Raw genomic sequence first — 72,089 nt, forward strand, 5'->3', positions numbered from 1 at the left:
AGGAAAGCATTTTCTGACATTTTGACACCAGAACATTTGTTGAAATCAAGTAGCCTGAGGAACAGCACAGAGCTGAAGTCTCACATACAAAAAGAGAAAATATGAAACCAGCATCTTTCAACTAAATGGAGTAATAGAGTATGATTGCAAAATATGAAATCCAAGTTGTGAAATACCTGCATTTTTTGACAATAAGACTTTGACTGACACAAGCTGCGACCTCCACGGCTGAGAAATGAAGCTGGATGTGGAAGTGCCAAAAACCGCAGTTCCTCGAGTGTCCACTTGAGGCTGGCTACAAAACAGAGTCAGTCCTGATTTGGCCCCATATTAAAATGTGCAACTTTACAGCAGAATTAAACACTTTTACACCCTGGAACAAATAATGGTTTGTCTCTTTGGCTTATTTCTCTATTAATTAGTAATGTATGGGGGAAAGGCTTAAAGTTATGCATATTTAGGGATGTGGCCTCTTTGAGTGACAGGTGGGAGCTGGTAGCTGTGTGCTAGGTCTCACCTCAGCTAATTCAGTCACTGAACATTCATGTTTGTGTTATTAAGGGATTTTTATACAAATATTGGCCTGATAATATTGCTTGCTTTTTGGTTTATTGTACTAACAGAGCAGCCAAGAAGTCTGTGCTGCAGCTTTTTTGGAGAGTGAAAATCTAGTATTAACTTATTTATACAGTATATTAGCACTAATCAGTGTCTGCGCTCACTGTACCTGGCTTGCGAGCTTTTCAGTGTTTGACATACATTGATATATTTTTGGTGGCCAGTGCACAGGAAACATATTACACCAGAGAACAACAATGACTTTAAACCAGATTGGCAAATAAATGTATTTGTTTGTATTTTATGGAAGCCAACCTCATCTGTATTCTAAACTTGTTGTTTCTTTGTTAAATTTTTATTGTACTTATTTAAATTTGTAATCTCGAAGATCTCAGTTTCGTTCTCTTTAGCGGCACCTATGGCAATAAACCGTTATTGCAGGAGCACACTTCCCAGATATCCAGACAGTGCTGCATGTGTGACGTCCACTGTTGGCTGCTGTTGTAACTCTTGATTTTCCTCGCTGTCAGTCCTTTTTAGACTGTTTGCCTTCATCTCAGCGTCCAATTTGTTTCTTTTTCTCTGTATTTTCACTTATTTTTGAAGTTGTATCTGTATCTTTGTTCAGCCATAGTAAATTACTGTTTACTCGCAACGCTTGCAGATACCGGAAAAGCAGCTGCTTAGCTCCGCCTACCATCTCTGGCAGACCAACCACTGCTGGGTGATGGAAAACGCGTCACTAACTGGGCACCGCTTGTGATTTTTTCTGCAAAAGTCGCCCCAGACAGCCAGTCTGTAATACTGCAAATGCAAAGGCTTTCATCAGTGGGCCATAGGCTCAATCACCATTGTGTTACCTCATTAGACGATAGTGACATTTATTTAAATGAAAATCTTCAAGATTATTACTTTAGTAGTTGCTTGTATTTATTTACGTATTTAATCACATTTAGCTACATATTTAGAAAACTGCATAACACAAATGTACTTGTGATCATTGTGGTGGCACTATTTTATGATATCGTTGGGTCTTTGATGCACAATATTGTTACTCGGTTTAAAAATGTTGGCATGAGAATTTCTTCTTGGTTTGTCACTAATTTAGCTTTTTAGAAATAACATTTCCTTCATCGTTTTCTTTTTATAACAGTTTCCAGAGTTTACTTTTTGTAGTGGAACCATCCAGTTAAATTGTTTATCTTTGAAATTAGTGAGTGATTGGTTAAAAATGATTAGTGGCCAATAACAAGATACATTGCTGACCAGCTTCCTGCCTCTGTCTCTGCCTCTCTCTCTCTTGCCAGGCTGTGTTTTGACCATGAGCCAGGGAGGCTTCAACAACAGGTGTCCTATCTCCCAAGCTGTCACAGTTCGTCCTGCACACGTGCGCTGAATAGTTTATCGACCTTGGGTGTGCATGTGTGCGTGTCCTCACATATGTGTGTACATCTGCATTATTCCTGCTTCTTGGGGCAGAGTGACAGTGGACAGGATTTCATTCTTTTCTCTTTAACTCACTCATTTACCACTTACCCTGCGTGGCATTCATGTATTCAAGCCTACGACAGCACAGCACAGATTTCCATCTTTCTCGACAATAGCGCTGATTGTCCATAGAGAGAAAGAAAGAGAGAGAATAAACATGACAGAGCAGGCGCGCTTGCATTCACTGAGTGATTTGGATTTGCTGGAGTGAAGATAATCAGCGTTCATTCCTCCAATCTCCTCTCGCACACACAGAGAGTTAGAGGATGGGAAATTGGGAGGCAACAGGTAGACGCTCTAATTATTTGCCTCACAGTCAAAGACATTAACCATGGCTGAGAAAACAATGCGGCGCCAGTATCAGAGCAGAATAGGAAGCAGTGATTTAGTCACACACTCATTTTGCAGTAACAGAAAGCCACGCTCGTTGTCACGTCGCGCTGCTCGGCAACTTCACAGAACTGATTAGAGAGGAATGAGTCGGGAGCAAAGAGAGACGACTGCTGCAACAACCATTACCTCTGCTGTTGATCTTCAAAGTCTTAGTCAGTTTTCAAGCTGGAGGAAGTAAAACTTTTCTTTGTGCCAGTGTTTGGTACATTTACACAGCAAAAAACGTGCATTCATCTATATTTTTATGTTAAACTGAGGAAGTTAAACATTTGGTAATGAAGAAGGAGGGGCATGGAGTGACGAACCCTCAGACAATTAACCATTTAACTACACCAATAATACTTTTGGTGTCTTTCAGCTCGTTGTTTTGATGAAAAGAACTGGAACAGAACAGTTACAGTATTTATTTACTCATTTATGTTTCAGGCAGACTACTTTTCTGTGAAACTGTGTTAGCAGGGGTTGCCCACAAGGTCAGCCTAAAGGTAAGTAATCAAATAAATAAATTAATGAAAGGGCAGCAGGGCAGTGCAGTGTTTAGTACCATTGAGTCAAAGCAAGAAGTTTATGTGTTTAAACCAAGCAGCAAACTCCGGTGTTGAAATATGAAGCCAATACAGAAACTGCAGTTCCTTGAGTGTCCACTTAAGGCTCCAGAAACTCTATTCAAGATGACTGTACGGGGGGGTGGATGGTTCAAACCTGCCTGTTGTTGGAGTGCTTCCCAGGTTTCAAGCACACACAGTTGAGTTGAACATATTTTATTTAAATACTTACGTATATTCAGTATATAAATGTAGCACGACTTATGCCACCGTGAGTCCTCCCCAGCACACACACAAACACAGCAGGCGGATCAATTGCAGTTTAACACTTTTTAATATCTTCTGCGACTCAACACTAAAAACAAAATGATACTTTTATCTCGCTGTGCGCCTCCGCTGCCCGGCTCACCGGCCCGATCCCCACATCACCTCGTGTGTGAGTTGACCCGAGGTCCGGCACGCTACTGCAGAAGAAAGGGGGGAGCAGATTAGCTACCGAGTACCAGCTGTGCCAATCAACCCACCTGGCACAGCTCTCCTGAGCCACCCCCACACCGATCCCTCCAGCAGCAGACATTAATGTAATGGAGATAATATGGTGAATGGACGGCACTATGTTGCTTTTCTACTCTTCCTTAGACCAATTAAAGTTCTCTTACACTACATGTCACATTCACTCTTTCACACACACATTCACACACTGATGGCAGAGGCTGCAATGCAAAATCAGGATCTAATTGATCTCATTCACACACATCTCCCAACAGGATTTAACCATTCTTTTAAATGCATTTTGAAAATACTTTTTATCCATTCATCTGTTCCTATATTTTTATTTTTATTATTTTATTTATTTATTATTTAACTTATTTATGTATCTCTTATTCATTTTATTGATCCCAATCTCTTTCCCCCCCCTACTCTGATGTGATGTTGTCATCTTTTTATCGTCCTTTTATAACCTTTTATGGTCTTTCCTTGCATTTATTTCTTTATTTATGTCTTAATTTGCATTGCTTATTGCCCCAACTGCCTCTGTTTTTGTCACTTTTATTCTTTTTACTTGCATTTATTCTTGCTGACCTTTGGTGTTTGACTTGAGTTCTTGCCTTTTGTTGAAATGTCTTGAATACTCTCTGTTTGGCCTCGTTGTTGAAAGTTCTTTTATCTGTTTTGTATTCTGTAATCTTCCTGCCTTTGCTTTGTCTGTCAAAGCACCTTGTAAACATTCTGTTTTTAAAGGTGCAATACAAATAAAGTTATTATTCACGCTCATTCCTACTCTGGTGGCTAGGCCAGGGGTTCAATATGGGGTTCAGTGTCTTTCCCAAAGACACTTCGACATTTAGACAGCAGGAGCTGGGGATCGAACTGCCACACCCACCCTCAATAATGCTGCCAAAAAGTCAAGTGATCTGCTTTAAAGGAACAGAACAAACAACAATCATGTAGACACTAACATGCTGCCCACTGCTGCCCTAGACATCTCAGTTGTATCTGTGTAGCCATGGTGGCAAACATAAGAAAACTGTTTCAGGTGGGTGTTTCATTTCAGCAGTGCAGTGCAAACCACCAACACTGTGGTACTGTCAGAAAGGCTAATTCGTATTTAAAGTTTCAACTCTCAAAGCTCAATGAATATTTATAAACGGGTTCAAGCTTTCTCAACCTTCAATAATGTCATAGCAGCTAAAACAAACTGACTGACCACAAAATTACCTCTTGAATGAAATTTGCATGGCCTCTATGTGAGAGTGGAGGATGGAATTGGGACAGAATTGTTTTCTTGAAGTCGACAAAAAACGCTTCTTTTTCCACATCAAACATATCGACTGTTCTCATATGCACATGTCAAAAGGTCAAGTATTTTGGCAGCTTCTTTGTGTTGCCTATAGTGTGAATGCAAACTCGATGTAGCTACATCCATTGAGACCATATCTGTTAATACATTAACATTGGCTTGGATGACACTTCTACGGTAGCCTTGAGGGCTCAACCATAGACACATAGACACTGCATTGATTGTGTCAGCCCGTGGCTGTGACGGGTCCCTGTGGCCGCCATATTGGATCAGGTGAGATGGCCTGTGAACAAATAACTGTACACTAGGGAGCTGCGTTTTTTCTGGATAAAAAGCAATATAAGATTTTTATAACTCAGCCGATTCCGATGAGTCATTTTTATATTCAAGGGTTTAAAATCTACATGGTGTAAAAACATTGTGTTTCTCTCCGGTTCATTACATTTTCAGTAATTAAGGCTATAATCGCTGTTGTACACTCATACCTGCCATTTCCGCTTGTCCGTGGGGGTCTGCTTGAATGTGGTCAGCTTCACACATGAACTGAATTTCTTAGAGGTAGAAACTAATTAATTGTCATAAGGAGGGGAAAAAAAGTGTTTTCAAGCATAGATTTAGCATATATTCCTTGGTTAATACTTGTGGAGATGTTCACATATAATAAAGTGTTTTGTGGAAATTGCTATTCTGTCTACATCTCCATCATTTAGCCATATCTTGTCACAGCTCATCCACTTTGAAATACAGAAAAAAGTATAATAGTGCATGCTTAAGAAGACTGATAATTGACCATCATTGAAAAACCATTAACTAAATCACAAAATATTGATTCAATAATGAGAAACTGGCAGTTAGTCTTCTTTCTATATATACTGTATATTTTTTTATATTTTACAGTACAAGTACAAGTTCTGCTCGTTAACAGAACAGGAGGATGGAAGCTAAAACTCTTCAAACAGAGCTGTTTTGCCACTCTGTATTTTTAGTGTTTAGTTTGGCAATGTGGCGCAGCATTACCCTCAAAGTCCACAGGATCCGTCTCTGGCACATTCCGTGTGTGCCGCAACCTCCGGAATCGATTGTGCCCATTCAATTCAATGCTTGTTATTCCACAGTATGTTGCGCGGTCAGTCTGGTCTACTGTTGACGGAGGCCGCTTCAAGCACGCCTCAAGGTGAACAGAGCAGATCGTTCCAAACAGGAAGTCACACACGAAAACTGCATACAGCATCCAGTCACTTCAAAATAAAACACCATACAGACCAGTACAGACTCAGGTTTTTTCTGTTTTTATATCAACAAAACACTGAAATCTTGAAAAAAGAATACTTTTAATTAAGTAGTGTACTCATCCATGGAAGAAGCACAAAAATCACAGAATGATATCCATATGAGCAGATAATCAACCTCGGAGGTCCAAACTGAACTGTTGTTTGCGTGTTTAACATTGATGGTATCTTGTGATCTCGCAAATCTAGCTGCTTGGGCCAGCGCTCCGCTGCGGATCAGACACGTTTCCTGTGGGCGAGGGCTGTGGGATCCAGGCATACATTTGTGGGAGACAGTTGCAACCAATGACAAGAGCAGAAAGTGGTGGCTGTCAATCCCAAACTGTGCCTCCAGAATGTTCTCCCTCAGAAGGAACGCATCATCTGAGCCAATCTCAGCCCAGACCAAGTGATTTATCAAGGACACTTTGACAACTTGCCCTGATGGGCAGGCGAATGAGTCGCTCAGCTGATCTGACCACCTTTACTGTCCCCTCAGAAGGAATCATCAGCCCTTCTTTGTTCTTTAATGTTAGCAAGTGGTAGCTTTGATCAAATGTTGCAGGCACAGCATCTACCACCAAGCTAGCACGGCACACATCACAGAACAGCTTCCTCAAGATCTGTTGAACAACAAAACCACACATGGGCATTGTCCACAAGGCCACCAAAGCGGGTTGGCAGGTAACTATGATCAGCCATAACTGCAGCCATGTTCAGGAAAGGATCTGGAAGCTCTTCAGTGTCTTCTGCTGCAACAGCACAGGACATCTCAGCGGCAGAAAGGGACACGGTCTCATCTTGTACTGCCACATTGCCTGAGGTGCTTGGGGAGACGCCACAGCGGACCATGAGGCGGCGGAAAATACCCCTGAACTGGCCTGTAAAAAGATTATTATTCCAGCCCCCTGAAACACAAATACAGGACATAGCTTGTCATTTTGCATCACAGCATAACAAAATTATATTATATGTCTCTCATCAATGTGGCTCTTTTCCAACTGGCATTTTTCGTCTCCCCTATAATCTCTCTAACTGTTATAAAGACAGACACACACACTACAGATATTTATAAACTTCGGTTATCCCTGCATGGTGCTCAGCTGAAGTTATTCAGTACATTTATTTACTGTCAACTTGTTGTGTTGTGACATTAAACTGCAGTTCACGGTTTAACGCTTCATGTACCTCTGAACAAAACCTCTTAGTACTGCTGTATGTTTAGCTCTGTAGCTGTTCGCTCTGTTAGCCAAACACATCACAGGACACCTAACTTACCAGCTAGCTATAAGTTAACGTTAGCTCTCCTCCCCAGTAAACAGTAACTAGACATTAAAGTTGGTTTGGAGAAAAATGCCAATATATCTCGGTTATTGCTAATTTAGTTAACACGTTTTCCTGTTAATTAAAAGATTGATAGCTATCGCTATGGTTAGCTTACTTCTGACTCTGGGCGACAACTAACGTTACCTATCTCTCATCATTATGTTATAACAGCCAAATACAACCAAACTACATGTCATGTTTTCTGAGAAGCGCTGCTGTTGACGTATGTTCCAAAGGCCAATGCGGTGTCTATGTATATATGTCTATGGGCTCAACATACCACCTTATAAGAAAAATGCATATAAAGAAAACAGAAGCAAATTAAGAAAACAACTTTACAATTTTAACAATACATTTAAAAGCACAGGGTAGCAGTTGAGCCAGTGGCTCAGGCATGGGCCCCATGTACAGAGACCCAGCCCTCAAAGCAGCACCGTCAGGTTTCCTTTCAAACCCTCAGCCCTTCGCTGCTCTCTCTTCACATTGTTCAGACTCTATCCACTATCCTATCAAAAGAGAAGCTATCGAAGTCGTTTTTATGTTAGTGGTGTTGGAAAACAAGGTTTTTGAGCCCAGAGGATAAAGCCTTTAGTCAGCATGGTGAGTATGTGCAAAATTCTAGGGTTCTATACCCATAGAGCCACTTTACTACTGTTTCTTTAAAAAGGCGAGAGGAGTTGCTAAATAAAATATGTAGCAATTGGGTTTATCCTGCTTTATCCATGTTATTTAGCGATTGGGTTAATTGTTTAGGTACTGTTTAATTTTATCTCCATTACTTCAATCAATGATGACTCAAGCTGTTCACTGCCTCCACCCCACTAGACTGTCTGTCTGCTGACCGTCACATGCATCTTGGATTTTAGTCACCCATCTCTTAGTCACCCGTCTACAGGGTGTAAGTGCATTAATTTTAACCAATACTGCTGTCTGGATACAAGCTCATGCTCCAGTTCTGTCACACTTTCATCGTTGGCATAATGTTACCCCTCAAGGAGCTCTGAACATTGAAAAATCTTCTTTTCAATCCTCAATCACTTGGTTTGTTGGAATAAATGCATTAAATCTGTTATACAAATGACAGAAAAGTATATTATAGAAAGAAGAGTGTAATGGATTTTACATAAAATCATTTGAAGCCATTGATGTGATGCATTCAGGGTCAAAAAGTCAGATGGAGAGGGGTCTATTGAGTGAGTTTACCCACATCTGATTTCATAATTTGTAGGAAATTAGGTCCTTTAAACTTACATAGAAACAATCTGCATTGTTCTGTCTCCGACAATTTAGCAAATGAGAAGAAAGTGCAATGTCTGTATATTTTCTTGGATTTAAGAGGAGTGTTGAGAAGCCATGGGGGATGAGATTTGTCGTCGGCATCATCAGTCTGACCAAATTCTGTCCACTGGCATTCTTATTTTGTTGTTCCTCTTTGTAATAATGAAATGCCTGAAAACCTCGGCCTGTCCTCATCTGCATTTTACTCAAAGAGAATGTCAAAACAGTGCTTTGGTTTGAGAGGCAGGCATTAAGGAGAGTACTGCAGAATTGCAGATGTGTTCAACTGTGAATAACAATTCCAAACCTAAACGTTAGGGAAACCCCAATCTCGGATCCCATCGGCTATAGTCTGAGACGATATAGCTTCTGGGATCACCGGTGAACGTGCCGGGCGGTAAGCGATTAACAACTTTCTGTCAAGCTTCCTTTTCAGCATGCTGCATTGTTACTGAAAGTGAAACTGTTTTCTTGTGATTTATTTGTTTTTAACGGGTCTCACCTTTGCTGAAATTTCAACATCATGATGCAGATTTGTAAGAAGTAAAAATTCAAGCTTTGTCAGGTCTGTCCTCAAGAGGAGAAGAAAACTTGCTCGTTTGTTGAATGGAGGCTGCATCGATCTGATGCATTCGAGGAAATCGGGAAATTGTGACACAGCGTCAAGGGAATTCATCTCAAGTAAAATTAAATCTAGTTAGTTAGATCTAGAAGCTAAACATACATGCAGATGTCTGTCTATAGAGATTATTAAGAAGCTAAATGAGATCACGCTGATGGGAGCCGGGATGTCATTACGGCCAATTACGTTCCGCCTGCTTTTGCTCTCCACACGGACTGTTTTTCTTGCATACGCTGCAGCCTGCTGATAAGTGATTGGTCAGTATTACTCGGACTACAAGCGTAGTTCAAACATAAACCAGAACACTTGCCTTCCCGGAAATCCACATCCCTAAGTACAGATTCTACTATGTAGACTATTCTGCTATGTAGAATCTGTAAATAGAGATTAGGGTAACCCTAACAATCAAACCTTTTTCCACGGTACCTAAAACGCACCAGTGTCTTTCTCTGATTCTGCAACAACTTTGAATAGGTGAATAACATAAATAATATACCAATGTGTACGCCCCTCCACAGGGGGATTTAAAAGGCAGCTTACATCTAACTAATAAGAGGAAGATGGAAAAGAAGTTAGCAGCTTACCTAAAGCAAGCCCAAATGCCCTTCAGTTGGGAAGACAGTTAGGTCCTAGTAGTCCTTCCCTCCAAGGAGAGGATGAGGGACGAGTATGTTATAATATATCACACAAGACACCTAAGCTGTTGTAAACATCGCACACCAGGTTAGCCTTGTGCTGCTGTTGTTTGGTTCAGCAAAGGCATGATGAGAGGTCATCTTTACAGCAATAGGCTACTGTGGGACTTAAAAAGGGCTTCTGACAAAGGCCCTGTTTACTGTTGCCATTAACATGCGTCCTTTGTGATCACAAGTGTGCAGCTAAGTACGACTGTTCACACTTTGCATTAACATGCATCTGCAGTATCGCCATTTGTGATCAGATCTCACATCCCTGCATTATATGCAAATAAGATGTACATAATGTTTAATATTAAAAAACAACACTTAATAATAGCTCACTAATGCAGCACAAATAGAGAGAGCTAATGTGGACGAGCAACAGGGAGGGAGGGTGTGAATATTAAGGAAGCATTATTAAAACTCTTTAATGCTCCTCTACAGTTCTGTGTTATATCAGTGGATATATGGACTATACTACAGACTTGTGTCTCTGTTAACAGTACCAAACATACAGATAGATCTGTGTTATGTATTGCCATGAAATGTCTGTAGCCTAACTGCGCTGCATTATTATAAACTGTGATGAAACAGTCATGGATCACATCTTTTACTAGAATAAGGTCTGGGCGACTGCATCTCAATATGTCCTGAATGGGTTTATGTGCGTATACAACTGTACTAAAGCTGTCGGCTTGTGTTCATTTGAAACAGTAGCAATGTTAAGACCAGGTGTGAACAGTACCCAATAATGCACAACAGGCTACAAGAGCCACACACTTTTAACAAGCACCTACATTAGCTTTCCTGCACATCTGCTTGATGAACAAGCCACCAAACAAATGTTCAGGGAGGAAAGGTGAGCTGCGACATGCTCCTCATAATGTTTGTACGAATGGTAGTGAGGATCCTATCTAGAACCTTAGAAAAGTATTACCAAGCAGAATAACGGCTGTCCACTTTCATTGTTGCTACTTTATTATTATTTAGCACCAATTAACCGCCTGTCAGACTCCACCTGTCATCATCTGCATTCTTTATTTCCTTGCGAATGTGACAACCACATTTAGGAGACCAGAGCAAAAAGTATGGACTTACGTTTTCTCACCCAAAGTGTGTTTAGATCAGTCCTTTAGCAGCAAACGTCAAGTTTGGGTCAAGTTTCTCACTCCAGAGTAAATGGTGGCTTCGTATTTAGGTTTAGAGGCACAGAGAGATAAAAGAAGGTTTTAGAGCTGGAGAAAAGTGACCATTATCCAGTCCTATTTACTCCGGAGTTCAGGGCTCAACCGCATTCATACAGCCAAGCATCAGCCTCTCTCCATCTGCAGCCCAAACAAAGGAGCCACTGCAGTTCTTCATCAAAATGAGTGTGGATTCCATTTCCCGAAGGGAAAACAACACAATGAAGAGTCAGGAGGGTTAATGATACTTGTGAATAACTCTCCATGTAGGCCATTTGGGGTTGAATTTTCAGAAAGAGAGAGTAAGGAGGAAAAAGAGGGAGAAGGAGAGAGAGGAGTGCGCTTAGTGACAGTGATCCATTTTGAATATAATCAGGCACCGCTGCCTTAGCTATTAAAAACAAATTAAGCAAAGGCACAATTAGAGGGCATTGTCATGCAAATGCTATGAGATGTATTGTTCTCTGTCAGAACACATGTTAAATCTAATTAAAGTGAACTCTGCGTTGTCTGCTCTGCTGTTTTCACAGGGAAAGAAGAGCAACACAGGCGATGCACAAGAGAGATACATGTTGGGTTGGACACACTGAACAATAGCCTCTTGTCCCTGTTGTTCTTTATACTTTCCATAAATATAATTAATTTATTCAGATTAGACAAATGATCATGAAAAACAGCAATTATGAGGGTCAGAGTCCAGATATGGTGATAAATACACTGCTGTCAGGTATGCATAATAGCCACTGTTCTATAGTTGATAGTTACTCAGTACATTTACCCAAGTGCTGTACTTAAGTACAAATTTAAGGTGCGTGTAGTTTGTGAGTACGGTTTACTTACCTCCATGTATTTCACCCTTGTACTTTTAGTATACAATGCATGAGTAAATCTGCTTTCTCACGCGTAATTCTTTCCATGACCCTGCAAATGTATTTTGTAAATGATAACGGACTGTACTTATTTAGCACTATTCTAGTCTTCCAACCTCTCGAAGTGCTTTTACACTATATGCCACATCAATTTTGGCCTCTGTAGACAAAGTGCCACAGCTTATGTGTTTGCTGACCCTGTCCTGTCAATGCACACATGGTATTCTTAAAAGAGAATCTTGGCCTGTTTCCTTTTTAACGGTTCAACGTCTCACTTTGAAACTTTGCAAAGGAAAAGGTTTTTCTGTCAGTGTGCTGTTGCTCCACCCGTCTCACAGGCATTAAAAAATAACTATATAGAAAATGTGATGTTAAAGCTGGTGGTCTAGTTTGCAGGTCAAATAGTGGCATCAGTAATACATTGATACTGTTTCATTAGCAGTTAAAGACTCATTGTAGTTTAAAATAGTAATAGAATCAGGTGAAACAATAAATACAGTTTATAATCTTAAATACATATGTACCTGCACATGTACACTCACATAAGGTATATACAGTGTATGTGTAGTAGTGTGATGTGTTATTGTATGAACAGGGCATTGTACATTTGGAGTCTTTCATGGATTGCACAGACTCTATATTTTGAAGCAGGCAGGACTGCACTTCCGCTTAAAGTTTTGTTGACATGTTGTAAATCTGTTTTTATGAAATGTTGTAAATAAGTTTACTGTGAAAAGTTTTAGGGCTGGATACCTTCTCTCTAAAATTCTGTTTTTTTTTTTTATTGTGATAAGTAAGGCAAGCCTTTTCTTTTTCTGAATCCATCATTAGCTTTACTTCCTCTTTGTCCCAGGGATTCCTCTGGTGGAACGAGCCGGGAGCACGAATGCAATGGAGGTGCAATGGCCTGAAAAAACAACAATTCAAAAGTTTTGGAATGATAAAGTTAATTTTTGGCTGACCGTCGGGCACAGCCCCTTGTATGTGACTGACTGAGTAACTGACTCACTGAGTGAGTGAGTGGGTGAGTGAGTGACGGTACTTTTACAGCCGTAGAGAGAGAGAGTTGCGACATTGCAATGGCGGATCATGGAGCATACTGGACCTCCACTGATGCAACTCTCTGTCTATACGGCTCTGGATACTTTGTTCGGGGATAAGGCGGGGCTGCTCTTCCACTGCTCATCCATTGATCTCACCTACATCCACAGCGCGCACCTGCTTTCAAACACGTTGTCATCGTCCTCATAAGGACAGTCCTTGTAACACATTGACCACAAAAGCGCACATTGACCTGATGCAGTCCGCCACATATGAGCTTTTGATCTAGTCTTGTTATTATACTATTGATCGTTCCAACTAAGGAACCTGATTGGACAAGAGGCATTCCATGAGTGCTAATATAGAGTATAACATCAAAGGGACTGTTGTGTTGTGTATCACTCCGCCTCAGGTGTTCTGAATACAGTTAGTTAAGATTGTTTGTTGATCAAACTGGTACCTTGAAATCATGTTGTGATGATGGTGCAACCTGAAAGGTCATGGGGTCACTAAGATACAGGTTTTATCATATGCTGATAGTATACTCAGTTTACCTCTTTTGTTTATACCTTTCTAATCAAACAGTTTTACATGAAACTGCTTTGCAAGCTAAGTTAGAGCAAGAAGGAAATGAACGAGCTTTGTTCATTGTCTTACTGCTTTCTTACATTAACATAATTCTGTCTAATTACCTTTAATTGCCTCTTACAGCTGCATTCTTTGGCTACTGCACTTGTGTACTTTATCTATTTAATTCAGTCAAAATTGATTTAAATGATCTCTATATGCTATTTCTAAAGCTCACAGTATCATGACACACACATACACACACATATAAAAGTGTCAGGACATTTCTCTGAATTGAATTGAAATGTATCCATTTAATGCTGCAGAGAGGTTTGCAGAGTTTCATTTCTTACATCACATTTTAACAGTATTTTGAAATGAAACTGGGTCATCCCTGGAGTCTATTGTTAAGTTAATACAACTGGTTTCCTCTTTGAAGCTGATAGTTAACCCTTTCAATGCTACAGGATGTGTTTGATAATTAGAGCTGCACTAATCCAGTTCTGATTGTTAAAATAGTTAAAATTATTATGTGGAAGAGAGAGGTGCTGTTTGTGGTTATGAACTCAAATAGAACGTTTGACATGGACTTTTAGTATCGTTAAGCTCATTGTTGTCGTTTTAACCAATGCAGCTCTTGTGTTTGGTTCAGTTTCCAGCAGCAGCCGCAGTCAGCTATTGTCAGTGAAAAGCCTCTGATAAAGTCAGTGTGCTACCTACCCAGCACATAGGTAAAGTTAGCAACAAGCTAATGAAGAAAGCCGAGCATTAATCAGCTAAAATCTATCAGCACTTTGACCCATGTTGTTGCTCCTCATCTCATGAGCTAGTTGCTAAAGGTGTTAGAAGCTAGCAAAGCACACCCAACACACAGATAGATCACAGATACATAATGATAAAATAGCATGTGAAAGTTTGTTTGTAAATACAGAACTACAATCTTGTTCAAGAGAAGGACGATAGTGTAACTTTATATGCTTTGGAGCTTATTCCATTTGTATGCAGGAGAGTATTTACACCTACTTTTTTAAAGTTCAGTATGAGCAAAAGCTCATCATAAAATGCCCCGTGACTTGACATTGTAAGTACTGTTTTTAGATGCATTCAGAGGTAACAAGGTAGTTTCTGCAGCAGAGCCTTATAAATAATCAACGTACAGTGCTGCTCCCTTCTGCTAGTTAAAGATGACCGTCCTACAAATTTGGAAAAGATGCAATGGTGAGTGAGGAAAGTATCACCTGCAAGGCCGGCTCAAGGAATATAGGCGATAGAGGCGGTGGCCTAGGGCGCCACGTTCTGGAGGGCGCTGGCTTGAGCCTCAAACGTTTTGGAAGTAGCCCCGGGTCGGTTGTTAAATATAAGCCTGCTGCCAGATTGACACCTTCATTCCCGACCATTCTCTCCGTCCTGCTCGCATTTACCATCGCTCCCTCTCTCTCTCTCTTACTTGCTCAACCACTCACTCACTGTGTACTTCCTTACACGAGTTCAAGCGAGAGGAGAGGAAAGATGTGAGAGCGTTCAGATCCAGGTAAAAAAAACTCAAACTCGATCTTTTAATAGTGGAGAGGTAAGAAGTTGGCCTCTGTAGTACCTTCTCAATAACTATTGATTTATGTTTTGATGTGCATTTATTGTACATTCTGTTGTTTGATTATTTGGTCATACTCATCTAATCCCACAGCATTCTATGTGATGCAGACAGACAGACGGAGAGATGGACCGCAGCATATAAGATCTATCTGAAAATATGTATTGTGTCTATGAACGAAAATTAATTACTTTGAATGTAAATAAACATAACAAAGAAGAGTGCATAAAATTGCATCAAAATATATTTTTTTCACCCCCCCCCCAAAAAACACCATGGGCAACAATCCCTCCGACTGGGGTCTTAGGCCCCACAATGTCGTCATATCCTTACATATTGTAATAGCTTGATCTTTATTGAAATATCAAATCTAATCATCAGGTCTCGTCTGGACAACTGAGTGGCAAAATGGCATGCAATATGTAAAAAAAAATTATATTGTGTGACAGAAAAACTGATACCTTTTGAGCTGTGGGCTGCGAAATGTTAAACTCACCTAGGGCACTTAATGGTACCCTGTTTACCTGTGACGAGGCTCAGCGCACTGCGATACACAGAGTCGAAAGGCCTTCAGGTGGAATAGCGATGCAAGCATAAATATTATCACCATAACAAGCATGGATGGAATTGTTGATTCAAAAATGCTTTCCACAAGCAGAATTGTGCACAATACAATTTTGACCTGCAGTTAGCTTGAGTGTTCACAGTGAGTCCATTATCCAGATCCACAGTCTCAAATATGAATAGCTTAAAGCTATATTCCTTTCCTGAGTGTTCCTGTAACATTTGTTAACGTTTTGAAAAGTGTACTGTTATTCTTCTATTGAGCAAAGAGAAGTGACCATTTCCAGGTAGTGTATAATTTTGACAAATTACATTAAGTTGGATTACATAAATGCAGCTGGGGGCGGCTTCTTTGTCATTATATTCAATGAGAGGGACACTTTTTGTGTGCTGCTTTTGCATTGCAGAGCGCCTCACATTTTTCCGCTCTGTGCACCTCGTTTTTTGAGGACACGCTCTGAGCGCCTCGAGTTGAAAAAGCTACAACTCAAAGCAGAAAAGCGCCCGACGTCATCGGCGTTTTTTCTGATCCAATCGGATGAAAGGAGAGGTGGACCTTCTGTCAGTTTACAATATGACGGTTAGGTGAATGACAGCTAATGATTCGTTGGTTGCCTTAACATCAGTAGAAAAAAACAAAAAAAACAAAAGAGGCAGTGCGGTGCGCCTCGTGTTTTACAGCCTGCAAAATACACTCTGTCTGATTGGGCCCTAAGTTGGTGTCTTCAACAACAGATACGAGGCTGGTCATCCCACATTATAAACCCCTTCAATGAGGCTTGTTAAGATAGTGAAAGATAATCTCACTTTTGATGTGTATTAAATGTAGTTGTGCTGACACATTAACCAAATTATTACCAAATCAATTTATAACGTCTGTCATGGTGAAGATGAGCCCAAGTAAAGCAAATGCATATCAATAAATCAATGTTGACTGAGTTATAGAGTTATACAAGCAGCTATTAGGCAAGGAAAGTGGCAGTGAGGGGCATTGATTAAAGGTAATTACAGTGAATTAGGAAGCACGTCACCTCTGTCCCCTGAAAGCGCACATTTAAAGCCAGTCGTCTCTCTCTCTCACAGATAGAGAATACAACAGCCTTGTGTACAGTCAGCACAAGAGCAATAACAGGAAGCAGTACATTAGCATGACCTTTGCAAATGTTTCTGACTGCACAGCATATTCTAAAAGCAAATCATATTTCGAATGAACCCCCGGAAAGCCACGTGAGAATCACATCAGAAGGATTCCTGTTTATGAGTAAACGGCATGATTGCCAAATAAACTCATCCTTAACTCCCTCCCGCCCCGCTCTCTCTCCCTACATGGAGGCTTTGCACGTGAGCAGCATGCACATCAAGGGAAGTCAGCCCGTGTGATTGGTCCCGGGGCCTGCAGTTCTGTCAGACTCTGCTCTTTTTAGCTTTTCAATCAGATATTATTTCTTACAGCGTGGTCTTGGTGATGTACTGTGTTTGCTTTAGTTAATTGGATTCTGAAGTAACCATTGTTTACTCAAGAGCCCCTAATGAATTTTTGTTTCCATTGTGATTACAGTGTAATCATAACATACAACCTCACTTAAAGATGACAATGAAGAGGGCGAGGACAGCGACTACTGTACGACAACCAACACAAACAAGAAGTAATGAACACATTCCTTTTTTGAAAAAATAATTAAGTAGCTTGATTTTAATCCATTAGACATTAGCATACTACAGAGGGAGTACATGTGATGTCAGTGTATGTGGATGTCATACATACCTGGGTGCATCTGCTATCACTTGCATTTAAATGAAAACAAGAGTAAACAGCAATCCTAGCAGCTCTGTGTGGCTGCACGAAAACACAGCAGGCGTTTAGGTTAAAGTATGCTACGAGCATGCTAACTTCCTCATTAGCCCTAAATACTGAGTACAGCTGGGGCTGATGGGAATGTCATTAGTTTTGTAGGTATTTAGTCATGAACAAAGGCAATCTAAAAGTTCAACCTGACAGTGGTGCTACATGAAAAGTCAGAGGATAACCCACATTTTTAGAATTGATAATCTTAGAATTATTAATGTCTGTGCCCAATTTCAGGGGAAACCATCAAATAGTTGTAGAGATATTACAGAACAACCTACAGGTAAACAAATGATCAGAGCCACGACGCTAGCATGGCCAAAACGCAGTTAAAATGATAAAGAGATGTTGTCCCTGTCTACACAGCAGATTCAGAAATAATTGTGGCTAATGTTTTTACAGACTGAATGAGTAACAGGAAAATTATATTACAGTTAATTCATAATTATTGTTTTTGTAAATGTCTTTCAAATGCAAATGTTTTGACTGAGAAATGTAGCTTTACAAAAGGTCAAGGCCTTCCTAATACATGATGACTACATCTCTTGTTGTCTCTTCGTGATGCCGCCTTTGCCATTTTATGTTGAACCAAGCAACAACCGTGTAAAGCCGCCCCACTGTGTGTTTTTACATTGCGTTGTGGAAGCAAAAGACGCGTGTCATGTAAACAAAAAGCACATGCTTCATACACACACACAGTGCACACACACATTTCTGTTCCGCCCTGCCGAATCCACTGTTAACACTGACACCATTCCGCCTCTGTTACATCTGTTACTTCCAGATGCTGGCTCAGAGGCGGAACGACTTTGCCCCACCATTCCGCCTCTGTGCGTTTTACACAAAAGACGAGCATACTAACCCCGCCTTGTATTGGCAGTGTAAAAGGGGCGTTTTTGATACAAACCCTGTATTAGCAGCAGGCAATGAGCCAGATATTTTTTGTGGAGTTGGTGGAGACCAAAAAAGGAACAAAATATTGAGAGTAAATATTGAAATTACATTCAGTCACATTTTATCTGTCTACTACTATTCCCTTTTTTTGCACTGTATTTCAACATAAATGTATTCAAACAAATCACTTACATGGAGCGCCCCCGTTGCTAACCTGGTGGAGTGTGCACCCTCTGTATTTAGTCTCAGTTCTTACTACAGCGGTCATCCCCTCTCTCTCTCACATCTGCCTTTATTGTCTCTTTTCAGCTGTGCTGTCTTCAATAAAGCAGAAATGCAAAAGACAGAAAAAAAGAAAAAATGTATCAATTGTATGAATGCAATCAATGAACCTAGTTGGTTGGATGCAAATTTACAAGGGTACTTGAGCTGGCTCACATAATGTTAGTTTGAAATATTCAAGACATGTTTGAAGTTCATTTGCTTTTTATACACGCCTAGACTTTGTGTCATATAAACTTTGTCAAACTTTATTTGTAGCTACATTTCAATGTCCACTGAAAACCTAAGGTCCAGAAAGCTGTGCAGATCATTGTCGATTATAATGGCTTCTACTTTTTAGACAGCTCTCCTTGCTAAAAGAAGGCACCTGTATAGTTAGCTGGTTGGCATCATGTAAAAGGCTCGCTGCTGAAATAGAAAAGAAACAAAAGACCAGACTCACCAGACTATCACTATGTACTGTAATAGAACTAACAGCAGTCTCTGCAGGCTGACCTTTAGAACCAAAACACTGACACCATGTTCAGCTGAATGCTGGACTCTAGCCCGGAACTTTGATGCCAAAATAAACAAAAGCTTTTGTCAGTGAACATTTCTTTTCAAACCCGAACTGACAATAAAAAAAGGGGAAATGTGCCGAAACCATCTCAAGCTCTTAGAAAAGTATCCTATGGTGCATTTAAACAGCCATATTAGTTATTCAGAACACTGAGATCCAATATTTGAGGAAGGCAAATCTTTCCCCCTTGATAATATATTCCAAAAGCATAGCAAGTGTCATTAAGGCAGTTTGGAAAGTGAGGGGAAACAGAGGCTAATCTTTAATGTGGAAATTAATCTTTCCATCTGCACAGCGGGAGAGCAACTGTGATCAAACACTCCAAGGCCCCCTTTTTTTCCACCAACCCATTCCCTCCACAATAATCTGCTGGTGACATATCTGTGCACCAAAGAGGAAAAACTGAATGGATTCCTAATAAAGTCGTCAGACCAAAAGACATAACTAGGCCCGATTTATTTCTAACGTCCATCTTTTTTCCCCCACCAATTAAACTGGGCTCTTTTATCTACCACAGCAAGTCAGTGTTTAAAAGTTTTAACTAAATTCTTACTAAGTTGATTTAGCAATTGACCATCGTGCTATCTTCAGGGGACTCTTAGAATTGAATGTTTAGAGTGCATAAATGAACCTGTTGATGGGATCTTGTCAGCAGGAGGAGACATGACGAAGAAAGTCAGTGTTTTCTGTCACGCCATGATCTCCAAAACTTAAAATAAAGTCTAAACACAGCTCAGAAAAGTGATTTATTTGTCATTACTGACGATTACTGACTTACTGAATTTGATTTAAGATGCAATACTCATCAAGGGCGGCTATGGCTCAAACGTAAAGTTGGTCCTCTTTGAATCGGAAGGTTGGGGGTTTGATCCCTGACTGCTACAGTCACATGTCCTTGGGCAAGACACTGAACCCCAAATTGCCCCCAAAGGCAGGACATTGGTAGAGTTACCTTTGCCATCTGTGTGTGAAAGAGTTGTCAAAAGAAAATGATGTCAGAGACTGAGGCTCTGTGTGAGATTCTGGCTTGTTTAAGGATTGGGCACAAAAATGTAAAAGTGAAAAAGAGAGAAGGCTCTCTGAAGTTGAAATAAATTACAGCCTTAAATCGTATAACCAAGTGACGAGGCCTGTGTTACATGCTTGAATAAATGAAATTGTACCATAGGCCTTGTTCGGTGGTAAATTAAGTTTATTTTACTCTCAGAATAATAATAAAAAACTAATCAGTATCATTTACACAACATAGTTTGAAATAGATTTGGAGGAAAACATTTTCACAAGTAGTTTAATTTTGTAGAAGTGGTGGTTAAAATGTATTTCTTTCCCTTGTGAAGTAGTTTTTAGTCCATAATAAGTCCAACAGTACTTTGGTGTGTTAAAGTGCATTATGCTTCCCATTAACTAACCCTAATCCTTTACTTGCACCACCATTCCTCTGCTTGGCTACATGTCTCCGCTGTGCTTTTTTCCTCTACCTTTGCAGTCATGCTGTTTGGTGTACTTGCACTTTTTTTTTTGCACCCACACTCCACCTGCCTTGCACTTTTTTTTTTGCACCCACACTCCACCTGCCTCCTTCTTCTCTCCAACAGCCTCTTATGTCTCTGTGCTGTATCCCTTTTTCCAGCAGACCTCAAGTCAAACCTCTGGCAGTGTTATGTCAACTGGTCAAACTTCCTCTCCATCGTCTCTCTTGAGCACCATGCAAGCTGTCATGCACCTCGGCCTCATGGCAAACTTTGCTGTCTGGATTGAATCAAAGGTGGAAATGTTCATAATTGAGCTTGTAGTGTAAGTGTTCCATGTGGTACCAGAGGCCATTGAAACATTGTAATTGAAACTCTGATAACCCCACTAAGGATCTGGTGCTCATTACATGGGCCCACCGAGTGAACATCTTGTCTCCCTCTTGGTACTGGACAAATGAGTCACTGTTATATCTAATGATTTCCTGAGTGATGTCTTTTTCCTTAGGTACCAGGTGTTTCATGATTCCAGCCAGCTGCTTCAGTTAAGTCCCTGCATCCAAATAGCCCCTCAGAACCGGATCGATAGAGGACAAGGCTTGCAGGGTTTTACTTTCAAGTGGCAATTTCACCTGCACGTACTTGCCACAAGCTACACTAGCCTCTCTAGGAAATCCTTGATCACCTGTTACACATCAAACACTTATAAAAAAGAACACTTTCCAGTGTATCCTCTGTTGCCATTGAGGGTTCATGGATACAGCACAGAGCAAAGATTCACAAAAGTAAAGCATTATTTTTGTTAAAGTAAAGCAGAAATTATGGTATGTACAATGAGGCCTGTTCATGGTAAGTGCAATAACACTTTAGAGTAAGGGTACATGAATCACAATGAATTCATAGAAGCCCTTATGATGAAAACACAATAAAGTACTTCATGAAGCATGAGGGAACATGTCGGCGAGAATTCAGAGACTAACCATGAACAGTCTTCTAAGAGGCAGCAGTCTGTGAAAGTTTCATCATGCACGATGCGGCCTTTTCTTTGGCCATTTGTTCGGCCAGTTCCACTCAGGCAGCTAGACGCTTATGTGGGCACATAGTAAAAAAATATGCAGTTATAAAGTTGCTGGAATTCGTATTCTATTATCAGCTTCAGCCTGAAATATCACATTAGATCTACTGTACCTGTTTCTATCAGTCACATTAAGTTTCGCTCTGATGCCTTAAACCGAACATCAGGCGCATGGCCGAGGATTAGAGATAAGAAGGAGAGAGGTGAGAGCTACATTAGCCGAATGTAAAACAATTGTTCTTCGTCTTCTTCTTCTTCTTCTTCTTATGTAAATCAGCAATTGTTCTGACCCCTGTAACACTTGTCTCGTTGGAAACAGACTCAAAGAAACGCGAAACTGAGTAAATCTCATGAAATAAGTTGTTGCTGTCCATGTTTTATGATTTTGTGATTGTCATGGTGGTTTGAACTAAGTTCAAAGTCCACGTTTTCATAGTCGACTACTGCTTGTAATACATCATACAATTGATATGATTGATTGAACATTTTATGGAGATACAGGCTCATTAGAAGTGGCAGGTCTGACACAATCTGTGACAGCATGATGTAAGGCATTGGTTATTGCATTCAAGTGAAAACACAGATGGAGGATGTCAGGCTGAAATAAAGGCTCTAAACTGGATCTTTATTGTGTCTCAAAAGGAACATCCTCTGTCGCGAAAGCATGAAAGTCACTCGGCTTCTCTGACATATCGTAGATGGATGCTCAGCGAGGTTTAAACCAGCTGACTCCTTTAATGTTGTGCTTTTGAATCTTAATCACTCTTTTAAAATGCGCAAGACTTATTTTCAACAAATTACCTGCATTTTACAGATTCAAAATAGCTTTTTCCCAGCAGACATTTTGACATGTCATTGCAGAGGCATGGGTGTAACTAATGGCATTAATGGTAGATGTATTCCATATTTGTCTGCTAGTTTCAGGGCCATGCTACAGGGCATGCTGACTCACAGGAATAGCTTATGGATTCTGAGATATTGTTAATGTTATTAGTTACACCTGCTATAATAAGTTTTAATGTCTAATGCGGGAAAAGTCATTAAAATTATTCAAATTATTGCATTTAAATCAAATTAAAATAGCTTTTAGTGTTTCTTAGTCTCTAAGCCAGCCATTACTCCAAATGAAACAAGTTTTTTCAGCTGATACCGTCGACCTAAAGCGACTACAACCTCTACAGCAGTGAGCAGTTGCTTAATAAATCACCACCGAGGCATGTCCGGACCACCGACAGAACGGCGAGCATGTGGTGCTGAAGGTCGGCTGGGATGCTGACATGAAGCGATTTTGAAAGTGAGAGTTACAAAAGAGTTGCAAAAAAAAAAAAAACGAACAAACAATAATTTGTTGTTGACAGCTGGAAAAGGTGGGAGAGAGGGCTGGCTGTGAAAATACAACATGATGATGCAGAGCTGATTGTGTTGGACAGCGCAGCGGCCAGACAGGACCTGAAGACGCTGAGAGAGGCTAAGAATAGCAGTGAGAATGGAGGAGAGAGGAGGGCAGGAGGAAGCAGAACAGTATGTGATGAGTGCTTCTTGTGTGCGTTATGTTTCCTAAAAGGTTTCTGAAAGTATTGACAGTCAGTTATTTTGAAAAGGGAAAAGATTTTATTTCGTCTGCTCCATTTCCATCATTAATATGTATAATGTAGGACCAGAATGCAGCTTGGATCTAATTTAATAACTTTTTCTTCCTCCTGCTAACTTTCAGAAGTAGAGAAAGATTAGAAAAAACACAAACAAAAACACTAAATAAAATAAGGGAAAGATACATAAAGTAAAGGAGAGGTAAGATTATTTACGTATGAGAAAAAAGGCCGCTATTTTAACCAGATGAATCTCTTTGCAAAAAACATAACGTTACATTTTTTAGCCAGGAAGTAGTAGAAGGTGAATTTCGGGTACGAGAATACGTCCACCAGCTATGACTGAGGCAAAAGCAACAACATCAGAATCACTCTAAATGCAATCTCCGAAGCATCGGCTATCGTCTGAGATAGAGATAGCCTCTGGGAGTGAGGGCAAACTTTTCAGGCATTCCGGTTTAGCCAGCGGTGAGTGATAAACAACTTCCACCCAATACTTCCTTTTCTGTGCGCTGCATTGTTTACAGTCAGACCAGCAACTTGAGAAGCAACAGTGTGTTCACGTGAAAAGCAGGCGAAATTTGCCCCTCCTCCTAGCGGTCTGTTTCAGCTTGGAGCACCTGTTCATCTGTTTCTGGTGAGTCTTAGTTTCACTGTAAACAGCCTGAGTGCAGCCTCTGTGTAACTTACTAATTTCAGCTGTATGAAACTGAAAAAAAACATTTTCTTGTCATTTACTTTTATTAACAGGTCTAAAGTTTGCCAAAATACCATCATGATGCAGGTTTGTAAACGTAAAAATGCAACCTTCTGGTCTAGTCTGTCCTCAAGAGAAGAAGAAAACTACTTTTAAAATGCTTATTTGTTGAATGGACGTCACATCGATCATTTCTGATGCATTTGAGGAAGTCAGGGAAATCTAAACGCTGCTCTAGTGACACAGTGTCAAATTAATTTGTCACTTAATTTGAAATGTTTTGACTTGTAATGAATTGTTAGCTGCACTCGCGTGCAGATGTCTCTTAATAGAGATGAATAAGAAGCAGAAACATCGTCAGAGGACCAATGATAGGAGCCGAGATGGCGTGATTGCACAAACTGTTTTTCTTGCATACATCAAAGCCTGCTGATATGTGATTGGTCAATAGTACTTGGACTACAAATGTACTTACCATACTAAAATCCAGTCATGTGCCTACTGATTCTAAATTTTTTATGTCGAATATTGTAATCAAAATATTGAGGGAGTTGTAATATTAAGGGCATCGCTTAGTGTATTAAAGTAAGATGACTCAGCTAATTTTGAACAGGACATAAATATAAGAGTATGACCTGAAATCCTTCAGCAGACTGAAGACCTGATTTTGTATAGTTTCTAATAAACTTTTAGAACATGGCTATATTTAGTAATACCTTTAAATGACGAAGAGAAAAAAGTATATGCTCAATCCTCATAATTGGCAAAGATAACACTTTATCAGGACGCATTCCAAATGGCTTGGAATTGTCATATTTTTCACCACAGACGGTGAATGAGAGTGAATGTAAACTCATCTGCTGCATATTCATCACCGTCTGAAAACTGTCCCAGACTGTTGCCTTGCATTGTGGGACATTTGATTCTACAGAAGAAGCTCTTTCACTGTTGAAAACACTGAAGCGAGAAAATTTTGGCAACATCAGACTGCATCATGTTTATAGATGTGTCTTTGGTGGCACGCAGCATGCATATTGAAGTCCTAATTCCTTTTCTGCTGCAAACTTGTGGCTCACCAGAGAGCCGAGTGCCTCCTTGGAAACAGTTCAATTTTTAACAGGCTAGAAAGGCCTAAACCCAACAGACTAAACCCAGAGAGAGAGGGAGGGAGAGATTAAGACTGAGAAAGCAAAGAGAGCATCGTTGGAATGCAAAAATGAATGAAGTAAAAGCAAACTCCAACACTAAATATCAGACCTCAACTCTGAACCTGCAAGAAACATGAATTTAAAATAGGCTACATATAAACACAATGCAGAGAAAGCGTTTCTTTGCATATAAACTGCTCTCAAACAGCTTCTGTCAGAGTGTTTGCTACTTCACGAGCACAGTTCTGAATTTGAAATCAATACACCTCCACTTAAATAATCCAAAACTGCATCACAGCCACAGTACAATGGTGCTTCTCTTTCTCTCGCTCCTTCTTGAATCCTTGTAACCTTTTCAAGTTGCCTGTCAGAGCAGAATATTGTTTAGTCCACTGGGGTCCATGGATTCAGGAAGCTCCACCTTCTGAGACAGTAAGATACAGTATGTGTATGGAAGGGTTATTAAAGATCAAAGTCTCTTGCTGATCTCATAGGCCAACCCAGCCTCTATGTGTACCCTGACCCACTTATTATATAAAAGGGAGCCATTAAGTCACATTAAGAACATCAAACATTGGAGGTACTGCATCTACTATTAAAATGGAGGACAGCATGTCGGTGCAGCAGCTGCTGTCTCTGAATTATTGCTTCAAAGACTTACAGCACTGTAGAACTCTCCCTGGCAGTACATTGTTCACCTGGTACAGAGGTAGTAAACTGACCCAGGTGTGTCAATAATTCAATTGTCTTAGTCCCTCCTAAAGTAGTATTATGCTAACTAATGTTGTATTTATAGAAGTGTATCACAAAATCAGCAAATACTTTGATAATATATCAAGAAATAAAGTTGATAGAGGTTGCAGAAGTTGATAATGACAAAAAGAGGCACAATCAACAAAGAAAATGAAATAAAATCAACTAGTAAATATGAGCAACATCTTCGATTAAGTCTAAATAAACCTCAAAGACATTTTTTGGTTGAATTAATATCAGGGCAGTAACAACTTACTTAGGTTATATGCCTAGAGAAATTTTGCTTATCTTGAGTTGATGTTCACCAGTTTAAAATGGGCCTTATCTCATGAGACTGAGTGGTTAAGGCGATGGACTCAAAATCCATTGGGGTCCCCCCCGCAGGTTCGTATCCTGCCAACAACGGCTTCTCTCATGTGTTTATACCAACTCTCATGACCATCTTGTAACCTAAGCTGTTGGAAAAAAATAGAATTTCCTCAGCAGCCAAGAAATGGAGCTCTAAATCCAAGTCAGTGGCCCAGGTGAAGTCAATAGAGTCAAGCCATACAATGGAAAAAAGGCCATTAAATGACCTTTAGATATCCTGTAACAGTGACTAAACCTTCTGAATTGTTCATAACTTCATAGACGCACAGTATCTACTGCCTAGTCACATAGCTATTTGTAAACAATCTGTAAGGTTACGTTTTACTCTTTCCCCTTGGCTCCTTAATTGTTTCAAACTCTCATTAATCTCTGACCTTGGTTCGATTCCTAGCAGCAATTGCTAGCATGGAGACTTGTGGATGTATCAGTTTGGTTAGAATAATGCTTTAAAATCTTTCTACTACAAAGACTTCTACACAATGTCGCTTGGAGATCAGGGCCAAACCAACTTGCACAGGCTATATTACAAGGGAATTTTCTTGGATCGGTCTTAACCAGATAACCATGATTTTGTACTTTGTCTTTAAAATCTCTAATAAATACAAAAGATATGTGTAGAAGAAGCTTTGTGAATGTGGTTGTTGTGGCCGAGTGGTTAAGGCGATGGACTCGAAATCCATTGGGGTCTCCCCGCGCAGGTTCGAATCCTGCCAACAACGGTTTCTTTCATCTGTTTCTACCAACTTTCAGGACTATCTTGTAACCTGAAACGGCATTGAGACTTGTGGATGTATTAATATGATTAGAACAATGTCTGAAAGTCTTTCTACTGCTATGACATCTACACAATATCACTTGGAGATCGGGGCACAGTATCTTTCATCTACTTCTACCAACTCTCATGACCATCTTGTAACCTGAACTGTTGGAAAAAGTTAGAATTTCCTCAGCAGCCAAGAAATGGAGCTCCAAATCCAAGTCAGTGGATGAGGTGAAGTCAATAGCAATCGCAGCAAAGCTTTGTTTGTCTGCTATCATTGAGACTCGTGGATGTGTCAGTTTGCTTATAATAATGTCTGGAAATCTTTCTACTATGACTTCTACACAATGCCACTTGGAGATCACAGCCAGACCAAATTGCACTTGCTTCATACTTTGTCTTAAACAGGAGTTCAAACCTCCAACAAATACAACAGGGATGTGTAGAAGTAGCTCAGTGAATGTGGTTATCGTGGTCGAGTGGTTATGGACTCGAAATCAATTAGGGTCTCCCGGCGCAGGTTCGAACCCTGCCAACAACGAGAGATGTGTAGAAGTTATTAAGTGCATGTGGTTGTTGTGGCCGAGTGGTTAAGGCGATGGACTCGAAATCCATTGGGGTTGCCCTGCGCAGGTTCGAATCCTGCCAACAACGTTTTCTTTCATTTGTTTCTACAAACTCTGATGACCGTCTTGTAATCTGAGCCAGCATGGAGACTTGTGGATGTATCAGTTTGGTTAGAGTAATGTTTGAAAATATTTTTACTACTATGACTTCTACATAATGCAACTTGGAGATCAAGACCAAACCAACTTGCACAGCCCATATTAAAAGAGGCTTTTCTTGGATCGGTCTTTGAAAACCATTTTGTACTTTGTCTTTAACATGAGTTAAAATCTCCAACACATACAAAAGATATGTGTAGAAGAAGCTTTGTGAGTGTGGTTGTTGTGGCCGAGTGGTTAAGGCGATGGACTCGAAATCCATTGGGATCTCCCCGCGCAGGTTCAAATCCTGCCAACAACGGTTTCTTTCAGGTGTTTCTACCAACTCTCATGACCATCTTGTAACTTAAACTGTTGGAAAAAGTTAGAATTTTGTTAGCTGCCAAGAAATGGAGTTCCAAATCCAAGTCAGCGGACGAGGTGAAGTCAGTAGAGTCAAGCCATTCATCATAATGGAAAAAGGCACTGGTGCCTTCTGAATTGTTCATAACTTCATAGATGCACAGTATCTACTCTGTTCGCAGCCCAGTCACTTGCAGAAGAATCTGTACAGTTACTTTTCACCCTTTCCCCCTAGCTTCTTCATTCTTTCATACTGTCAGTATTCTCTGACCTGGGTTGCAGCAAGCACAGCAAAGCTTTGTTTGTCTGCTATCGTTGAGACACATGGATGTATCACTTTGCTTGGAATAATGTCCGGAAATCTTTCTACAACTATGACTTCTACACAATGCCACTTGGAGATTAGGTCTCCCCGCGCAGGTTCGAATCCTGCCAACGTTTTCTTTCATATGTTTCTACAAACTCTCATGACCGTCTAACCTGAACCAGCATGGAGACTTGTGGATGTATCAGTTTGGTTAGAGTAATGTTTGAAAATATTTTTACTACTATGACCTCTACACAATGCAACTTGGAGATCAAGGCCAAACCAACTTGCACAGCCCATATTAAAAGAGGCTAATCTTAGATTGGTCTTAGATAACCATGATTTTGTACTTTGTCTTAAACAGGAGTTAAAATCTCCAACAAATACAACAGAGATGTGCAGAAATAGCTCAGTGAATGTGGTTATTGTGGTCAAGTGGTTAAGGCGATGGATTCGAACTCATTGTCTCTCCATGCAGGTTCGAATCCTGCAAACGATGACATTTCATGTGTTTCTGCCAACACTTATGACCATCACGTACCCTGAAGAATAAAAAAAGGTTTGCAGCTCCTGAAACGCCATGGAGTATCTTAAAAGGCTGAAACACCAAATTCAACTCGAGATGTGGACAAGATGAAGCCTGGGTTACTTTGATTTCTGTATTATGATGATCAGCTTAGAATCAGAGAAAAACATCTAGAGAAGTACCTGGTAACAAGAGCATGTTGGGTCCAGTAGAGCCAAGCCATACAATGAGGTAAAATTAGGCTTAGATAATTCTAGGTATCCTATAACAAGGTCATCTGAATTGTTCTGGATTAAATATGTGCAGTTTCACTCCCATAGCGGCCCAGTCATTTAGACATGTTGATCTAAATTCCCTCTTTTTTCTCCCTCCCCTTAGCTCCTGGATTCTTTCACACCCTCATCCTCCTTTCTCAGTCAACTTAGGGTAAATGCTGAGTTAGCACTACTTCTTTATCTTCAGCAAGGGATGTATAGTTGTCCCCAGTTTGGCTTTGACAAAAGACAAATTTAAACAAATACAACAGAGATGTGTCAGTATGAATCAGGGCACACTGACGGACACACACCTGAGACAACCCAGCTGAGAAGCTCATGTAATGTGGGTGTTGTGGCCGAGTGGTTAAGGGATTGTACTCGAAGTCTATTGGGGTCTTCCTGCTCAGGGTTCAAACCCTGCTAACAACAATTTCTTTCATATGGTTCCGCCATCTTTCATGACAATCACGTCTGTCAAATCTTCTCTTCCACAGTGTAGAATCGTCCTAAGGACTGAAGCTTCAAATCCAACTTAGTGGACGAGATAGAGTTCAGTAGAGTCATGCCATACACTGGGGTGGAAATGAGGCCAGGTATCCTATACCATGAACTAAAAAGTCTTCTGATTTATTCTAAACTTAATATGAAAAGAGCATTCACTCTGATAGCTTCCAAGTCACTCAACTGTTTGCTGAAGAATATAGTTTACAATAGTTCCAGATGCGTTGATTTATATATTCCCTATCTTCTCTCCTTTCCCTTAGCTCCTTGTTCCTTTCACACTCACATCCTCCTGCCTCAGTCAACTTGTGAATGATGAAGTGCAGAGTTGGCAGCTAAGTCTGTCTCTAGTGGTGGTATAGTGTTGAGCATAGCTGTGCTCCAAGCAGTTGAGCGAAGTTCAAATCCCAGCCATCAGAGCTATGCTTTGTTTGTCAATGTTGGAGACATGGTTAGAAACAGGTCTGAAATTCTTCTGTCTTCTACATTATACCAGTTTGGGATTAGGGCAAGAATAACTTGGATATGCAATTTTTCTATTAAAACAAGAGGCTTATCTTGGATTGGTGTTTACCAGTTTAAGATGGCTTCACAAAATTACAGCTGTCTTAGAACCACCATGATTATCTGCTTAGGCTTTAACAAAATTTAAAATTTAAACAAAAACAACAGAGATGTGTAAATATTAGCCAGTAAAGGCTGACAAACAAACAACTAAAGTTGTAAAGAGCCAAGTGGTTAAGAAAATGGAGTAGAAATCCATTAGGGGCTTCCCACGCATGTTCAAGTCCTGCCAACAATGATGTCTTTCATATTTTACTGCCAACATTAATGAACCTAATATAACATTAATAATCTGAAAAGGTTCAACACTCCTGCTGTTCCTCAACAGCCAATTAATAACTTCATGGCTGGATTTTCAATTCCAACTCAAAAATACAGCTTTCCATACCACCATGAATTTTTGCTTTATCCCTAACAGGAGTTAAAATGTCCAACAAATACAAGAGTCAATATTGCCCAGGGAAAGTTGACAAACACCTGAAGTCACGCATGAATCAAGGTTGTTGTGGCCGAGTGGTCAAGGCGATGGACTCGAAATCCATTGGGGTCTCCCCGTGTAGGTTCGAATCCTGCCAACAACATTTTCTTGCATTTATGACATCTTACATGACCTCACTCAAGGTGAGTCCAGCAGAGTCATGATCTTGATAAGCCATGCTTGTTTGTTAGAAGTGTGGATGAATCTGTGTGATTAGAAAACAGGTTCGGAAATCTTTTGTCTCCTATGACTTTTACACTATACCAAAACTGTGGCTGTTGTGGCCGAGTGGTTAAGTGGTTAAATCCATTGGGGTCTCTTCGTGCAGGTTTGAATGCTGCCAACGATTTCTTGAATTTGTGCGTGTATACCAACTCTCATGAACATCAAGTATCCCGGAAAAACACACTAGTTCCAAACAGGAAAACTATTACTGTTATATAAAACTCTAACATTTCATATACTTGATCCAGATTTTAAACAATGCTTGTGTCGACATGTTAATGATGTCTGCAGTTTCACGAAATGAAACCTAATGGAGTGAGTGTACTGTACCCTGTTACAACTGTCTCCAGTCTCCCTACATGTTGAACAGTCTGCCTCAGCTAACTCAGAGCAGTGCTCGCCTGCACCGTAGAATAATGGCCCAACAAGATCTGTTCAAGTCACACTTAATTATGACAAAGACTCTTTAGGGATGGCTTGTAGGTTTACTAATTAGACTTTGCAGCAGGCACAGCACAAAGGCCCAGCCTCCAGAAGCAAATGATTGGCCGGCGTCCTATCACGCGGCCACCAGCCTAAGAATAATCAGTTCCTCACAGCATGTATGTTGGGTAAATGATCAATATGTCACATCTTTGTTTCATCAGAAATATATAAATAAAAATTACATTTAAGTGGCTGTTTGGAGATAAAGAGTATCATTTATGTATGTGCGCCTCATTTTCTCAGCACTGCAGATAAGACAATTTGACATGAAGCGAGATCAAAGAAGACATCAACCATGAAGGTTGTTATGTGGTATGGAAATATGGGATCATTCTTTCACACGTGTAGGAAGCACCTCCATTAGATCTGCTAAGGAAGGAGAGGCTGAAGGTTATGACACAAAAGGAAAAAAGGAAAAAGGCAAACTGATTATGAGTTATATAAAGATAGAAAAAGTCTCATTATCTCCCCCTTGTTCTTTGATGCGTTCACAGGGGAGCTTATTAGTCTCATCACATGCGTCAATTACAAATGCAACCCCCCCACACTTCACTGAAGGGGGATTATTTGATTGCTTTTTTTACCGTATCTCACCATCAGGTGAAGCATGCTGACTCGTATTTATATCATGAAAACCTTCTGATTATATCGTGTCAACATTCCTGAAGGTGTGTGCGTGTTGGAAGGCCACCCACAGAAGTTTCTGTGAGCAGGGGCGCTGGCAGAGAGGAGCAGGCTAACAGACTGTTGCTGAAGAATGTAACAGAGCTCATTGACTGGTGAGCAGACGGCTCCCTGTCTGTCACAGAGGTGCAGTGGTTGGGCTCTTTCAAACTCTGCCATCGAAGGAGTCTCTTGTTACCCAACAGTTAACATTCTTAGTTAACTTTCTTTCTTAGGTGCTGGTTTTATCTCAGTTGATAGAGCAGGTGCCCCGTGTACAGAAGCTGCAGTTCTTGACACACTGATCGCAGGTTCAACTCCCAGTCTGCCGATCATTTGGTGCATGTCACCCCCCACTCTCTAATCCCCATATTTCCTGTCTCTCTTCAGCTGTCCTATATATATTGAAAATATTGATTTTTGAACATTTTAAACAATGCAGCATTTCATCACGCAGGTACAGTACAGGACATTTATACAGAATATGACAGCCATTTATTAACATAAAATACAACCGTGGACATGAAAGATATACAATCATTCACATTATCATTGTATGTAACTTAAATTTAACATGTAGCCAGAAGTGACCCCATTTCTCTGTTGCTCGCCCCCCGGCATTAACTCTTCCTAACGTGTTCATATGATGAGATCTTAATCATATCAGTCCATTCCTTTGCAGTGGGACACCTAGGGTTCTTCCAGTTTTGCAGTATGAGTCTTGCAGCTGTATTTAGTATTTTTCCTAAATTATCAGCATCAGCGCGTTCTCACTCCTAAGTCTTCAAATGCCGACACTTTGTCACGGCCCTCTGCATCTCATTCAGATGCACAAGCTCCACTTTACCATTTACATAAGCAAAACCGAGCTTTCAACTCCTATTTAAGCCCATCCCTGGAATCATTAAAGACTCAGAGCAACTGCTCAGAGGGACATTAAAGGGATGGTTCAGTTTGTTTGAAGTGGGCTTGTATGAGATACATATCAATAGTAAGTGTGCTACATACAGTGGATGCCAGTCAGCATGGCCCCAGTGTTGAGAAACCTTGGAAGCTAGGTTATATGCCGCTGCAGATAGGGTAATTTTCACATGTAATTTATCCACTTATAAGGACTTCCCACCTAAAAATCAATAGATTATGCAAAACCAGTGCCGAATGATCCAGCCGGACTCTTGCTTGCTCTTCACAGTGGAGACTAGAGGATACTTTTATGAACCAGAGAACACAGAGGAGGTACTTTTGCAGATGAGACTGGCTGACAGAGAGACAGGGGCAAACTTCAGCTGTTTGGTGAGTTGTTTCATTCAATTATTTGACGCTAGCTTTCCTGATGGTTAGGTACAGTATTGCTCTTTAGCAAGAGTCCAGCTGGATCATTCGGTTTTGTATAATCCTCTTCAGAAAAATGATCAGTGCAGGCGTTTAACTGTCTCAGTGCAGGTGTTTAACTGTCTCAGTGTGTCAGGGCATGAAGGAAAACAATGTCCTCTGGTCCCCACTATGAACGGCACTTTGTCGTTTCCAGAATATTATATTTTCTTTTGTTTGTTGTCTCTTCTACAAACCGCTGACAGAAACAGCTGATCCGAGGCTTTCTTAGTGTGAAGTGAAACGCGGTGAAATAATCAAATGAGGCGTAAAATTGAAACCACTGTTGATTTTTAGGTGAGACGTCCTTATAAGTGGACAAATTACATGTGAAAGTGACCCTAGGCATATAGCCAAGCTTCCGTGCCAGCACTCCGGCCGGTTTCTCAATACACGGGACGTGCTAACCGAACTATCCCTTTAAGAGCAATAAAGTCCAATTAAGGTGGTGTTCATAGAATAGTACTAAGCCAAAGACAAGACTTTGAAACAGTAGACCTATATTATATTAAACATGTAGTTTCTGTCAGGGTTTGGAATTAAACAAAAGGTGACCCAGGTGCAGACTAAGGCGATTTATTTAGACACAAAAAATGAAGCAAAAACATCAAAAGGCATACAACTAAGGCTTACTGTGAGGCATCCAGATAAAAAGAAATAATCCAAAGGGAAAGGTCCAAGTCGAAATCCAACAACAAGAGACAAGCAGAGTCCATCAAATAAATCTTAACCAAAACTCACAGGGGAAAACACAGAAAAACTTCAAGAAGGTATCACAAAGGTTACACGACCAAAGACTTCAGTTCCACACGTAAACACGACAACAAACCAGCAAACTCAAAGGGGAAGACAAAGACTATATACACTGGGGACAATCAGAGACAGGTGAGACCAATTCTCCTGCACTTCATCAACAGTCATAAAACATTCTCTATGTGTCACGTGTCTGACTGATGCTCTGACTTGTTATAACAATAACAATAGCAATAACTTTATTGATCCCCAAAGGGAAATTCAATTGTTATGAAGTAGGAGTTAACTCATACGGCTTAAATTACATTATGGCTACCATATGCTTCAATGGTCCATGCTGTATAATAAGTTATCACTGTATGTGTCAAGGAAAGTGAAGTAGTTAAGATATTGATGCATCTATAATAAAGTGTAATGTTTTTTTCATTCAATTAAAAGAACCACTGCTACCTCACAAGTGATCATCATGTAAGCGAGATGAGGCAGGATGCAGAGAATAAGCAGTCGAATAAAGAACCTTAAGCTACACAACCTGATACATTCAAAGAAAAAAAGTGAGATAGATTTTCTCAGGCTCTTCTTTCTCTGTGGGATGAGAGCAATGAGGCATTTTGGCTGTGGGATGATGGTCGATGCAAACCATCAACGACTCCATTGACCTCACACATCAATGTGTGTTTCCAGGCGTTGAGAAGTACATGCTGTAAACACATGTGCAAGTTTTATAAAGCCTTTTGTGACTCCACGGGGAGCTGTGTGAAGTCTGATAATTGTTCTCGAGTGATGTCACTTGAGTCAGTGCTTGGTGGGGCTGAAGACCACTGCTCCTACTTCAGCTCTAAACTATCTTTTTTAATTCCTTTTCGTGTTCAAGTCCAAGGGGTTCACGCTTGTGCTGCCCTGACTGCTCCCTGCTTCCTTTTCCTCAATCTGTTGATTGAGTTTCCTCAGCTGACGTTTCCGTGATACCTCTGTGGTCCAACGGCTCTATCTTCACTTTCTTTCTGCTGCTTTTCACCTTGCTCCTTCTGCTCTTTCTCTAGACGATGCGTCAGTCCTTGGGCTATTCCGATTTGTCTCACAGGATACCTTCTTTATGATTTTTCCACATTATTCCTTTTTCAGTACATTGCCCTGTTTACCAAAATCATACTGTTCTGCTTCAGAAGATCCTTCTAATAATGTTGGGAATTACGGCTACTTGAAGGGAGCCGGATCTTTGGGCTCTGTTCCTTTCCAAAGGCCGTTATTGTTCTTTTTTCCTCTTTATTCATTACAAGGTTTATCTGCAAAATAATCACTCGGGTGAGATTTCGATCAGATTCGAACTTAGACATCCCACTAATATAATTTCAAGTCACATGTGTGGACTAAGTTTAGCAGCACTAAATTACTCGACCTGCATTGACCTGCAGGCAGTGAAATTTGGGCTCTCACCAATGACTCGGCTCCCGCCGTTTGCACCAAAGAATCGCATCGTTGGCGAACGTCACAACACTAATGTGCAAACAAATTGTGGGAACTGATCTGTCCAGATCAAACCCTACCATGATGACAAAGCTGATGTCACCTTGTGAGAGCACTCACGCTGAAGTAACACTAAATATCTTCATGTTGTACAGTAAAGACAAGTAATCAAAAGCAAAGCAAAGTGTCAATCAGTAAATGGCATCTAAGAAGCTGCCAAAGAAATTAACTCAAGGGCAAAATAACCTTTAAGAACCTCACAGCAATGAGCATAAACTAGACAGCTTATATAGTTATAGCCTCACACTATGTTACAAGGGTAACACAAGAAAGAATAAAAGTTTAGCTTTAATTTCAATATTCACACCAAACCAAACTGTGACCAACTGGGCGAGAAAAAAGATCAAGTTTGGATTATAAATATGCTACTTATAGAGGTTGAATTATGTACGTTGTTTAACTGGTGTAAATTATGTTGTGTACATGGAGTTACATGCATGACATCATGTACAAAAGTAAGGTTATGCAAGTAACTTAAAATATGTAACTTGGGGTGCTGGTTTTGCTCAGTAGGTAGAGCAAGTCTCCTATTTATAGCAGCCGCAGGCCGACCTCTGCCTCTTCAGCTGTCCTTTCAATAAAGGCAAAAATGCCCAATGAAATTTAATAAAGTAACAATGACTTTTGGTTTTCACACAGGATTCAAACTCCTGTCTCCTTGGTGTCAGTTTTGTATTTGTTTAACAAATCACAGAGTTCTCTATCATCCGACTCCTGCTGTTGCATCTACAACATATATTCAGTATATTGGTATGGTATGGTATGGTATGGTATGGACACTCTTGCTACCACTTGACACTTCTATTTTAGAACTTATACCCACTTTCTAACCTTGTAACCTAAGTTTATCAATTAATTTCCTCTGGTGCACTCAGGCATTATTATGTCAACACTGGCTTAAAGACTAAACTGGAAAATCCAAAGTAATTGGTCATGACACCTTGGTGCAGGGGTCTCAAACTCAAGGTCCGTGGGCCACATCCGTCGGACCTCCCTGTGGGAGACCCAGATGCAGCAAGGAAAATTGGGTCACTTTTCATGTTGCCAGACAATGACAAACCAGGTCTGCACCGCTGGGTTCCCAACTGCGCATTTTGCTGATTTGCCGACTTTGGAGCTCAGAAATTTAATTTCAAACTGCTCAGTAGTCCGTTTGTAGTTGACATGGAAAGAGCACCTGTAAACATCTAAACAGAGCTGACAGAACTCTGAAACGATGCCCCAAGCTCCGCCTCCCAGCTGCTCGAATGCTCTGCATGTTTGGAAGCACATACCTGTGTAAGCAACTGATGCACACCTTCACTCCATCCCGAGTGTCCACAGCTCAGAACTTAACCACAAACATGAATGAAACCAAGATTGAGATATAAACAAATTAATAATGCTGATGTGTCTTTTTTAAATTTGATCTCATTTCTTCTTTTTGATACCATTGTTTTTTTCTGAATTCTGTAATATGTCTTGGTAGCAGTTAAGTTCATATTTCTGTATGACTACTTTGTCATAATACCTCTGATAAAAAGGTGGTTTATTTAAGTCTGTTATAAAAATGTCGACCCCATTTGGTCCTCGTCCAGTTTTAATTCCCCCTGCCTTGTAGGGAGTTTGCTGCATGGATGAATGAAAAGCATGTACCAAGAGGAGTGGAGAGACAGTGAGGTGAAAATATGCCTCTAAATGTTCAGCCATCGAGCCAGCAGCAGGTATCTGTCGATCACATGAACAAGCTTGTGCTGTGGGTATGAAACACCAAAACAAAATACAACAGGTCTCAATGATAACATCAGTTCATCGTCTTTTAACTCCGCATGCTTGAGCCTTTGACTTTTTATCAAAGACACGCCTGCCAAGCCTTGGTGGTTTGCCAAATATTGTTTTTTTATATGCCAACAGGACTTTTCCTCCTGGATCCCAGCCCAAAATACAAACCTCCACTTTACAACTCGGTAGCAGCACCCTGCGAAGGAGTGCTATTGATCTACAGGTTAGCAGATGAAAATTCAAAAGGCCTCACTACAGGAAAAAAAAGCTCTAAATTATAAGCCCTTAACTCAGATTTATTCTTATCTTTCGCAGTTCAAATTGCACGTGCCACATTCTTACAATTAAAATTCCTATCAAGCAAATTACCTGAACTGGCATTAATGTGACCACGTCTCAATTTAACTGAAGCGCACAGGTCATTTGCTCTTTTAATTTCTAACACATCTCATCTATCTTAAATTATACAGCCTCCTCTTTTTTTATGCTGTACATTAAGTGTTGCTATTACAGCGAAGATGAAGATATGACGGGTGCAGGAGAACATCTTTTTTTCTATAAATCACAGGAGAAGAAGAAGAAAAGAGTTATGGATGCTGAGGCGGCGCTGTACAGATATTTGCATGAGGTGCAGACTCACTTCTCTGCATTAAGGTGCTAAACTGTTTAAAACACTCACTAGTCCATGATTAAATATACTGAATATGTTTAAGCTTTTAATATATTGACGTGCCAACCATAATTTGTTTCAGCTTCAGTATATGAATATATTTAGTCCCTAATCTATTCTAAAAACTGAATGCAAATCCAATTTGAGCCGTACAGATTACAGACAAGAACATTGATCATATAATACTTGTTATTTTATGCACTTCTGAATGATGTGTGCCCGTGATTAGTCTTAACATGGTCATTTATAATAATCATTCCCACACAAAAAAACAATAATTAATGTGAAATAATGCATTAAACTGCCTTATAAACACAATTACTGTATGCTGCTGCTTTAATTTATGTGACGCATGAGGAAACCAGCACAACGAAATGGCTGTTTTTACTGTATATTCTCACCGAGGACAAAGCAGGAGCCCTTTCTCCCTGCTTCTACAAGTGTCAAAGGGACCAGTGCACTTTAGACACTGCTATTACTGCTCTGAAATATGGTTTACAGAGGTTTGATGGATGGTTGACCAAAAGCTGTTTTGCTGTTGTGCTGGTAAAAGCTTAAAACCATCACAAGAAATGTGTCTGCTCAGTTTTGTAGTTAAGGCCGAAGCACAAGAGTTTCTGATCCATCCAAAGGGATCTTTTATAAAAATAAAAAAAAACACACTTCAGTTTCATTTGGTCATTATAATGGATTTTCCACTCAGGTCACTTTATAACCTTCACCAGGGATGTAAAACTGAAACTTTAACAAGGAACATAACCAGAAGTTACAGTTAGAGGAGAGCAGCCTTCATTACAACATTTTACAATTTTCACTCTTTTATTCAGAGATTTTTTTACACCCACATACAGTTTGTAATATTTGAAAACTAAACCACAAACCAGTTTTCAAAAGGAAAAACAAGTCTTGAGGGTTGAAAGAGTGGATGCTTTCTGATGTTATATGTTAGTGTAAACTATAACAGTATTCTTTAAGGTTTGAACATGGCTACAAAACAAAATCAGTACAGTTAATACCGAGGATGTAATTGGATATTGTATGAAACATAATGATAATATTAAACTATTATATTAAAGATTTTCATTTAAATAAATGTCTGTTATGTCACTATCTATCGCCAAATGGTGATTGAGCCAAAGACCCACTGATGAAAGCCTTTGCATTTGCAGTATTACAGACTGGGTGTCTGGTGCGACTTCCACGGAAAAAAAAAATCACAAGCGGGCCCAGTTAGTGACGCGTTTTCCATCAGCCAGCAGTGGCTGGTCTGCCAGAGAGGTCCTGCGATGCAGCCATCATCGCTGCTCAAGCGTGCTGTGTGAAGCAGGCCTTACAGACTATAGAGCTTGCAGGCATGGCATGTAAAAACTATGCTAACTGACAAAGAAGAGATATGTACACATGATTTGAGCTCCATAACATACAAAAAGTAACCATACTCTGCAGAGTGGAAAATACTGTTGACGTTTCTCAGGGATGTTTAGTACTACATTGTGAACATGCAGATACAATGAGGTAATGATTGCATATAAAAACGAAATGGAAATTTAACATGTTACATTTAAGGCACGTCTCCTATACTCTGAGATAATGTTGTATTTTCTTTCCAAACAATAGTGAGCAACTGTATAGAGCTTTAATTTAATTACATTAGTTCTATGCAGAAGTAGACTATTAGCTCTCCATGTCTCTATCAGCCTTTTTCTTTGTAACTCAAGCAAGCTGACAATTTCCTCTCCATTTGCTGTCATGTGAAATTTTTGTCTTCATCTTTTGTTGGTTTTTCAGCTGAACGCAATTGGTGTCACTGCACTGGTTCAAAGGGGCTCAATGGCAGAGACACTGTGGTGATTTGTCTTGTGTGTCAGATTATAAAAATGGCTTTTTAATTTGCACAGAAAAGCTAAATAATTGGAGCATCACTGGGAGTGCCGGGCCCTTTGTATGGAGACCGCAGCTTCATCTCAGTGACAACACACACAACCAACAAGATGAAAAGCTCAGTCTTTGATTTACTTAAACTTTTAAACCCACAACACAAGTCATCGCTGCTGCTGAATGTAGGAAATATCACCGCAATTTGGGGTAAAATTGTATTATTTAGTCAGACTAATTGCACTGACAGTGTCTTCCCACAGTATTCATCCAACATAATGCTGCAGCAGTTTCTCTAACAACAAGCAAACAGGCCGGGGTATGTCTTCAGCTCAGCTAGACGCGACTACAAAGTTCAAAACACCACACAATTAAAAAAAAGAATTGGAAATGTTTGTCCAACTACAATTGAGAACCTGAGGTCACTTGTGTCATGGGTTGAATGTCTAACATTTAATGGATATCTAACTGAAAGATTCATTCAACATTCAAGAGGCATCTCATCTTCACAGTTGATATCTTGGCCAGAGAGCGACAGAAGGACAAATTGTTTTCTCCTGGGACCATCAACCTTCATGTAAATCGGGCCACCAGTTTTCCAAACTACTTTATCATGGACCGAAGTGACAGTTGATGACAGTGTGACCTGACAGTAGAATCAGAACAAAGGTTTTAAGTTACTTAAATAATTGAGGAGGCATCCTCTGTCCGTGTCAGACTTCACCGCATTCTGCACTTACATGTTGTGCCGTATGCCGAGGGCTGTTCCACTTTTAGAGCATGTAAAACTTCAACTTAAAGAATTGCCAGAAAAAGGAACATTGTGAGTGAGCATTATTTGCTCCCTCAACAATCAGGTGAAAATACTCCTTTATTTATTCTTTAGCTGAATATTTGGTGGTGGTTATTTGGTACGTGTTTACCAGTTAATGTTAGGATCCACTTTGGTTGATTTAAACATATGTTTGATTTATGATAAAAAATCTCCAGTATGCATCTACCTCGCCTACTGTATCCCACAATGCAAAGTGCTGAAATGTCACAACTGCAGTTGAAATGGCAGGCGGCAGCAGAAGGGGGCACTATAGCAAAAGAAGCAGCTTTTTGCTATTGGTGGGCCATTGTTTAGTTAACCTAACCCTAACTGGAAACTGGCGTCTGGTGTTGCATACTGCAAAATAAGTCTGAACAGCTCCGTACTACATACTAGTGCCGGACACAGTATGCAGTATGTAGTATACAGTATATATTATATAGTACATGGTATATAGTATGGCATTTCGAAAACAGCCATCGTTCTCTTTGAGGTCAACAGTAGTTGTTGGACTTCGTGATGGGGGAGGATGTTTTTGTATTTTGTTTAATCCCAGCCAAAGTAAGATTAACTCTGTAGAGTTATTGTACATTTTAGAAACTGATAGAAAGGTCATTTATACAATATTTTCTACTAGGTATAAACAGTTTTGTAATAAGAGATGATTGATAAAGCCGTGTATTCACTGTCTAGGCTGCATTACTCAACCTAGTCATTACATGTAGGGTTACAGTGCCAACTTTAATGTATTATTTAATGTACTGTAAGGCCCTGCTTTAATACCTGAGGCTATTTCCCAGTAATTCCCAGTGATCCCTTAATCTATCTGTAAGACCTATATTTTTTTTGTTTCTTTGTTCTGTTAAATTCCTGTATCTTATCAGTATCAGTAATGTGTTACTCTCTTTGACCCTACTGTAAACCATCTTCAAAGCACTTCATACACTCTGTTAAGCTTTTAGTCAGTGATTTGTGCGACACAACTTGAGAGCACAGTTAACAAATCGTTTCTCTATAGACTGGCTAAAAGAGGATATAGCCATCATAAGTAAACCATTTGCTTTGTGGACTGCCGTTTTGAAGCCTTTGGCCGGCACCATCTCGTTTTTTTTGGAGCCAGAAGTCACCGTGTTTGGCAAAAGAGTGAAGCTACAGAGGAGCCGTGGCTTAGCAAACTCTTCATCATCAGCAAACACTTAATTATCAGCTAACTTGGTTAGCAAGGTGCATCTGTATTTCATGGTAACTATCATTATTATATCATATTAACCGGGATGCTAATTTTGGCTATTGAAACAAAAACCATTTAAAAGAAAATATAGACACTGATAAATAGAACAGTAGATTACAAAGTGTTCTAGTAGAACCAAATGCTGAAGATGCAAGATTTTGTTGTTCATTGTTGTAGCCACAAACTGTTCCTTCAATTTTACCCTAAATTGACCATAATTTACAAAATGAACACCACGCTGCATTGAAGAGGAAACGCGTAACACCACAAACTAGTTAAAGTAATAATCTCGAAGATTTTCAATTAAATAAATGTCTGTTAAGTCACTATCTGTCGCCGAATGAGGTTACACAATGGTGACTCAGCCTATGGCCCACTGATGAAAGCCTAATTTGCAGTATTAATTAGTGATGCGTTTTCCATCACCCAGCAGTGGTTGGTCTGCCAGAGAGGGTAGGCGGAGCTAAGCGGCTGCTTTTCCGGTCTCTGCAAGTGTTGTTGAGTAAACAGTAATCTACTATGGCTGAACAAACAAAGAAAAGATTGATGACTACAGATACAACTTAAAAATAAGTGAAAATATAAAGAAAAAGAAACAAATTTGACGCTCAGATGTAGGCATAAAAGGAAAGCAGTTACCACCGGAGCCAACCGTGGACGTCACACATGCAGCACTGTCTGGATATCTGGGAAGTGTGCTCCCGCAATTACCGTTTATCGCCATAGGTGCTGCCAAAGAGAATGGAAGATCTATAAGATTACAACTTTAAGAATATGTTGATTGGGATAATAAATACACTGAGATGTAGGGCCATTTTCTCATAAGCTGACAAGCATACTGGTTTTTTTTTTGCAACCAGTGGAGTCGCCCCCCCTTCTGGCCATAATGAATTCAGGTTTAAGGTAGTTTTATACCAGCTCTATTTTCAGACCTTGAAGCTTTGTCCACTTCTAAACGCATTCTATGAACACCATTCAGACTCTAAAGAAAGAGAGAGAGACTTTAGAGCTACAGATAGCCGGCAGCGTGGAATAGAAAGTTGCCAGAACAGGTTCCCCTTAAATTGCGAGCATCACTCTTGATCACAGTAGCCCACTTTTTCAGAGAGCAGACAAACCTGCCGGCTTTGCCTACTCCTATGGCAGGGTATAAAAGTTATGAGAGTGCATAATTAGAGTCTTCTTTGACATATCAACATGAAACTTTACGTATTTGTGCAATTTTGCGTTAGATTAAAGCTTTCCATGAAAAAATAATTGATGATTTTTCATCTCATGAGACTATGAAAACAACTCGTCAGGGTTGTCAACATGCCTTAAAATAGTCCAGCGTAAATCTGTGAGTGTGCACATTAAAGGCTGCTTCCAGGTCAGCCTAAGGACAACATTAGATATGAATATGCAGCATCAGAAAGAGAAAAAAAAACAGTGGCCACAGTATCATTTGTGCAACTTATCCTTTTTCCTAAAGCAGCTATCTCTGCTAAGATAGAGCAGATTACATTTTCCACATTATGTCGCCTAAGCTCTGCTGTTTTTGCATTTTATGAGCTGATTATGTGAAATCTTGCTCTAGGCTTCTGTTTTGTAACACCATTTGAACATTTGTAACACCCCATGCTACTTTTGTGTCTTATTCTCTCACTGCCTCCAACCTTCAGTATAAATTGCCTTATCTTTAACCTCAGGGCTGCTATCTTGCAGTGTCTAGCTTTGTGGCAGCGTTGGGTCAAACTGCAGACCTCCGCCGTTGGCCTCTATCTTTCCTCTTGCCAATTTCTAACAAAGCGGTCCAAGAGCACAGCATGATAGCACTGCTGACAATGGCCTAGTCAGCAGCTACACCGTAGGATGTTGTCATTTGGAATGGTGACACTGACCTGGTTTGATAGATGGATGCAATTATTACCAACACTCCCCCACCAGCATCCAGTCACCACAATGAGGCTTACTGTCGGTCAGCATTGGAGGTTATCCATGTGTGTAGTGAAGAGCAAAAGTCATCATGCCTATGTGTTAGTGTGGTAATGTGGAAAATCTGTTTAAATGACTATTTTTGTCTTTGGTTGTGTAATTATAATTAGTTTTCAACTATCATTGATCAAAGTTAGGAATAACATTTGTATGTGCAGATTTTTGAAAAAGTTGCAAAGCAAGTTGCGATGTTTTGAAGCATTTTTGTGTGTAACATGTTACATATCCTCTGTCAGTGACTGCAACAAACACTCTAAATAAAGCCATCTATTGGCTGAGCGGGCATTTTTTGTGTCAAGATGCCAAACAAAATGTGTAAAACTTGAATGAAATCAAAGAAAATTGCCATGGAATATTCATTTTACACTTTGCGTGTCTATTACATTACAATGTTACCAATATGACCAAATTATTATTTATTACATTGAAGCTGTTCTACTTATTATTTCGGGTGCTAGGCTTGTATTAAACCACTGATAAGGTGATCTGCTTGGTGGAACGTTAAATGCTAGAGGAAGTGGCTAAGTGAGCGGCTAACAGTTTTCAACATGGATACATAATCAAAAGAAGACACTGAGTATTGGATTTGTTATTATGCATTCACTGTGTAGTTTGAGGCAGGATCAGGTAGTTCATGAAAGAAACATGATCGCACCGGAGCCTTGAGAGCGGCGCAGGCGTCCGGTTCACAGCAAAAAGTCTCCATCATGCAGCGTTCTGGAGATATTAACGGCATAGTAAGATACTCTCCGATGTTCTACAAGTAAAACATTGCACGATATGACTGTTGTTTTTTGTCATTTGGTAGGCAATCATTTGACCCAGATAGCCTTTGGTTTGAATTTAAACTAAACATTAAACTGATATATCCTACTAAAATGTGTCTTTACAAACCATGTGCAGGCCTAAATATTACTAAGCCCTTCTCCTGTGTGTTTCTCTCCATCACTGACAGAAAGAAATGATGGGAGTTTCATGAATGTATGCTTAAATGACAAACAGCATGCACATTTGCCCAGAAACATGAGGTAGCTCACCTTGCCCCACTCTCCCCTAATCCAAACCGTTTCTACCTCAGTTTCTTTGCACCTCTTCTCATCTATGTTAGCTGTTGATAAGTTGTTAACTGGTGCTTGCAGACGACACTGATGATGTTTAACTTGGTAGGGGTTAGTTGCGTTCGCTTATTCATTAGAAATCATCTGAGTGCGTGTTCCTCCGTGAAGTTAACTCGCGAGCTGTCCACAGCAGCAGAGACGTCGCAGGCATCTGCTAAAGGATTAGACAGTGATGTCGTCATGTACGGAAGTACCGCTGTCTGCTTCACATACACGTGCGCGTATGTGTCATTAACTGATCCTTAACAGGCGGGTGCTTAATTTCCAACCCTGGTGTCAATAAAAGTAGCAAGACGTGTGTAGCCCAATGTAACAGAGTAGAAGTACAGATTTTTTATTGCAAATTTACTAGAGTAAGAGAAAAAAGTATTCTACAAAACAAGTACTCTTAGAAGTACTTTTTTTTTTTTAATTACTAAAGTACCTATAACGGAGTAAGTGTAACACGTTACTACCCACCACTTCCATGACTATCAATATCTGGTAATGTACACATCGAGGCCCGTGGGGTAAATAATTAAAAAAGTTGCGGAGAGGGCCAATACCATGCATACATCTCAATTAGTATGAATGTATGAATGAGAGGCAAATTGTAAAGTGCCCAATAAATGAGTATTCCTGGGTTTTGAGCACTTTTATTAAAAGTTTAACGCCCACCTGGGAATCGCTTGTCCATGTCAAGTCACACAAAGTTAAGCAGTGCTAAATGACTGCACTTATAAAGCTCCTTTTTGAATTTCCGACCACTAAAAGCACTTCACAATACATTCCATTAACCCCTTTCAAACACATTAATAAACGTATTCACACGCGGAAGGCAGAGCTTCGGAAACTTTGTCGTTCATCATATTAACCAAGGACACTTTCACATGGAGACTGGAGGATTCTAGCTGCTGATCTTCTGTTTCAGAGACGACCTGCTCTTACTTAGAATTTGTCAAGTGCTTAAATGTTGCTTTGAAATGGTAAAAACTGAGGGGAAATCAGTTAAGAGCATGGCTTGTGTTAAATGAACCTCACATTCTCCTCAAACACAACTAATTACAATGTTGGAGTGTGTGTGTTTCCTGCACACTGAGCCATTAAAAAGATGACAGGAATTAAGTAGGATGAAGAAAATAAAAATTCATGATGATAATGCTAGACGCAGGAAGCCAAAGGCTTGCACTGTGCACAGGAGGATTGGAATCAGGTAGTGATTTTTAAATGTGATTAGTTGTTTTTTTTAAAGTTTATTTTTAAATAATAAATAGATTGTAATCGGGATTATGTAAAGGTATCACCCCCATTAATAAAACCTTACCAGGCAATGTTATTTAAAAAAAAAAAGGATGGAAGCGCCTAAAGGTGTGAGTCGAGGAAACTGACTGTACTTCCACCAACGACCTGGAGAAATGTTTGCTGGAAAGATCTGAATCTATTTTCATCTTCTAGGCAGAAATCCAATTTAACTGGGACCCATTAGTCTTGCTTGAGGGAGTGAGGATCAGCACTGGTGGATCATGTTACCATTCATTATCCAAATATTCATCCTTTTTGGGAGAAATGTATGTTAATAAGTGTAGCGGGGTTCTCTTTCAAACTCCCCCCAGAACTGGGAAAACACAGGCGTAGTAGAAAAATATGATGTGTTGTGATTTATTTTGCCGGCCTCCCAACGTGCACTGACAAATATTTACAATACTGCGGAAAATAGGAAAAAATACTACGTGCAAAATTTACAGAAGAATGCTAAAGAGACAAGAGTTCCATGTTAACTCACTTGACTCTTAAAACACACGAAAAATACCAGCAATGCAAAAATAAGTTTTCCAGCAGTAACCTCTGTAACAAACTCCAGACCGTCTTCTGAGGCCCAAGGCACCTTTAAACCTGAAACCCCTCCTACTGGGCGTTATTCTCCAACCAAACACCAAGACAGGACATGGTGGAGCGAATATGCAACGCATCTCGTGGAGGTGGACACAAAGCTGTGTAAATGTGTGCTTATGTTAAAAGTTGAACTTCTAAGTATGCACCCTTGGTCCCACTACATAAACTGAAAGGGGAAGAAGGATAATGGTGAAGTTTTCTGGCTGATTAGGGACACTGGAGGAGAGAGAAAAGTTTAGTGTATGTGTGTCGGTGTGTGGAGCCGTAAACAAAGGGTTTGTCATTAATGTTACCTTGCTCACTTGTTTGTGGTATTTGGCTATGTTGTGGGCGTTTTGTTAAGTACACTGTTAAAGTTAAAATGTTGTAAATATGAAATGTAAAATATCAAATAACAATTATATACAATTTATAATATTTCTACATAACTTCATTTATTATAGTTATCAAGCTCTTATTCATATATTTGTCACACGTTAACTAGATAACTCTGTATTTGCCCCAAAGCACCAGAAATCACTTGACCTTCCATCTAAGGAAAAGTTCCTTAACCCCTGCTGTCCCTGCACTGACCTGTACAAATGTTTTTACAGGATTTAACCTGCCCCAGCCTAGATGGTTGACCTTTGCTCTCCTTGCCTGAGGTCTGCCAGCCTGTTGTTCTGAACTGTCCCCGGGACCAGGCAGGAGGCGAGGGCTAGTAGTGCATATTCTGTCTACAGGGCTCAGAGATCAGGCAAGCCGTCACGGTGTTCTTTTTTAAAACTCTCATCATGCATTTCCTTGGCATGGTTGTCTCCATCTGCACTCTGCAAGTAATACAAAGTTACAAAGTAAGGCTCTGGTTGCAATGCTTAACTTTAGCTTCCTCTAACATAAGATTAATGTTATAGAGTCGCGTAAAAGTGAAGTGGGCCATGTTAGGACTCGTGTATATGCCTACTGTATCATAGCCTCCATACCAGCTGTGTCTTAATGTGCCCCTAAAGATACGCTGCTGTTCAATTTCAATTTCAAATAAATATAAGAATTCAAAGACTTACTTGACTTAAATACACAGTCATCAGTGGACTACCTTTAATTATCCAGAGTAGTGTCTGCAGGCTGCATACATACAAATCAATCTTAACCAATAAGGTAAGGATAAATCAGAATCAATTTTTAGCGAGCTTGTATAGTAAGTAATTGGTGATTAGTGAAATCGGTAGTTCAAGCGCTGACCAGTCTGCTTGTATATAAAATAACTCCTCCCCACGTATCCTTTGGAACAGAAAATATTAATTTAAGAGTGTGAAAATGAATTGGCCCCACATAACTCATCCCCCACACTTTAATGAACGAGGTTACAAACTTGGAGCATGCATCGCAAATGAAATTATTCCATCTGTGACTCCTTAATACGGCGGGGAGCTTCAGAAACGTAAGAACTCTTGCCAGTAGGCTTGGCCAGTAATAAAGATGCTTCACATGGCATCTATCTACCTCCTATATTAATCCTCTGACATTCTACAGATTGCCGCAAAACCTGAAATCTGAAAATACCGGCGCAGCGGGGTGTACCGACATGACTCCCTCCGCCCACGCACCACTGACTGAAATAGTAAGAAGGTAGACACAGAGGAAATGACTGTGACTCGAAGAACAGCTTGATACACGTTCATCACTTTTGGACTTTATTATCAGATGTGTTTGTAGTACACATGATGTTTACTTTTTTTTCTTCTAATAGATTAGGGCTGTTGATCGATTTGTATGGAGCCCGGGAGGGGACTTAAAAATTAAGGTTGAAAAAAAATAAAAAAGATAAATTTTTGCGAGATCTCACAAAGTTGATGGAAACGGTTTTGCGAGATTTTGCAAACGTTTTTTTTTGGTCAATGTTCTACTTCCGGGTCAGTTCAACGACAACAATAATGGAGCGCACGTACCCGTGGGAGAGGTTCATTGAATTTTATTTAGAGGTTGGCCTCAAATACAAAGACATTACATCAGTGCTTTTCAGTACACACAATTTCATATAAACGAGAGACATCTCGTCACAGAGCTCACTCTGACCTGGCGACAGGTGTCACAGTTTAACTGGTGTTGGATAGTGATGTGAGTCTGCTAAACTAAAACTAAAATCAAAAGAGTTCATGACAGTTACTTCTGGAGACGTTTTGGTCTGTTGGTCTTACAATGTCTCAAAAGACACCGATTAAATAATTGAGATAAAGCAGCGAGGTAGAATCGAGTCGTTTATTTCCTCGTTTGTGTACAACAGACTCATAAGCCACGCCCGCACACACTGTGACTGTCACCAGTTAATTCAACAGCAGTTAAACTGTGACGGAAGTAGTACACTGACCATTTTGACAGCAAAAAGTTTTGCGAGATCTGGCAAAAATATACCTTAATTTTTTTTTCACACATGTCCCCTCCCTGGCTCCGTAGATTTGCTGAGATTAATCACGATTAATCGTTTTTTTTTCTTCTTAAGACTGAAGCTTGTAATAATGGATATTTAAATGTAAAATCAGGAAATGAATGTAGAATCAACACAAAATAAATGTTAGTTAAAATTCTTTTGTTTCATAGCATCTTTTTAACTTTAAACAGATTCTCTCCTGTGAACCACAGACTTCCAATAAAACCCTCAAGGCCATCACAACTGACTGTCAGCTTGAAAGGCAGATTTCTTATATGTACTAAAATAAATAATAACAAAACCCAGGCCTATAAGTGCCAATTTCAAAACCATTATTGTCCTTATCCATCTTTAGTTAGGATGGTTCGGTGTGGCGGTAGCAATACACAAGCGAGCTGCCCGATTGGCCGCTGTCCTCTTCCTGCCCGCTGCCCCAGGCCAGCCCTGCCCCGTCCCTGACTGCCTGTGCAGTGCTGCCATGCACGTGACAAGAGGAGCCATGAACTGCGATTACTCTGAGCAGCATACATGGGAACGAATTGCAATATGATATATTTCACTGGTCTGAAAAAGATGCTAAATTAGTCACTAAATTGGCAACACTCACAGGAATTGCCACAGGAAGTAAACACAGCTACGTTAATTGCACTGGTTAATTGCGCACTATAATAGATATCATTTTTGGCCTTTATTGATAGGATGGTGAGCATAAATGATGTGAGAATGTGGGGAGAGTGGGGATGACGTGCACCAAAGGGCCGTGATTGGAGTCGTACCAGCGGCTGGAACACTGAGGACTTTGCCTCTGTAAATGGGGTGCCTGCTCTACCAACTGAGCTAAACCAGCGCCCCCAGACGAGGGTAACTTAATCCCATCATTGCTTAGCTGCCCCAAGGGGCCATCATTTGTGAAGCTGTGCATATAGGACCCATACCTAAAGTTAACGTGCCTGCAAAAGAAAGAATTGAAAAAGTAATCAGTGTGCAATCGACTTAAAATGTGAACACACGGTCAAGCCTCATATCCCACCCACTACAATCACACAATTAACCATAAATGCTCAATGCAAAACCCTCATGAATATTTAAACACATTGTTTAATTTGGAGGACAGCAGCGGGGTTCCAAACAAAAGACCAAAGGCTGAGCACTGCTGCAGATTTTAATTCACTGAGTTCATCAAACGGGACGTTTCTTTAAATTAAACGAAGTGGGCAGACACAGAGGACGATGCCAAGGCGTGTATTGCAGTTCTTATAGAGTAAGAACCGTGTGGGCAAGAACACACACAGGCTTTTAAAATATCAAGTTGTGAGCTCCAATCAATATGCACATGCTTGATGGGACCACACAGTCACAGTTTGGCAAAAAATAAACATTGCATTAAAATCAAAATGCAGCATAAAAGGGTTTCTCTCATTGTCATAGTGAATATACGAGTTGTAGGATGAGGTGGGAGGAGGAGGCACAGGAGGTGTTTTTCGACCCTGGCAGCACGGCCTTGTGTTCACTGAAGTGGTTTTATACACAAATTGAAAACTAAATGAAATCCCACTTTTTGAAATAGGCAACATATTTTGTTAAATTATTTCCATACACTGTGTTGTATGATAGGGTATCTGATGCGCTCAATTTATTGATGGAAAAGTATGGTGGCTGCCAAGGTCAAAAAAACCTTTCAATAAGGAGAAACGTGCAGCAGGTTCAGAAATGATTGTAGGAGCCAATTCCTTAGTTTGTTTTATCCCATTCCTTAGTTATATTGCCATTTCATTTTGTGTGTGGTGTGTGTTTACTTGTGATTTTTGAGTATGTGTAACCCAGCAGGTCAGCTCGGGCTTATAAACAACAGTGCTGCAGCCTAGTGGTGGCCCTATCGCATTATTATTTGGTTTACATTCTCGTTTTCTTTATGTAACCCTCTATGAAGTTAATAGAAATAAACAAGTGTCTTTTGATTTTGAATTGTATCTGGACTTTCCCTTTTTACTCAAGCAAGTTACGCAAGTGTTTTAATAATATCACTCAGCCCTAGAGTGACCAACATCAATGGCAGAAACAAAGGATATCATCATCACTACAATGATGCAGATCAAAAAACCATTCAACAATGGAAAGGTACTGCAAATTGAAAAAAAAGTGGTTCAGATAAAAAAAAGATGGACGACAAGACAGCCTTGTAAGTGAAACCAAAACATTTTCGAGCACCCACTGCTGACTGGCTGCAGTATAGGTCATAAAGCCCGCCTCCTCCATGTTAACAGACTTGACATGAGTCAAACTATAAAATCAAAATACATGCCAAATACATTTCTCTCAAACATGGTTTCTGTCATTATAGTTAGTTCTTATCATGCTGATTTATGTCCAAGTGTTCATTTTTCTGAGAAGTTTATCTTTAATTAGTTATTTGATGCTGTAAAAAAGATGATTGACAGCTCTGTTGACAAATCTGGCTCCTGCAACCGTTCTGTTCTGGATTAGCAGAGTAGAGGACGAACGGCGAGAGGAGACGTAACTAAAACAATCACTACAGTCATTGAAGTTTCCATACCTGTGAACGTTAACCTCAGACCAACACAAAAAAGCTGTTCTGCTGTTAAACATGCTGGCGTGCGGGATCTTTGCTGTTTATTAGCTAAGTTAAGTGTGTGTTTTGGTTAGCGGAAGTGGCTATGGCGGCGTCACTCACTGATCTCTACTGTGCAGACTCTGGCTCTAAATGACGTCGTCATCACAAGATGGCAGCACCTATCATTGGGGCTATTTTGGCACCAATTCCGTACAATGAGGGCAGATGGAGACGCATCGTTCATCTATATATACAGCCATTTTTTCAGATAGGGAACGCAAATACAACTGGAAATGTCTTCAAATTAAGAAACAATCCAAATCCACACGCACACGCAAACTGATAAACAACTGGAAAAGAAAAGGTTGCATGGTGATCTGATACATCAAATTCATCAGTAACTGCTGTCTCCCTCTGGGGTCAAAAATTAACCTATTGCTCTCAGTGCTACCCATTATGATGAGTGGATATGCAGGGTTATTTCGTTTCTTAAAATTGGCAATGTTTCTGAAGATGCAACATGTTTCACTTAGATTGCACAACAATATGCTAGTCCTTTCAGAAGCTGGCAACATCGTTTATTTAAAACCTTATGTGATTAACCACATTTGATTGCAACTTAGTGCTGGGGCATCCTGCATATTAAACATTCTTCACACCTCAGATTTGTTATCATAGTCATACCTTCCATTAATCACTTGCTAAAACTTGCTTAAAAAAATTATGTTGTTTTCACCATTTTCATTATGAATGTTTTGCAAGATATGTTGCCTGTTTATGTCTAAATATGAGGTACTTAAAATATAGTCAAATAGTGAAATCAAGTCTGAGTCGACTCTGAGTCACCAAAGAAGAATCTGAGTCGAGTCCCCATTACCTGAGTCCGGGTCCTCAAGGTTAAATTATGGTATTAAATAAGCTGAGCTTTAACTCTCTATCATCTGTGAGTCCTCATGTTTTGTACCCAGGTTTTAAGGGTGAGATATTTCTAAAACAAGGAGCCCAATGTTCAATAAATTATTATGAATTATGTTGAGCAGTGCAGCTTTCCTCGTGATTTCTTTATTGGGTTGTATTGTTGTATGAATGTCTTCTTCAACTATTTAAAAGAGAAGCTGTTTACAGAGATTGTAAATGTTTCCATGTGTGCAGTAAAATATTGTGGGACATTTAATCATTAAAACTAAAACTGTTTTGATCTCTTATAAATTGACAGGGCAGAGGAAACTCCAGAGGGAACTCAACTTTTAGCATCTTAAATAACAGCTCTGATGGAGCTCAAGATTTATACTGTGTGATGTGGGTTACTGTGCACCGCGCCACAAAGACACACTCATCTCGTTTCTGCTGCGGTGCGATCACTGCAGGTGTCTAATAAACTCTAAAATACCTGCAACCACCCACTTTTAACCAAAATAAAAAATTTTAAGACCCCTTTAGCCCAATCCACCCTAACACACCCAATGTGGCATACACGTGTCCTCAAATTTACAGTGACAGTAATGTAGCTGTACATTAAACTTTGGTTTTATTAACATCACACATCATCCAAGTATGCAGATATTTTTTTTGTGCACTTCCAGGTAGCTTTCTAACATCTGCTGTATAATCTTTAAAAGCAAACTGCACGATTCATGGAGCCGGAAAAGTTGCTGAACAAGACAGCAAGAAAACGCACATGTGACACACGTGACAGCCCTCATTTGAAACTCAATCAATCATTCAAAACAATAAAACAGTCATGATCAATAAATAAGGCTGAGTCCTCCTGTCCATCTTCCGAGTCCGAATGCTGTCAATGCGCGAGTCAGAGTCCAGGTCCGAGTCATCAGTGCACAAGTCCAAGTTGGGTCACGACTCCTGAAAATCAGGACTTGAGTACTACAACACTGCTACATAGACCATTAATCTAAGGCTCACATAGTGTATTGCTTAGTGGAGTTATAGATCCTGACATCTAGTACATCTTTAAATGACAACAAGAACTCTAACTTGAACAAAACATGTCAGTTCATTTTTCAAATCAATACAGTCCACTTAAAGTACATAGTGTGTGTGTGTGTGTGTGTGTGTGTGTGTGTGTGTGTGTGTGTGCTTCTTCTTCTCTGTTCTCTTTGTGTGCTTGTAGTGTACTTATCCTATTCCTATTCTGCACCTTATCCCTGTTTTGTCGCTGCAATGTTCCAATTTCCCCACAGGGATCAATAAAGTTTCATCTCTCTTATCGAGGTATCAAGACATTTCAGTCATCTTAGTAGCTCTCATAGCGAAGGACACAACGTCTCAAAAGGGAACTGTAATATCTGTTCGATCTCTTCAGGTGGGAAGGACAAATGAGATGCACCTCTGTCCACACACTAGTCCATTACCCTGATATGTGAAGATCCATTATTCCCCCCTTTCAGGAGATTAGTTCAGCAGTCTCTCTGAATTAGCAGTCTCTTCACTTGCCTTCATTGAGACACAGTTTTTCATTGTGGGCAAGATGTACTGAATGTCAGTGCTTGTATAGGCTCATACTCACCAGTACATAACATTGGAACTACTTGTTCATCCTTCCTGTTATATAACAATGTATTGTCACTTATAACGTAATATACTCGCCCTGATTGTTTCATTTCCTGCCCTAACAAGCCAATGCAAGGGGATTAGTGTTGATCCTCTCTCATCTTGTCTTGTCACAGATATGTGACTTTTCTCTGCTGGACATGTGCTGAGCTTTTGACCTCATCTTTAGCATGCTGTGACACTTGATACAGATGTGGAGATAGCATGTAGATAGTTCCAAAACAGCTGTTTATCATCCAAGTGTGTTCAATTTGACTTATGGCTGTGTGTTCAGGGGTTAGCATTCAGTTATGGAGCCCATGCACAGCTAAAGGTGAGGCTAAACAGCAGCTGATGTGTGACTCAAGTCCCCAGGAGCAGGGCCTGGCTGAGAAGCCATTTTGGTGTGGTGGTCCCACGCTAGCAACACACTAGCCCAAAAAGCATTTTCCCTAGAGGCACATGCATTGAAGTCACTTTGGGTAATACAGTTCTGGAAATAATTAAGAGACCACACCAAATGTTCCTTAACTCAGCATCTCTCTCTTCATTGTCATGGCCGGCCCAATCCAGATCTGAACCCCGTTGAAAACCTCCTGAATGTGATCAAGAGGAAGATGGATGGTCACAAGAGTGGCCTAACGTCACCCAACAGCAGTGTGACAGACTGGTGGAGAGCATGCCAACATACATAAAAGCTGTAATTAAAAATCAGGTTATTCCACCAGATATAGATTTGTGACTCTTCCTGAGCTAAAACATTCGTATTCTGTTGTTTAAACATGAACTTGTTTTCTTTGCAGTATTCGACGTCTGAAAAACATTTTTGCATCTTTTGGTTTTCTTAACCAGCTGTCATTTTCTGCAAATAAATGACCTACATGAAAATATTTGATTTGTAAGTTGGGAGAAATGTTGGGTACAATAAAACTAAAGTTCATTTTCAGACAAGAAAAATAAGAACCAGACAAAAACATATTTGTGCATTGGTCTACTGTTTTTGCCTTTATTGATAGCATAGCTGAAGAGAGACTGGGAGTCGAGCCTGTGGCTGTAGCATTGAGGGCTGTAGCTTCTTTATATTGGCGCCTGCTCTACCCACTGAGCTAAACTAGCACCCCTAGGGTAATACTTTAAAGTTACATTTTAGTTTGTGTATTATCATTTTACTACTCATTTTGTTGACCCATCAGTTTTTATAACTAAAAGGTATAGAGAAAAGACAGTTTATGTGAAACAACCTGTAAATTGGTTTCCATCAAATACTGTGACTCTTCCATCGAACAGACATTGGTTAATGTTTGATACCAAGTTGTTTTCTGCTACACTGAGTGTTCCACCTCTTGCAATATTCTAAATTGAGACTTTGAAAGCTGATATTATATAACTACACTAATGACACTGGATCTACTCTTAAGCAAAAGAGAAGAAATCAGAAGTACTTAAGTCTTTTAATGAGTATTTGGTCATTTGTCTAATAAACTGAGTAGGCCCTTTGATCCTCAGAAAGTAGTCTGCTGGTAGAACCCAAAGTCACAACTAAACAAGCTGCTTTCAGCTGCAATGCTGCAAGAAGGTTTGGAAGTTGCTAGTCTTGGGACCATAGACTGTATAAAGAGATGGACGACATGACAGCTCCCTAAAAGTGAAGGAAAAACATTTCAAGCACCCCCTGCTGACTGGCTGCAGTATAGGTCATAAAGCCCGCCTCCTCCATGTTAACAGATGGGACATGGGTCAAACTATAAAATCAAAATACACAACAAATAAATGTTTCTTAAACATGGTTTCTGTTATTACAGGTAGTTATTATCATGCTGATTTACATCCAAGTGCTTATTTTTCAAACAACTTTATTTTTCATTAGTTATTTGACAAAATGATGATTGACAGCTCTGTTGACAAATACTGCTCCTGCAGCCGATCTGTTCTGGATTAGCAGAGTGGAGGACGAACGTTGAGAGGAAACGTAACAAAAACAATCACTACAGTCATTGAAGTTTCCATACCTGTGAACGTTTACCTCAGACCAACACAAAGAAGCTGTTCTGCTGTTAAACACGCCGATGTGCGGGATCCTTACTGTTTTTTCAGCAAGTTAACTGGGCTATTAAAATATCACTAATTAATATCATTTTTTTAATATCACAGGGCTGTTTTGGAATCATCGATTTCATACAATGGGAGCAGATGGAGACGCATCATCCATCTTTCTATACAGTCATTGGTTGAGAAGCATTGATATCATCAGTGAGTTGGTTCCATCTAAGAAAAACACTCCGTTGTTCTCCTGTGCATTTCAATGATTGTTTTACCTTCTTTACTTTTATTGTCTTTGTTGGACGGTAGGAAAATAAACATAAAGTAACTGCACTGCAATCTGCTCTGTAACATTATTTTATATATTTCATCCAATCTCTCTGAAACAATCAATCGTGAAAGAATAAATATTTCAAGATTTTAGATATTTAGATTTTTCTTATTCCTCATTCTTATTAAATGTCAAATGCTTTTCATTGCCATTTTACCTACATAAACAAATTCGAAATGCTTCTGTGTTTAAAATGTGCTATATAAATACAGCTGCCTTGTCTTGCCCTTTCCTATCACACCTAAAGAAACCTTGCCTATGACAGCTGCACACACAGCTGCGTACAAAGGTTTATATTCTCCATTTTCATCCAGCATTGCGCACTGATGTTAATCAAAGTCTGTATATGTCTCACGTGCACCTTGTTGACCGAGCGAGCCCCAGACTTCCCGGCTCCCGTCACTAAACCCCTGTGCTGCCACAACAGATCCAATTTGATCACAGCTGGATAATCATTTGCAAAAGTGACACTTCAATTGCTTTATGCTGAAAAAACATCATGGCTTTTCTACAAGGTGCTCTGGTCCTGTCTAGTTAGAAGAAACACAATGGGTGTTAGCGAGTCAGTCAAGCATCAATTATCAACGTTGACATTTGCAGATTTGCGCAAATATCAAAGGGGACTTTTGGGGGTTATTTTCAGTTGTGGAGGTAACATGCATTTTCACCCTGGAGGCAGGGATGCAGAAATAGAGCGTAGATGAATAGACGAGAGTGGACAACCAGGGGGGAACAGTGATAAATGAGCTGACAAATGTTGTTTGTGTAAGATCATGATAGCCATGAGAAAGCTATAATCCACACTGGCGAGCTGAGCCAGAGGGCCGCATACACAGGGAAGAAGGCAGGCAGAACACAGAGGTGTGTGTGTGTGTGTGTGTGTGTGAGAGAGAGCAAGAAAGATGGGAAGGGAGAGAAAGCTGGGACGGAGAGAGGGACAGCTAATCCATATCATCAGCAGTCTGGCTAAAAGACAACAGGCATTCCCGGTGCCATGTTGAAACAGGCTTCATCACATACACGTCCAAACAAAGCTGTTTTGAAGAAAAGTGTTTATCGTGATTCATCAGTGTATCTCAACACATTTCGCAAAGACATCTTCGCAGGAGGAAGATGATTTCTTCCAGGTATTGCTTTCATGTCCTACTGCCATGTCTATTTATTTGAAGGATCTGCATTATACTTTCATTACTAACCCCAGCTGGGGAGCCAGACAAGGAGTGGATATTCTCACATTGCTAAGCTGATAAGGCTATCATGAGGCTGTAGCTGAGGAGCCCTGAAGGCTTTAGCACAGCCCACCCACCCAGCTCTAATATATCCTACCTCACTCGACCAGTTGACCATTTGCTAAACAGCTTCTCTTGGACATCTGCCATCAAATCCTAGTGGCAAAAACTGTGCGCCTGTCGAGCTTTGAGATAACTGTGCATGGTGCTGTTGTAAAAGTAATATGAGGTGTACTGAAACTCAGAGATTTTTCATGACATGGGTTGTTTTGCCCGAACATGGCCAGCTAACTACATAGGCCTACGGTAGTGAATCTGGACAACTGTTTCGTAGATTGCAATGAAATTTTAAGCGGGTATCCAAGGTCCCTTGAGGATAAATCAAAATGGCTCAGGGATGAGCAAAACTTATGACACTTTGTGTTCATTTTAAATGGCAAATGTTAACATGCTAACAGCCTAACTTGGTGACAAACTTGGAAGACATTACCCGCTAAACATCAAATATTTTAAAGTGACGTTAATGATGATGTTAGCATTTACGTACCGGCTAACTGTGATGCTAGCATGACTATAGTCCTGGTCTGTGCTAAGCCTCATTTGAAAAAACAGTCTACATTTTTATTTAGCTTAAAGACTGTACCATAACACTATGGCTTTCAGACTTGCAATACAGCAGGGTCTTAATTTGTAAAGTGGAACTTCCAGTCAACTCACTGGGTTAATTAGCAAATAAGCTAACTACAGTGGCTGAAATTACATACCAAAACTGTTATTTCAGCCAAAAAAAACCCGTTGGTTGTCAGCTGTGCTTTTGTTAATTTCTGAATGAAATGGAAAACCTAATGTTTAAAAACTTAACTTTTTAAAGGTAAATCCACCAATGTATCATTATAAACTTCCTGTCAGATGCTAGAATGGAAAGCTTGACAGGCATAGCAACAGTAAGCTAATTCAGGCTTAGCGATGGTGTCTCTTCTTTCCTGTTTCATCCTCTTCCCTTCCATCTTTTCTCCCTCCGTTAATTGCTATGATGGACAGGAAGCCTGCCTTCCAAGCAGAGCCATAATATGCACCTTACTACAAAATAGTGCTTCAAGCTCTGCCCCACACATTTGCATTTCATCCCAGTTTGAACAGTTAAAGACAACCAATAAATACGAGCTCTGCTTTTCTATGCCTCCATCCCCCTGGGTGACAGGGCGTCGAGATCTTTTCTGTTACTACGTGACATTTAGAAGAGTGAACATGCTCCGTATGTCTCTCTGATTCTTTTTAACAGTTTCTTTGATCTCTGTGGATATTTATAATCTTGGCAAGAGGTTGTGTTTGGGCAAAAACCAAAGAGAAAGACGCATCATCTGGATCTTAATAAGGTTTCCTAGCAATTACAGTTGGAGTAAATCTTCATAGAAATTACTCATTTTGCCCGTTCGCTGCAAGACAAAAGCAGAGACAGTCTTATTGCAGAAATGGCTCAAGGCGCACACACACACACACACACACACACACACACAAACACACACAAATATCATGGAATTGGTATTGTGTATTTCTTCCCAACATTCCTCTTGAGCCTTATCTACTGTGTCAGCTGAAACGGTTTTAGCAGTTCAACCTATCAGCTTCCTCTTTTTTTAACTCTAAATTGCAAGTTCTTGATAATCCCAAATCCTTTGATCAAAGGTTCGGATTTATAATTCTGATAGATAGTCTGCTTTCTGGACAGGCTAAGTGGTAGCTGTGGGCTTTACAGGAGGGAAATCAGACACAGAGCAGAGAGAGCACAGAGAGATTCTAAGCGCTAAATGCCCACTGATTTGACGAGGACCACGATGCTTATTTTATAAAAGCAATGGTTGCAGTTTGTGGCTGAACTGCATCATTGAATCAGCCTTGAAATAACAATAAAACATGTCGGCTTTATAGCAAGAACGCTTTAAACATTCCTCTCAGTTGGCCTAAAATGTCATCTCCTTCTGAGCTTATGTTTTTAAGGTTACTTAGAGGCTAAATATATAATTTAGGGGATTTGCAAGAGAGAGATTTAGGAGGAATGGTGGTAATCAACATAGCAGAGGCTGAGGCATGTTTATTTCCCGGTATGAACCTGGCTCTAAAACACTGGATCCTTCTTTGTCCACAATACAACCAGCTTCCCATGGCTCCATACCTGTGAATTACAGCCAGCATCTGTAGCAATTCAAAGAGGGATAGTGATGTGTACATGATGACTGTTAGTTCATACGATTTCAACAAAGCAATAACACCCTCTCTTTAGTAGATTTGTATTTCCACGGTTTTCCTTCTCCCTGCTAAACTTTCATTCATATCATATCTAAATCAAGATCTGTAGTGTTAGGTCAGACTCCAGATAGGCAGATACCCAAGATGATGAACAATTGATCAGGATATCCTGATCTTTGGACTGTGGGAGGAAGCCAGAGTACCCGGAAGGAATCCACGCATGCACTGGAAGAACATGCAAACTCCTCACAGAAAGGGCCACTTCGTTCGTTTGAACCAGGAACCTTCTAGCTTTGAGGCAGCCCCTAATGACATCAACAGGCCAGAATTTCACTTAGCAAACTACAAATGTGAATGTGTCATTTCCTGCCATCATCAGACCAAAGTTCCAACTTTGTTACATATTCTATTCTTACATATTCTTCATTCGGTGCCAACCGAAATTACATAAAGCCAGTGGCAAGACGCAAATGTGTAATGCCGACGTGAATGATGCAAATGACAACGTGAAGACTCGAAACTTACTTTTTTGTCTGTGTTGTAAACTTTTCATCAAGTGGCCTTTGCGACAGGGTCAAGCAAATCTGTCAATCAGCGTTTAGATTTCCCTAATGCATCAAAAATGACTGCAACCTATTCTGCTCTCCCTGAATGTCGGTGTTTAGTTTGGCAAATAGGTAAACGGTTCTTCAAATGAGAGACACCAGGTTCAGGCTGCTTATTTGATGCCTCCTTAATTAGAGGTTCTGTAAAAGTAAAAGACACCTAGCAAACATGATTTGTCACATTATCAAAGCAACAAATGCATATTCAATTAGCAGAATGCTCAAACTCCCTGTACAGCTAGGATAATTGCCGCATCCATACAACAAACCACTAATTTCACTAGCTTGATGCTAACACATATTGGAAAATGCCCTTAACAGAAATGACATCGCGATCATGGTCATTTTAACTTCAGAAAACTTAACAAACAACACCATGCGACCTCTTGCGGACAGACCTGACAAAGTTTTCATTTTTACTTTTTACAAATCTGCATCATGATGTTGTTTCTGCAGACATTTGACCCTTTTAGTGCAACTGAATCACAAGAAAAACAGTTTATTTTTCGGGTTTATAACACTTTGTGTGACTAATTATTTACTATATTAAACTGAAACTGAGACTCACCAGAAACAGATGAACAGGCGCTCCTCACCTGAAACGGAACACAGGTAGTTGGTTTCCATCAGACTCACCTAAGTAATGCCGTACTTAAACTCAAGGCAAATATTTATAACGCTTTTGGTCTGAACCCGCCTTATGAAGAGGCTGGCAATGAATTACTGCAACAACATCAAGAGAAACTTTAATATCTCATAATGCCTTTGTTGATTTGTTAATTCTGCATAATGTAAAACAATTACCTCCTCGATTAAAGCGGCAGGAACTCCTGATGTCCTTTGTCTTCAGCCATAGCTGCTTTTATTCTATCATATTAGCTGTATTTTGACAGGATGCAAAATGACTCTGTCCTCGGGGTGATACACATGGCAACATAATGAGGTGCTGAAGTGTTTAGCGGCAGCGACTGAGCATAAGCAGGTAGAAATTAATTCATCAGCTGACATGAAGGAGCATGGCACAATTAGTTGTATGCCTGGTCTTCTCCCCTCGGAGGCTGCATGCTGAGGGTTTATAGCAAAGTCCAAACAGTCCGTGTACAATTTATGCCCAAATGCTGACTCCTATCAGCACTGTGACATGCACTTACCTCCTGGCAAGTACAGAAAAGCTAATTCCAACAGAGACACTGTATATATTGTACCTGCAGTAGATTGGTTTAAAGCCATTAATACAACCAGAGGGAACTGGACTGATAAATATGGAGGAGTTGAACAGTTAAAAATATACTGAGGTTTCATGAAGTTATAGTCAGGCAATTAACTATTGTTGGAAGATAACAATATGCTGAAAGTCTTGCTATTATGGGATGTAGTCTATCATTACCAGGTCTATAATATTATGAACAGAGAACTAGAAAGCCATGCTCATTATATCAATACCAGTATCTATTTATAAATAACTACACGTACAGTAAGCCGCCATGCATGGTGCTGGCATGGCAGCTTTGGGAGCGATTTGGTGATGCAGTTTCAGATTTAAAAAAATAATAATTATTAGGTATTAAATGAGGGCTTGTAGAATGTATTTCCTACCTCATCTGGTGTGCCAAATTTTAAATAAGGCGTTAATCATCTGTACTAAATTCCAATTTAATTCTGTCAAACCAATTTGAGCAGCCATATTTGTTTCTGTCCTCCCTTCTGTCTACTTATGATATGGACTTATGTGGTTTTAAATGAATGCAATTATCCATTATAGAGATGGTGAACTTTGGGTAATTCTTTTTTTCTATGAAATATTGCAAAAGTTTTAACCATACTTTTTCTCAACTCAACTTTTTGCAAATTAATTGAGGTAGCTGCATGTTTCCACTAGTGACCTTCCATTCAAACGGAAGTCTGATACATCATGTCTTAGGGTTGCTTTTCACCCAACACTTGGTTCTATCTTTCTCTGTTCTTTTTTTACCAGCCATCACAGCAACATGGATCGACAAGATATTGGACGATTTTGCTAAACCCCAAAAAGGACAACTGAAAAACATCAACTGAGCTGGCTGCTTTTCCAACAGAGAGAGAAAGAGACCCTATCCCTAACCGGGATTCGAACCAGGAACCACCACTGTGTAGCCCTTTATAGTAAAAATAAAGTATAAAATGGTATTCCAGTATCGGGACTGGCTACAGCTAATACTGCGGTGGCCATGACCCAAGGGAAAACACATTAAAAACACACTCACATGTATGCTCACATACTAATGTTAGTCCAAATATTTTTCTGTTGAAGACTAAATCTCTCATCCAAAAACCTTAATGCTACTCCAGGATAAAGGTTTTGTCCACACTGCCGGCTGGGCTTTCATCCTGCCGCTTTGCTCTTGCTTTAATAGCTTCTTTGTCACGTTAAAAATCCCATGGGATTTGGATGCCTTTGTCTAGCTTCGTCACTCATGTGACCCTGGAAGCCAATCCGTCCCCAGGGTGTCTGCACAGCACACAAGCCAGTACCCACAATTCTCTGTTCACATTTCAGTCTGTTGACAAAAAGGTTCAGAGCCTTTGAGGGTCTTGACCGGATCTGTGGGAACATCAATGACATGAAAGAGGACATTTCAGAAACAGAGGACCTTGTTGAATGAAATGCTGATCACAATGACGAGGAAATCCCTCTAGATACATACAGCTGAATGTTAGAGGGGAAACATATTACAGCATTACATGTTCCTTATCCCCCTGTGAAACCAGGGTTACAATATGATCCCGCTCTGTGATAGGAATGACAGCTCCAAGCCCAGCAGTCGCCAGTGTCAAACACAGTGTTCTCTGTTGTTGACTTTAAACTGACACAAACAGCCAGTATAAACATCTCTTGCTTTTTATTTGGGAGAACTAAAACACACTTACACACACATGGATTAAATTAGGCAAATAACTTGGATAAGGTGCAAACTGATTATAGAAGAAGGCTAAAATGCAAACAAGCTGCAGAGGCAGAGTGTTTTAAGGTGGCCTTTAAAGCAGGTGAAAACAGGTGACCTAGACAGCTAAATTGGAGTGAGCTGGGGGACTGGGCAGAGGGAGAGCTGAGGATGGAAACAAGAAAACACTGGCTGAAGGCTGGCTAATGGCTGGTCGTGGGTGACAGCTGAAAAAAGTAAAGCTGAAGGTCAGGTTGAAGAATTTAAAGACACAAGTAGGTCACTTGCAAGAAGAAATTAGATTTATAATTACATTAAGTCAAGGCAATTTAACTCATTCAGGCCAAGATTATATGCCTTAAAGTTAGGGAAGCTAACAAATATTATGATTATCCATCCCAGGGGTTTTGATTTATTTCAGTCTGGACCAAAGCGATGGTGACAGAGCAGCAGAGAAGACTGACATTGAGAGCGGTGCTAGCATGCCAAGACGCCCCTCTTCTATGGCGCACTAATATGCATAATGTGTGAACATTGCAGAGCTGCTGGAAGGGCCATTGGACCACGTCCTGGTCATGTCTGAATTCTTTAGATGTAAGTCCAAGCCAGGCCTCAGGTCTTTATATGACAAGTCAAAAAGTTGGACTAAAAATGCTTGAATGCAAATAACAAGTGCTTGATGATCTTTTTAAATGGACACAGGGTTTAAAACGAAAATGGTTGAAGGAGAACACCAAAAAGAGTTGTTTGGAATGTTGTGGTTGTTTCCGTACATCACTGCGTCTGGTTTTACCTGAACTCATCTGTGCTTGGTTACAGTAAAAGCATTACAACATTAATTTCTTGACAGTACAATGTATAAGTATATGGAGAAACAAATCTTATATTTAAGTGTTATGTGTTTTGCTGTATGTGCCATGAACAGCTAACCCCTGAGGTAATCCAAACCGATAGGTTTAACTTAGCTTGACATATTGTCCTGTGTGCTGTTTTAAACACACATAACCCTCAAATTCCACAGGATCTGTTTCCGCTGCCTTCCGTGTGCGCCTCGTCCTCCCATTCAAGTCAATGTTCGTGATTCCACAGCACACGCCGCGGTCCAGAAACGTCTCTCAGCTCTGCTACGCTACAGATACGCATCGGGTCTAGCTTTGAAGGAGGCCACGACAAGCACGCGTCAAGCTGAACATAGCAGATCGTTCCAAACAGGAAGTCACACACAAAAACAACATACAGCATCTGGTCATTTCAAAATAAAACACCATGTACAGACCGGTACAGACTCACGTTTTCATAGCAACAGCACACTGAAATCTTGAAAAAAGAACACTATTAATTAAGTAGTGTACTCAGCCATGGTAGAAGTACAAAAATCACGGAATGATATCCAAATGAGCAGATAATCAATCTCTGAGGTGCAAACTGAACTGTTGTTTGTGCTCTGTTTAACATTGCTGGCATCGCGTGATTTCGCAATTCTCTGGTGATCTTGCGAATCCAGCTGCTTGGGCCAGCGCTCCGCTGCATTGTTGATCAGACATGCTTCCTGTGGGCGAGGGCTCGCGCCGACTGACGGACCAGAAATGCGGCACAGACAGAACAAGCCGGTCACGGATCCTGTGGGATCCAGGCATAAACCAATAAGCACATGTGACAGGTATATGTTGCAATGATATTCTTTTCTGCCCCCTCTGACAACTTACTTAAACCAGATTTGGCATATATTAAAACAAAAAAAATACAAGAGATAAATAAAAACATATGAACAATAATCTGGAATATTTATAAAACATGAAAAGTGTCTAAACATGGGAATTGAAACAGAGTCTCCTCCATTTAGGTCTGGAGCAAGCAGCTACAACTGGTGTGCATTATGTAACATTGCATGCATCCTGGTTCTGATATTAATTATTCATGACAGTTTAACACAGCCCCAAAGGGGAAAACTTCTTACTATATTTTACTTTAATATATCGGGTCACCAAGTCAAGTCTCCTCAGTTTTCATGCCTTAAAGTCTTAAGCAGGTCAAGTATCACAGAAGACGAGTTCCAATCTTGTTGTGACTCTAGTGTGACACGAGTGCACACGTCTCTAGTCTCCAGCTGTGGAACAGAATTACAGTAATATAAAGATATGCAGTGCTGAGAGCTCACACAACCTCTCCACAACAAAGACTTGGAAAGAAGACAGGCTACACCAGAGGAGAGACTTGAGCAAAGCATTCACACAGGGAGACAGACAAGAGATGAACAAAGAATCTCCAACTGTAAAGAATCCTTGACAGCTGTGAATACCCTGTGGCAAAACTGAAGCAGCTGTAGGTGATCAGGGTAATCAGGGGGAAGGCAGGTGGAGCTGAAGCATAAAGGTTCAGCCAGGACAAAACCAAACAGCCAGTATAATATTCCATTCGTACTATTTTAGAAGCATTAAAAAACTGTTGATATAATCATTTAATTTAAAGAGGTAAAAGTGAAAAAAGTAATAGTAAAGTTTCTCCTACAAAACTGACTAAGGCAGCAATATAGAGTGTCTGAAATATCATCATCATGTATATTACGTAAATAACATCTACACTTGAGCTTAAGGCTTGAGCAGACCAAATGACATTAGTGATCCAGGACAAAATGTGTCTTTGAAATGTGTCAGTCCTTTCATAAAACCATTACCAGCCTAATGTTTGCCTCGAACACAGACAAAACTGGCACTTTTAAACCTATTCATCAAATGCAGCCTCTTCATTCATGTGTATTCATAGACTTTGCATCCTGGTTAGGTGCTATCCAAATACTGGCAGGAAAATATGAACACTACAGGGGACTAATGGTGAATGAAACAACAAATGCTGCCTTGATGTATGCCACTGAATAATAGGGCCTAACTTTTGTCAGCTGCACAACATATGCATATATCATACATTTCATGTTAATAGACTGCACAAGTCAATTTAATTGCTGAGGGGGCTTGAGCAAGTTTTGATGAATAATATTGGCGTTCCCAGTCGACAATCATGGCAGTGATTGGGCCATAGTTATGAAAAAGCCCCAGTTTCATTTGTTGTGTTTATGCTAGTTGTAACTGCATCACCAGCCTTATACAAACGCATATTTCGTGGAGATTGGCAGATGACTTTTACTGTTCCTGCAGAAATTAACTTCTCCCCCGAGGGCAAACCTCATCACCACATCAAAATCAAATCAAACTTTATTGTCATTTTGCGATGCAACGGTTGTACAGAGCAGAATGAGAAAGTGTTCCCCGGGGAATCTCTAATCACAATGACATTATATAAAAACACAAAACAGTCCCTGAGCACAAACAGTAAAAAGTGCTTACATTTTTTCAGACTATTTATTGATTTTTTTGGAGTTTGCATTGCTGGTGTGACAAAGCCTTTCTAACTTAAAATGCAAACAATGTGCTTTACACCATGTGACAGCTCTCTTGACTTCCTGTGTGGGCTGTCTTTGCTGCTACTCAGCTATACAGTACTGTATAAGCTGCTGGATTCAGCCGGTCTCTCTCTCTCTCTCTCTCTCTCTCTCTGCCTTGACATCTGGGGCTGGTTTCACAAAGATAGACTTTGACTATGTCTTACATATAACAAATAGTCAGACTTCAGATAGACGACTAAATTCATCCATTTCACAAACAGTGTTACAAATTAAGACTTTTTTCAAAACAAGAAAAATGGACGACCGAGTAACCGCATCTAAGTCTGTTTACCCCAGCAGAAAATGTTTGCCTGGTTGGAGGAACTCAACAGTTATGAGGGCATTTTACTTGGAAAATTCAGCAAAGAGTGTAACAACAACAACAATCATCGGACTGTTAAAAGGACAATCAAAGCCGTTCAAAATTTGGTACTACTGGTCAGCAGGTGTCAGGGTCTTAGAGCTGAGTTAGCGTGGAGGTAAGGGGTCTAATTCTTTTGGCTTAAAATTAGTCATTAGTCATTAGGCCTAATCTATGAGCAAATTAGTCATTAGGCCTAATCTATGAGCAAATTAAGACTGGCCTAACACTATAGACCAGTCTAACACATCTTTTTGAAACCGGGCCCTGGTTTGTTGTTTGGGTTATATCAGTGGTTCTCAACTGGTCAAGCCTCAGGACCCACCACCAATGACGAATTGCAACCAACATTTTTTAACCAATCAAATGTATTTTATTTTTATATATCTGTGCAGTTTTGACCTGAGATGGAACGAAACATCACAGTATGTCAACATCACAAAACACAGCAGTATAATAGTGCATAAGAAAACCTTTCCTTTGACAATTCAGTCAATTAGCAGCCTTTTTTCAACAGAAATAAAAGTGCAACATAAATGCAACTACTGTAGGGCTCATCAAGTTTCAAGAATGTAAATGTAACTGTAGCTGGAGTTAACTAATCAGTGGATACATTGACTGTGAATAAACTACACTACTACTGCGCGCAAGTCATAAGAAACCCATGTCCTACAAAATAAAAGCGCAGCATAGACTTTTTTTTTTTCAAGCACACATCCACGACCAACTGAAAACAGCTCTGCGACCCACTTTTGGGTCCCGACCCACCAGTTGAGAACCAGGGGTTAGAAGTTAATTTTCTTTGTTCACCGCTCTTCACTGTACACCCATCAGATGTGCAACACATTTCTGAACTAACATTGGCAACATTAGATTTTTACTTGGTTCAGTGAATATTCAGTTAAAAGTCATGTGTGGTCCTCTCCTCTTTGTGGCTGTGAGAACCACAACCATCAAATCGGAGCCCAATAACTTCCTTTCATATATTGAAGAAATACTAGGAAAGCCCCACTCAGAGAAGAAAATGGTTTCCTTTACAAGTGAAAGGATGGTTTGCCTTTGACACTGATGACTGTGGCAGGAGTCAGCAGATCTAAAGGAAAAAAAACTGCAAGTTTATAAAAAATGCAGAAAGTGACATTGATTTTCTTTTTTTTTTTCGAGCAACGATGTCATTGGATGCATTCCATTTTTTTCTCCAGCCTAAATCGTCCTGACAACCATGATATGAGATAAAAAAGACATGAGGAAGACAAACTGGCTTATGGAGTGCTTGCTGTGACTGTACAACACTGGACCAGAAACGACTGACTGAATATCAGATTCTTACATTCAGAGAGCGCTGTGTGCATGGTAAGCCAGGAATACATTGAAATATGGAAGGGAGTATGATGTAACATCCACAAATGCCTGAAAAAATCTCGTCTTTGCATGCAGGTAGGGCTTTGTTTTGTTTTTTTAGGTTGAGCTCCAGAAAATGGGATAAATTCTCCACTTGGGACCAACCGGCCTAAAAACTGCTAAAATGAAAAAGACCACAGTGGGCACAGGGAGGAAAAATGAGCCTGTACATCCCACTGCATTACTTTAAACAGGCATATCCAAAGTATGCCACACTGACATCACTGCTTTTGTGTTTGAAAACAAACACTAATTTTATGCTTACGAATTCAGCACTGCAATACAAAGAATGGACAGGACTGATGCGACTGAAGCTGTGTGCAGTTTCCAACTCCTTCTCATTGATCTTATCGAATACCGATGCTTTGTCACCACCCTTTGGCATCTCATGCAGAGGCACAAGTTGTGTGTCATACTGATGCAAACGGAATTGTCTGTTTTCTTGATGCCGAACGTATGGCCTTATGATCTTCATGTTCCAGTGTGTTTGTTTTGGTTTTTGCACGGTGCACTTTTTGTCAGCCATCAGTTTGGTCTATCTGAGACATCAGCTGCTTCTAGAGATGTCACCTGCTTCATGGAAAGGGTTTTTCCCCCTGGGCAATGCCTCCAGACTGCCCAACTTCTGCAGTCATCCACTCTTCCCCAGTTCCACCTTACTCTATCCTTCTGCCTTCATCAACCAAACACCTGCCATCCCTTCCCTCCAAGTCATCTTCAAAGAAGCCACTCCGTGCACCCGCTGGGGCAGCTGTAATTCTACAAATGCAAAGGCTTTCATCAGTGGGCCATAGGCTCAATCACCATTGTGTTACCTCCTACGATAGATAGCGACTTAACAGACTTTAAGGCTTAAAAATGTGTGTGTTGACACAGGTCTCTGTTTTTTCTTGGACTTGAGCACCCACCATAAGACTGGACTGACTCCATGCAGAGCTGCTGCTGACCAATGAGAAGCTTTCTCACAGCTGACACTGTTCCAACCAATGTTTCATAAAGTCATCGCAGACAGCTGCCAGCCAACATATACACAAAGCTATGACCATAATCAGACCAGTCCGTCCAAACTAACCCAGCACCATCCTGGATGTTCTCAGAGAACCCAGACATCTCATCTGAGATTATTGCTTACATAACACTGATTTATGAATCTGTTATGAGACTGCCAAATTGGCTCTTTCCCACTCATACACTCCTCCCAACTCTTAATGTTTCTCAACATAAACCCACTAATATCATCTGTCCTGTGCTGTCTTTTCAAAAGCCTCATTATGTAAAAGACCATCCTTTATGCTGCAGGCTTCACATTTTTCAGAACTATTAGTTTTCTGTATTACTGTATTACCATGTCACACTGTATATAAGCAGCACACTGTAACAAGAGATTCAAATCAATGGAATCATTCTTCAGATATCTATTTTAGTCAGGCTTCCAGTAATGTTTCTGCACAGTACACTCACCTGTCACAAGGCAGAATGACATCTATTCAAACAAGCCCTGCAGGCCATGTTGTTCTCTCTCTCTCAGTGTGTGTGTGTGTGTGTGTGTGTGTGTGTGTGTGTGTCCATGCTGTGTGTGGCATTTTGTGTCTTGGCTTATCTGGCTGTGGAGAAAGCTATGAGAGCTCGCTGTGTAATTGAAATGTCATGCGTACAGGAGAGCAGTTTGACTGAACGGGAGCCTTTAGCCATGCCCCAACGAGCCCACGACAGATGAGCAACAGCTTCCCCAATGAGAAGTGGCATTCCCCGAACCCATTCCTCCTCCTCCGTCCTCCTCCTCCTCCATCCTCCTCCTCCCTCGTCCGTCAGCCCATCTCGACTCCTCCGCTCTCTACCGCTATCTGTGATTCCTCCCTGCCTATCTGCAGTCTAACAGTGATTAACGATAGTGCCTGGTAGTTGCTGAAATATTAAAATAAATGGTCGACTGAATCGGAGTCTGAAGGAATGCCAGTGCATTCATCATTTTTATCTGAGGCTAAACTATTGTGTTATTGATGGTGGCAGTGGGCTTGCCATTCAACTGTAGTAATGCAGGTGGCAAGGAAACTCCCTGCATTTGATTGCTGCCAAGCAGGGAGACAAAACAGTATAATTCATGTTCACATAATCCACAGTGATTAATATGACTCGACTGCATTGTATATCTGCAAGCACACACACTCACTCTTCTCTCTCTTGTGCAATATTTCTCATTACAAGGCTCTCCACAAATGATGCTGAGGCGCCATAATCATATCTCAGCTGGATAATAATCCCTCCATCAAAAGAATTATGACTTTTAAAATAGACTAGTCCATTGTTGCATTATGATGTTTACAATGATTTCAAATAATACATATGTGCACAAATCCCTGCACAACGAGTGAATTTATCTTTTCATTTTTCATTTTTGTCATCGTTTCAAAAAAAACAACAACTGTCAGTCGACACAATTTAGATTTTCATATTGCCTTAAAAAAAAAAAAAGATGATTCTTTTAAAAGTGTTGAGGCATTTATTTTGCTTGGCTGCTACATAAACTCAAAAGCTGGGAGGAAGCCAGAACTCAAAACCTCTTAAAATTCAAAGGAAGACAGGCTCCATAAAAAAGTGGCTTTAGAGCTCCAGAGTAGCAATGGTAAGAATTCGGAACCCACTTTGATATTGAAGACAATCAGCCACTGGTGAACTACTTAACATTGGTTGATAAAAGCTCAGAAATATTCTGTAAATGGGTTAATGGCTTCTTTG

The 72,089-nt window shown here is 40.1% G+C and overlaps 4 non-coding genes across 4 annotated transcripts; all 4 read left to right on the forward strand.

The window, feature by feature from the left end:
- Positions 1-27,090: 27,090 nt before the first annotated feature.
- On the forward strand, positions 27,091-27,172 carry trnas-cga (transfer RNA serine (anticodon CGA)). The gene has a single exon. It is a non-coding gene; the product is annotated as a tRNA-Ser (tRNA).
- Positions 27,173-27,785: 613 nt separating this feature from the next.
- On the forward strand, positions 27,786-27,867 carry trnas-cga (transfer RNA serine (anticodon CGA)). Its single transcript has one exon. It is a non-coding gene; the product is annotated as a tRNA-Ser (tRNA).
- Positions 27,868-28,157: 290 nt separating this feature from the next.
- Positions 28,158-28,239, forward strand: trnas-cga (transfer RNA serine (anticodon CGA)). Its single transcript has one exon. It is a non-coding gene; the product is annotated as a tRNA-Ser (tRNA).
- A 2,695-nt stretch (positions 28,240-30,934) lies between these two features.
- trnas-cga (transfer RNA serine (anticodon CGA)) lies at positions 30,935-31,016 on the forward strand. Its single transcript has one exon. It is a non-coding gene; the product is annotated as a tRNA-Ser (tRNA).
- The last annotated feature ends 41,073 nt before the right edge of the window (positions 31,017-72,089 follow it).

Source organism: Semicossyphus pulcher, unplaced genomic scaffold (assembly GCF_022749685.1).
Source record: "Semicossyphus pulcher isolate SPU_LCO1_2020_fin unplaced genomic scaffold, fSemPul1.0.p SCAF_18, whole genome shotgun sequence".
Classification (NCBI taxonomy): Eukaryota; Metazoa; Chordata; class Actinopteri; order Labriformes; family Labridae; genus Semicossyphus; species Semicossyphus pulcher.